Source organism: Periophthalmus magnuspinnatus, chromosome 20 (assembly GCF_009829125.3).
Source record: "Periophthalmus magnuspinnatus isolate fPerMag1 chromosome 20, fPerMag1.2.pri, whole genome shotgun sequence".
Lineage (NCBI taxonomy): Eukaryota > Metazoa > Chordata > Actinopteri > Gobiiformes > Gobiidae > Periophthalmus > Periophthalmus magnuspinnatus.
Window position 1 is genome coordinate 20,118,683 of NC_047145.1, and position 72,089 is coordinate 20,190,771.

A 72,089-nucleotide genomic window follows, 5' to 3' on the forward strand; every position below is an offset into this window, starting at 1 on the left:
TCACCCTCACAGTAGTGTGCATGTTCACACCCCAGGGCTGTGTCACTTCTCACCCGTCGTCACCCACACACCCGCCCTCGGCCCTTCCTCTCGGGCCGTCCGCTGTGCCCTCGCCCCCGGCCCTCCGCCTCCTCCCTGATCATAGAAGAAATTCAGTGGTGTGGCAATTACCTAAGTCTTTTATCAGTCATTTCAAAGGAGGAAAATTAGAGCAATTGTGTCAGGATGGTCATATGGGCAGAAATTGCACACTTATTGGGTGCACTTACGCCTGTGACTCCGCTCCCTGCACTGATGGGGCCCATTGTTGTGGGATGGTGCTTCGAAGGCTGCTGATTGGCCCCTAGAGCAGATGCACCAGACCCCCCTCCACACTCCCTCCTCACCCCAACGCCCAATTCTCCCTCCTGCTTTACCTTACTGTCCCCAGTCCCACACAGCCTTTGTCTTCGTCCCACCGACCTGAAGCCTAATTGAATATAAATTACACCAGCGTTTTTACGGGTTTACAACAGGCCGTCATCAAAGTTAAGACCAAACCAGTGCTTCTTTGTTGGGTAATTCATCTGACCCCAATCCACTTGTCCCGACTGTCCCTGCTCCACTGATGCCTGTGCACTTCCTGTTTCATTTTCAGACATTTTCTTCATTTATATTTCCCCTCCTCAATTAATTAAGAGCTGTCCATTTCACCATCTACATGTATATAATTTAAATACAATATCTACATTTGTATGCATATGCTCATTAAGTAATACAGTACAGCGGCTGGGTTGAAATGACACTGTGCATATATACTCGTGGCCCCATCTGACCCCACAGAGCGGGGCCTTTAGCTAACGAGAGGAGCCTAGATCTAAGAGTAAGTGTGTCTGCTCGCAGGGATCTTTCCCTAAATGCTAACTAGATTCAGGCAGTGAATCCTAGCAGTAAATGCTAAGTCTATGGCTTAATCGTCGACTCTAGCCCTGCGCACCGCAGGGAGCTGCCAGGCCTCTCTATTCCCACTCCACTGGCCACACATCTCCACTCAATCTGTCTTAGCATATTGATTTCCCAGCTGTCTCATTGGTTCCTAACATAATTATGGCTGGCTGGGCTAGGGGCACAGGCGCAGGGCTAATACATTTACACCAGGCCCCATCAGCACGGGCTTATATTCATGTCATTGAGAGAGCTGGAGATTGGATGCCCCAAAGAGGCACAGCTACTAAGAGAATTTGGGGGCTTTGCTCTAATGAAAAAGGGAATTAGCTAACCCGACCTCCATCACATCACAGGATCGATACAAACAGCTATGAAAATATTCAGAGGAAAATACAAGCTGTATTAAAAGTGTCATTATTGCTTTTTACTTGTTTGATTGTCAACTCCTGAAATCACAAAGCTTCAAGCCCTGAGCCACAGAGATGTGCAGAGTAAGACCTCACACACCTCGTACCTGCTCCTTTAAACTGACTGTAGACACTTCCTGTAGTTTTAGTCTAACCCTGAGCATGTTAATTCTATAGAGTCTGGATCCCTCCCACATTTAGTGCGACGCAGGAGAAAGGTAAAAAAGCCTTAAGGAAGCGCAGAGAAAAGAAGGTCAGAGTCGATCTATTTCAGCGTGCCTAATTGTTGTCAGAAGCTGACCTAAAACGCAGAGACAGTATTTTTCAAAGTCAAGGATGAGGCAGAGGAGGGGTGGGCCATTCATCACACTATCTCCCTTCCTCCTCCACCCACCATCCGGGACCAGCGAAGGTCTGCTACTTATTTAATTCTATGGATCAGGTCCTTAATGGCAAACTCCAACCCCATAAATTAGACATGTACTCGATTAGGATATCTGGCCTAAGACGCAGTGCCGCCTATGGTCCTGACATGTAAGGTCACCCGGGCTCCCTCAGACCCGGTCCAACACACACCGCACCGCAGAGACTTCATCAACAACTCTGCACTTTTAATTACTTTTCATCGCACGCTGGGATGAAGTATAAACAACCCGGGGATCCATTATGTATGACTATTGTATGCAAACAATCAGAGAGGCTAAGCAGCGTAATGGCGGGTGAAACATGCATGAATAGAGAGCCCTATTTAAAAGTGGTATTTATAATTCTTACATTATGCATATAGGTGCTGGTAAGAGCTTGTAATCAAACTTGGGTTAATTGTGTCATTAGCGGTGGCCACGGTGGAAACAAAGCCGCGGCGAGAGCAGAGCTACCCCTCGAGTCACATCAGAACGCACTCTGGAGTGTGATCAGCGTGAGGCTCTTCTATTGTGTTTCGGCGAGCACATAAAATACTTGGGACAATTTTAATGCCGGTAACTGCTTTCACTTGGGAGAAATTGCTTTATTGTATTCGTTATTCGGGTCCCCATTTTCCATCACACGCAGCAACACTAGTCTTTCAGGCGGTTATAAGGACGCAGTGTGATGTACTCCACAATACAGTTCCGTGGTCATTTCTGTGAATTTCAATCACTTCTAATTTGATTTGTCCTGTTTGGGCGTTCTATTTGCCTGGACTAAACACATTTATTTGCTTGTCTCTTTTCTCTCTGTGGCATTTTGGACAGTCCCCAACATGGGCTGACAGTTATTTTGGCTCCTGGCAGCGCAGACATAGACTGTCAACGGGACGTCTCCTTTCTTTTATTCATTTCTTCTTTCCTGAGAGATGCTGCTGAATGCAAGTCAGCCTTTCCTCCCTGGAGGGCGGGAGGACAGTGTGTGTGTGGAGGTGGGTGGAGGAGGAGGAGGAGGGAGGTGGAGAGGGGGGCAGTGGAGGGAGGGTGGGGTGGAGGGGGGGAGGAAGAGCGGGTGGAGGGATATAGGGAGGGTGATAAGACATGTGGAGAAGGTGCGCTGTGCTGTGGCAGGCCGGCGCTCTCTCGCAGGACTTGACTTTATGTGTGCGTTTGTGTGCGTCTGTGTGTGTCTGTGTGCGTCTGTGTGTGTGTCTGTGTGCGTCTGTGTGTGTGTCTGTGTGCGCTTGTGTGTACTCTTTGTGTGTTTGTGTGTAGTCTCCGTGTCAGGGGTTAGTCAGACACCCTCCACTGACCATCACACCGTCCATATTTAGACATTCCTGCACTTTTTTGAACAGGAAAAAAAACACAAAATGGCTGAATGATCTTGTGCAAAACCTAATTGTGATGTTTGTCGTTAAGATTAGAAATTGTGCGTGGACATTTTAAGCGATGACATTTGCGCAACGACTGAATTGTCAAACACTAAACTGATACAACTACACCAGCTCAGTGTAAAGAACTAAGATACAAAGTCTGCACATTGTATTTATATATAATAAGACAAAATACTGTTGTTTGTAGAAGAAATTATGTCACTAGAATCTCTCTGTGTTTGTTATTTGCTAATTGTGACCATTAATTAATTGCTCTGGCGGCCCTATCCCGCAATAGTGTAGTTTACCATATGACTGAAAGGTTTTTATTCTGCACGTTTCTCTTTTAATGTTAATTTCTTGATGGCACTGTTGTTCTGATGCTGCTGTTGTATATATTTTCTACCTCTAAGTATTTTATTTTAGTTTATTTTTAAGCATATCTTTTTTAACTTTATACATTATTTAGTGTTTTTATGTTGCACTTTATCACCGAATTAAGTCAATAAAACTTGTCTGATTCTGATTCTGATGATGATTATTTATGTTTTGATTTGTTTCTATTGTGATTTTCATGTCTTTCTTATTCTGTAAAACACTTTGAAACACCGGTGTATGAAATGTCCTATAAAAATAAACATCGCCTCGCCATTGCACCTTCCCTAAATGTCTCAAAGTCTCGTTTAGATGTTTATTTTTGTTTTTTTTTTATTGAGTTGTTAACAATAGTGCACCATCTGTAGCATTTGTGTCAGCTCCAATCCTGGATAAAACAGGAAAATGTGTGAAACGCTATGTAAAGATGCACCGATCTGATACTAGTCTTGAATATTGGACTGCTGGACCACATATCGACTTCCAAATATCGATTTAGCCGATATCTGTTTAGCCGTGTGAACATATAAATTAATGAAATAAAACACATCGGCCCAGAAAGTCTCATAATGTTTGTTTAAACTTTAGATATTTACACAAAGTTGTTCAGTAGTGACCTGAGAGAGAAAAAAAACAGCTACATAACACATCTGGAACTGGATTGGTTCTGTCTTATTTTATTTTTGATTAAAGGAAATAAATACTATTTTTATTCAATTGTATCGGTTGATATCGGCCGATACTTGAAGCGATAATAACAGAATCAGTATCGGAACTGAAAAAGCTGGCGAATCTCTAACTGTAAGTGGGTAATTATAGAAGAAAAATAAATAAATAAAAAAATACATTGAAGATTTTAATGCACCCTCTGATACTAGTCTCGAATATTGGGCTGCTGGACCAAATATCGACTTCCAAATATCGATTTAGCCAATATCTGTTGTTCAGTAGTTACTTGAGAGATAAACAACACGTACATAACACATCTGGATCGGTTCGGTCTTATTTTATTTTAGTTTAAAGGAAATAAAAAACTATTTTCATTCACTAGTATCGGGTGATATCGGCCGATACTTGAAGCTTTAATAACAGATACAGACAATAACAGAATTGGTATCGGAACTGAAAAAGCTGGTGAATCTCTAACTGTAAGTGAGTAATTATAGAAGAAAAATTGAAGATTGTAATGCACCGTCTGATACTAGTCTTGAATATTGGACTGCTGGACCAAATATCGACTTCCAAATATCGATTTAGCAGATATCTGTTTAGCCGTTTGAACATATAAATTAAATAAGACACGTCGGCCCAGAAAGTCTCATAATGTTTGTTTAAACTTTAGATATTTACACAAAGTTGTTCAGTAGTGACCTGAGAGAGAAAAAAAAACAGCTACATAACACATCTGGAACTGGATCGGTTCTGTCTTATTTTATTTTTGTTTAAAGGAAATAAATGCTATTTTTATTCAATTGTATCGGTTGATATCGGCCGATACTTGAAGGTATAATAACAGAATCAGTATTGGAACTGAAAAAGCTGGCGAATCTCTAACTGTAAGTGGGTAATTATAGAAGAAAAATAAATAAATTAAAAAATACATTGAAGATTTTAATGCACCGTCTGATACTAGTCTCGAATATTGGGCTGCTGGACCAAATATCGATTTAGACAATATCTGTTGTTCAGTAGTTACTTGAGAGATAAACAACGCATACATAACACATCTGGATCGGTTCAGTCTTATTTTATTTTAGTTTAAAGGAAATAAAAACTATTTTCATTCACTGTTATCGGTTGATATCGGCCGATACTTGAAGCTATAATAACAGAATCAGTATCGGAACTGAAAAAGCTGGCGAATCTCTAACTGTAAAAAAAATAAATAAATAAAAATTAGATTGAAAACTGTAAACTCAAATACCGTTCCTGGACATAAAATCTCATGCAATCGTTAAAAATCAGCAACAGCTCATAAACCGTAAAATCAAATCTGAAAAAAAAAAAAAAAAAAAAAAACTGCGGTGAGGTTTTGTCGAGGCGTTTTTAAATATGGGACGTGACGCCACATTCCACAGGAGGAGATCAGAAACACTGGAGCATTTTTGGACTGTGGGTTGTGTGTGAAAGCATGAAACAAAGCGTACGTGCGTGTGTGTGTGTGTCCTGACCTGCGTGTGCGTCTGTGTGCGTCTGTGTGTGGGTATAATTGGGTTGTTGTGTGTCAGGGGAACACCAGTAGATTTTTGTGTGCTTGTCTACAGCAGTCAGGCTCCATAATGGCTGTGTTTGCCTGATGAAAGCGTCCAAGCACAGGTGCAGTGTCTGTTTTGATAAAGGGAGCGTGCATGCCATTGAGCGAACCCCGCATTGACGCGGGGATAAAAAAAATAAATAAAAAAAACATGATCAATAAAATAAACAGCCCATCACCTCTATTAGTGACACAACACCAGGATCAAGGTATGTGCAAATGGAAGCGCGGGGCGTCCGGCGGGGCAGGGGGCACATTTTTAAGCAGAATTAGATGCCGCGAAACGCATTGAAACAGCGTCATTATTGTACAGACCCGGAATATGTGCTATGAGGGGAATGCCGAAGACTCTAATAAGGACTTCAGAGCTCACAAATCAGGAGGATTAGGACTGAACAGGTGGAGGAGGTGGAGGGAGAGGAGGGAGAGAAGGGTTTTGAAATCATATTCATAATAAATTTAATCATAAAAAGGAGATTTAATTGTGTTAAGATATTTTTAACAACCTACAGCCTCTACAAAAGACGACCTCTTACTATGACTAATATGTGTATAAAAGTAATCCAACTCCTACTACTACTACTGATACTGCTGCTACTATTGCTACTGCTACTACCACTATTGATACTGCTACTACTACTACTACTACTACTACTACAACTGCTCTTACTATTACTACTGATACTGCTGCTGCTGCTACTACTACTTCTACTATTACTACTCCTATTACTGATACTGATACTATTCCTTTTTTTTTACTATTCCCATACTCATTCCTCCAAACCCGGTGGTGGTAAAATACTATTATAACCACAGCTGTCCTGGGGCAGACTGACAGAAGCGAGGCTGCCAATCTGCACCATCGGCCCCTTTGATCACTACCAACACTCGAGCATATTCATACTACGCAAAGTGTGTGAAGTGTCTTGCCTAAGGACACAACTGTAGGTTTTTTTCTTTTTTTTACCACTGGTGCTCTACTACTACTACTACTACTACTGCTACGACTATTACCTCCCTCTAATATTCTGCTATATGTACATTTATGTAATATATTTTCATCTAGTACTTTCTTGATTACACACTGGTCACACACTACTGCATTTATTTGTACTGCACTTGTACAAATACAATGACAATAAAGTATAAAGAGGGAGAATATGAATCTACTACTGCTACAAATACTACTACTTACTACTTCTACTATGATGACGACAACAGCTACTACAACTACGGCTACTACTACTTTTACTATGAATATGACGTCAACTACTACTACTTCTACTATGATGATGACGACAACTACTACTACTGCTATAACTAATACGACTACTACTATGACTACTTACTACTTCTACTATGACGATGGCGACAACTACTACTGCTACAACTACTGCTACTACTACTACGATGATGACGACAACTACTACTACTACTACGACTACTGCTATTACAATGATGATGACAACTACTACAACTACCGCTACTACGACTACTACTACAACGATGACAACAACAACTACTACTACTACAACAATGACAACAACTACTACTACTACTACAACGATGACAACAACTACTACTACTGCCACGATGACAACTACTACTACTACTTCTACTATGACAACTGCTACCACAACAATGACAACAACTACACAACTCCTCCTACTCCTACAGCGTTTCATTTCCTTCATTTAAATACCACATCAGAAACTTTCAAAACTTTATAACCCGACGATAAAAGATAAAAAGCGTGTCACTTCTTTCCACTTTCCCCGCGTCGGTCACTTCCTGTTTGTTAAACGCCGCAGACGACAGAGTTTGTGATCTGCCGCTGAAACAACGCAAGGAAAACCTCTCAGCTCCAAATAACATGAGCTTAATGTGTATCCTGAAAGCCCTGAGAGTGTAGTTCCTCACTCAGCCAAATTGATTTCTGTTTGCTCTCGTTCTGTTTACAAGGTGTGTAGATTAATTTGCAACATATCCCGACACATCCAACGCGACTAAAACTCTCCCCTTTCTAAATTAAGGCAATGTATTTTTATTTTTTATTTTTCCGAGAGCAGCGGAGATGAAATAATGACAGAGATTAGATTACTATTCTTAAGAATCCATTAGTCAAAAATGACACCCAGGAAATCACACAGTGCATTCAGGCCTAATGCAGTAAGGTGCCAATTATAACACTCGCGGAATAAGTGCGCTGCTCGGCCCGTGTCGGCTCAGAGACCACAAATCATCATTACTGTGTTTCTTAATGCTGCTGCGCTGAGAGCCATTACAACTCACTAATAAGTTTAGGTGGAGCTCTTCCTCTTACCTCCTCTTCCTCTTCTTCCTCCTCCTCTCTCTCATCAGCGACTCAACTCAGCTTATCACTTAACACCGTTTTACACTTTCTACGCGAGGTTTTTACTAAAGATGAACTGATATCATTTCGGTTTCGTGTTCGATTCTGGAGAAAAACAACAAAAACTAAACAAAAAAGTCATGTACGCATTACGTGATACAGTGGTGCTTTGTTTTATGTTCTAAAAATAACCCGTGATAGTCGAAATCCGCTCAATTTTTGCAAGTATTCTATATGTTTTGCAGCTGGAGAACCCCTCACCACACACTTTATACACTCACTTTTCTCTCAAAACTTTGTTGGTCCAGAACGTTTCATTGACATTGTGGGTTTTGTCGGGGAGAAAACTTGCAAAATAACCCGCAATAGGCAAAATCTGTGAAGAATCAGCCTTATTTTTTACAATTATTCTCTATGTTTTTGGCTGTAAAACCCCTCACCACACACTTTATACACTTTTCTCACACAGGCGTTAACATTTTCTCACATTTCTCTCTTGTTTAAACACTCAAACCTTCGTTGGTGCCTTTTGGTATCATGTAGAAACAAAAACTAAACAAAAAACTCATGTATGCATTATGTGATACAGTGGTGCTTCGTTTATCGTGGGGTTACGTTCTAAAAATAACCCGCGATAGTCGAAATCCACTTTATTCTACTACTACTACAGATAAAGCTACCACTACTACTGATACTGCTGCTATTACTGATGATACTGCTACTTTTTTTTGCAAGTATTCTATGTTTTGCAGCTGTAAAACCCCTCACCACACACTTTATACACTTTTCTCACACAGGCATTAACATTTTCTCACATTTCTCTCTTGTTTAAACTCTCTCAAAGTTCAAACCTTCGTAGGCGTCTTTGTCGGTGCAGAACGTTTCATCGACGTTGTGGGTTTTGTCGGGGAGAAAACAAATTGCAAACATACAGCACTTCAGAGTCACACTGCGATCCAACATTTACTGTATTTTCCGGACTATACGTCGCTCTGGAGTATGAGTAAAAAAATGCATAATAATGAAGAAAAACACAGTTGTCAGGTTGCTGGTGTGACTGTAACAAAGATGTGAAATTATATATACTCAGATGCGACTTATATTCCACATATAAGTCATATCTGAGTATAAGTCGCACCCCCTGGCCAAACTATGAAAAGAAAAAAAAAAAAGGAGGAGGAGACAATGTACAATGGTCTACAGTCCCTTAGCCAATCAGGACGCAGAACACAATGCACATTCACGCACTGTAAAAAAGCAAAATCCGCGAAACAGCGATGCCACGAAAGGTGAACTGCGACATAGTGACGGACAACTGTAATAGTTCAGGGTTAAACCAACTAGACCTGTCATGATACTTACTACATAAACTTATCGTGCAATATATGTTCATTTTTGGGGGATCAATAATTTTTGGGGTTTGAATATTTATCGTAGGGACTTTTTCATTGCACTACTGAGACATTTTGGGATATATTAATGTCTATGACTCATTATAGATGCAAACTAAGTACTAAAACGCTTCATTTTGAGTTTTTTTTTATTGCAGTTCATGCTTTTGTTTTTTAATATTGAAGATTTTGAATAGTTTTGTGGTTTAAATCTGCTCTTGGGTTGTTGCGTCAGTGGCGAAAATTAACTTCCATATTATCGTTTATCGTCTGGGCGTGAAACGGTGCACAAAAGTCAATTATACCGTTCCTGTATTCTGCACGAGGTTGCCGGTTCTCTTCTCAAAACAACGGATTGCATTTTTCACCCGCTGAATATCAACGAAAAGTCTCACATCCGGAACAAGCTTTGACACTATGGCCCTCACATTTATGTCCCACCTAACGTGACTCAACAGCGCCTCCTAGAAAGTGTGGACGGGCTAATTTTAGAGTCATCTATAACGAAATTCAAAACAGTGACAGAGGACCATGAGCCAAGCCAGTTATCGAATGGGTGCACTGCCCTATGACGAACAGGACGTCGGCCATATTGGATCGAAAATTCGCCACATTTTTCGCCGTGTGTTTTCACTATTTACTTACAGCAATATGTGTGTTATCTTTAGTGTTGTGCTGTTCTATACTTTCCCGACAATAACATACTTTTATCAGGTTTGCGCTACTGACCTGAAACGCGGGATCGGTCCAGTCTGGTGTATTTTTAATCATGTTTTTACTGCAGTTACCTCACTTAACATCGAGACAAAATAACACATGGGCATGGAGTCATTTTAGCAGCAGAACAGACTCTATTTTCCATACAAAACTTAAGTACATTTGAATGAGTCACAAACCGTGCAGTGTACTCCATGAATCCACACCAAGCCCACACAAAGACGTGACTTTTCAGGTGATGTTGCTGCTGTGGATAATTGTCAGGACTGATATCACATTTTAATATATGACTTTGATGTTTGAGAGTTGTATTACGTAAATATATCCTCTAGAAGCCCCTTTTTTTTGGAATAACCTATGCTTATTTTACTATATTTTGTTGGGAAAACCCCTGCACAACGCAACGGAGCATCATTTTTTGGGGATAAATCTTTCAAAATGGAGCAAAATCGCACTCTTGCATCCACCTATCCAATGAAATATTATTTTTATGCAGTTAAGTCAATCGTTTTTCTAACATTTGACACCATCTCCTTTGGAATTTTGGACACTGCTCTATCAACATCTTAATATAGCAGATGTATCGACATTCAGACGACCTATGACCACAAGAGGACAATAGTAATGGCCAAAGTTTTGCGTATTTTTGCGTATTTGAGCATCCCGTTATGGAGCAGGTGGAGGACAAGCCAGCCCAAGATCGCAGACAAATTGAAGTCAAGCTGTATAAGGTTCATGTACAAACTTAAACAGGAAAAATACGTATATCTGGGATTTATTTTATTTTTTATTTATCTTAGGGAAACCTAATACGAGCGGTTTTTCATGGGTGCCCTGTTTAAAATACAATACAGACACAAAACAAAAAAATAAGTGCATATAAAACTCAGTTCAATTCAATTAATTTTTGTAAATCCCAAAATCTCAACAGCAGCAGTCTCTTATGGCTGAACGTGAGAAGTGATTTAACCAACAGAAAGTTAGAAAATCAACAATGAAACAGAAACAAACAAATGGAGAACTGTCCCAGAGCGCCCCCTGTCCTTAGACTTTTCATTTCAGGAAGGAAAAACTAAAAAAAACCCAGTGGGGAAAAAGAAACCTCCAGGAGAACCACAGTGAAGGAGAGATCCACTCCTCATGGACGGACAGGCTGCAGATGTGTCCAGGACTAATGTTAAACTAAAACATTAAAACAGGAGCAGGTGTGTGGATAAAAGTGCGTTACCAGTGCGTTACCAGATTATTCAATTGCGACTTGTTCTTGAAATATATTCCATTTAATGTAATTTCTTATACTTTTTATGACTTGGGAAAAAAATCTGTGCCAAAAACAACAAGAAAATCCTCAATATCAAGTTGGAAAGATGCATGAAAAATACCAAAAAATAGTGTCAATCCCAAAAACTGATGTATATGTTGTGCTACTTCTACATTCTCAAACTGTTAGCATTGTTTATTTTATGTTTGTTTATTTTTTATTAATCAAGAATATTACATAATTAACATTTTTACCATATAAACAACAGTCCCTAAATTGGAAATACTCAGAGTCAAACACAAACACAGTGGTTTGAGTTGGCAGTCAAACAGCATTTGTCTGCTTTAAGCTAATTCTCATTTAAGCCATGAGCTAAGCTTACAAAAAGCTGGTGAGCTAATGGCATTGTACCACTTTGCCGGTGGTGGCCCGAGCACGGCTGTGAGCGGCTGCACATGGGAAGGGCATTAGCCGCTAAAAGGATCTGTTGGGATGAAGTAACTTTCCCAAACTCCAGCTCATTGGATGAAAAGACAAAAGGAAGGAAAAGTTTGATGGCAGAAAAGCAAAGCCGGGGGGAATCTGAGCCGATGATGAAAGCAAACTCTTGAAGAGGCACAAAACAGCACACACCCCTCCATTACATCAAGGCCCAAGCAAAGAGAATTATAATAACTCGGCCTTTTCGTTTTTAATTAATGAACACTGTTATTTGGGAGGAGGCAGGGCAGGCTGGGAGCGCATGATGATTGGCAAACATCAAACAAAATGTGAGTGTTTGTGTTCAGTCTATGCAGTTTTTACATGTATATGCAGTGTGTGATTATATCCAGACCAGGGCCAGGACACAGGAGAGTCTCATCTGTGCCTTTAGTAAATAACAAATATCTATCAGTGCCAAGCGGACGATAGCGCCGCGTTTTTATGTGCGCCGAGCCGAGCTTTTCTGCATTAACGATTGAAAAGGAGGAAATGAGCAGAAGAAACCATTATTCATACAACACATTATACAAGTTATAGAGACTTTGAGAAGTTCCCCGCCTGTCTCCAGTGAAGGTGGTTTTAATAAGGTTCCTTGGGAGTTGGTGCTTGAGGGTGTTGATGGGGCGTGTGCGGATGCAGATGTGCGCGTTTGGGGGTACAGGGGGCGCTGTGTGCCGTGTGGGCCGGCACGTGGTGTGTATTACACATCAAAGAAAGGTCACGCTCCTACACTGCAGCGGGCGAAAGGTTATGGCACCGCTCTATATAGAACAGAGCGCGGGAAGGCCCTTATCAAAGCTATCACTTGGAGAGAGGCTCCAGAGGTCACCAAACCCTTGACATGACGTACAGATCTAATGTCTTAGCCCAGGATCAATACGACTACACACAGACAGAGCAGATAGGCTTAACATCAGCGCAGCCCCACAAGCCACTGAAACCGGCAACTCACTAACTCCACGGATAGCAGGAAAAGGAGCTTGTGAAATGAAATGAAAAAAGACAAATAATCAATTAAACAAGAGCACAGGAATGAATAAAAGAGCGGTTTCTTTAGATGCAAACGAGTGCTGGGAAAAGTGTTTCACAATTTTGAAATTTTGATGCTGATTTTTTTGGCCTTCATGCTTTATGTATCGGAGCATCAGATGGAATAATGTCATGAATAATACAAATGAGAGGTGTTGGGGGATCAGTGCACTGGATTAATATGCAGCCATTTTGTGAGAGGAGCTCTGACTGACAGATGGAGATGGACACGTTCAGCCTTTGTTTTGCTACTCTCTCCTGCGCTTAATGGCTAATCACTGGACGTTTCACTGCACTCGCGGCTGGTTCTACAAAAGTGAATTACCTCCATTGACAGTTAAAATGGCTACAGTCTGAAAAAGGAAAAAAAATAGACGATAGAGAGCCACGGCATCTTCCATTCAGTGAAAGTGATAGGACGCTGAGTGTTTTTGCTTACTCATCAATATTTCAGAGCACTACACATGCAATGCTCCAGTGACTTTAAATATAGGACCCTCCGCACACCTCTGCACTCTTAGTGATATGACATCAAGTAATGTGCGGGGAAAGTTGAAGAGCCAGAGCGCCCAGGTCCCCCGTACAGACGTCCATGGAATGGGAGGAAACTGCTGCGAGGCGTTGTAGCCTGAAAATCGAGGGGACGGAAACATGGAGCAACATAAGTAGCATTGGTTCAGAGGTGCTAGTTTGAGTGCGGCTAAAGGCTAAGCATTTGTCATGGAGGATCTGAGTCTCCCAGATAAATGTACCACCACAGGGGCTTACACATGCAAATGGACAGTGGAATCAAACAGAGTTAGTGCAGACAGACTTCATGTTAGAAATGAAATCATGTGAGCATCACATACACAGTGTTTATTTGTGTTCATGTGTGTTCATGTGTGTTTGTGTGTCTGTGTCACTCGGAGAACAGAACATTTATCAAGGACAAAGCCCAAAGTGTCAGAGACAAATGGACGTCCTCTGTCCTACGCCCCCCACTGTGATCAGCCTCACAAATTAATTAGCAATAACCAATAGAGAGCCTTTTTCACCCCACTCTCATTTATTACAATGGTAATTGCTCTTCCCTCATTGTAGGTTAAGTCTTTAAACACTGTCTTACATCAAGACATGCTCCTCATTGCCATCTATAATTCATGATATACTTTGCACCAAGCAAAGCTGTTAAATATTTAGTGAATCATTGCCTTAAACTTAATCACCCTCTGATAAATGCATGTTTTTCCCGCTGCTCTGCCCTTCTCACTTTAAGCTCTCCAATCAAGAGGACACACTCCAAGCACTTGTATAATCTATTTTTAATTTCTCTGTCAGAAATTAACATAAGACAACTTAGCATAATGTTTTAATTACAGCCCATTGTTAAGTGCTACATTATGTTTCTGTGAAACAAGCTATTATCTTTGTACTTCATGAAGAATTAAATCTAATCCATATTTAACGAATGCTTAAACATTCATTTGCTAGACTTGCTGCTAATGTCTTTTCTAATCAAACTCAATTGTTCCACGATTGTTAACTAGTGTGAAATCTTAAGTGTTCTGAGTGTTCTGACCTCGTGTCTGGGGCTCAGAGATCACAGTAAATGAATGGTGAAATATAAGTCACGTACTCGAGTCAAGAGGACAGTATTGTCTGTATATTATAAAACATACTTCAGCTTATTGGAGTCATCTTGGTACCATCTATTAGTCCTATTCATTATTAAAGGTTGTGTGACTGCACTGTCCCACATAGAGAGGTCTAATGCTGCAGTACACACAGGAGCAGCTCAAACACTGTGTACCCGGCTCACTTCCTGTTTTGATGCACAAGCGGACCGCTGTCATTGGTGGCATAATAAGAGGCGGGACCATGAACAGACTTCACATTATCATAAAATCAGCCATGTAAATACATGGTATACTTCCCTGTAGTGTGCAGAGACAAGAGCACATCTTTAGCTTCTAAACATCCTATTTGAAAGCAGCCTGTCTCTGCCTGTGTCTCTGGTCCCTTTGCATCTCTTTCTCTCGGAGGCACTCCGTCTTCCTGATGTTTAATTCATCACGCTTTTCCATCATCCTTCCACCTCTCTGTGCGCCTCTGTCAGGTAACAAACAATGAGTTTTTGATGTGAATAATTTAATGCGTGTACTGCAAATGCCGGCACTGCGCATTACCCATGCTGCACACTCGGCTGTCATTAAGACACCTGATTTCCCCCAAGATTCCTCTCCCCGCCTTGGAGATGAAAAGGTAACACACATGTCGAAATTTCGAGCCCTTTTTACATCTAGAGGAGGAAGGCTATATTTTTAGACAGGCTAAATGAGACGATGACAGCGGTAAGCAGTGAAAGACAGAGGTGAGAAGAAGGAGGAAAAGAAAGGCACACAGGGAGTGGAATGAGAGGAGAGGAGGGGCGGAGGGAGAGACGCTGTTTCGGCGTACACATTTTTCTCTGGCTTTCACCCGATGTCGCCGCATCAAACAGTAACCCTGCTTTCAAAAGGCGATGGAAGCATTGATTCAATATTTTCTACCCCGTGTTGCTGTGATCCTCAAACTGCTCTCTGGCTGCAGCGAGGCGGGCGCGGGGAAAATGACGCTGGCGACATCAAACGCGCCATGTTGTGGATAATAACACACGTATTCGCTTCCGCCTTTCTTCCCTTTCTCACAAGACGGCCCCATCCATCGCTATGCCAAAAGATGCTCCAACCTGTGAATATGTAGCACTGACACCCAAAGCCAAACAATTAATGACCAGAGACATTCTCACATTTTTGGGTAATGGGGCTGTATTCATCTGCGAGATCATATCTGTGCAAGCAAAGAAAGAGAAGGAACGAGAGGAAATGGAAAAGAGTGAGAGTATAGAAGGCGCAGCATTATGTGAATCAAGGCGGCTGGGCCAACACAGACTCATCTATCCTATTCAGGGGCTGCGGCTCGGCCATTCTGCGACAGACAATCAGCGCTCACTGGGGCTGGGGAATGAGGATCACCTCCACTGGCAGTAGGGTCCGCGCTTTCATTAAAAAGGATTAAAAAAGATGGGGAGACGAGAGAGGGGAGGCAGAGGAGGAGGAGAGAGAGAAGAGGGAGACAGTGACAGAGATCTGGGCAAGATACGAAGCCAAAGGCCAGTGGGTTTTTTTCAGAAATATGAAGTACATGAACAGAGGGGAAGTGCGTCGACTCCAATCTGGCGCGGAGAGGGTTAACAAAATATAACGTCGTGTAGCCCTGTTATGTAGAAAGGCGGCAGGGAAAAGAAATGAAGGTGGCGGAGGTATTAATAAGCTATTGTGGGGATAATTGAGGTACAGGGTGGGCTCTGAAAAGCCTTTTAAAACCAACTCTCCCTTCAGTCTTTGATTCACTTTCATCACCTCCAGTGTGGCCACGTTGATTGTGTGAAATCAGCAGGAGGCCATTCAATTATTGCATCTCTTCTGTGGTCTTCACGCACAAACACACACACGTACACACACGTACACACGAGCTGGGGACACAGCACCAACCACATACATATTCTGATAATATATACTTTCTTTGGCACACTTAGAAGAATGCGTTGATTTCATGGCAAAGGGAGAAAAAAGCAGACAGACGCACAATAGCGAGGCAGAAGAAAGCGTTGGAGATGGGGCGAGTGTTGATTATTCTCTTTGTCTATTTTGTCATTAGGAGATGGGAGCTCGATAATGTGGTGTGCGTTTAATGGTGGTCACACAAAGGGAGATGAGGCCTGTACATAATGACACAGTGAAAGTAGTGGACCTTTTTAAACGTATGTGAGCGCGTGCACACATTCCGCTATTGACGTTAAATTCTTGAGGTAAAGAAAGACGCACGGGAGGTACAGAGGAACAGGCAGGAGTCAAGGGTGAATTTGAAGCAAAACGCAATTGTGTGGCTGCTAATGGAGAGGTCAAAATATTAATTGCATCTGGAAGATTTCTAAGGTTCTCAAATTGTTGTCTTGTCAGTCTATTTTATCCTTTCGTTTAAGTGCTGCCACGATACAACCTTTTTACTCGTACAACTATAGCGTACATAAAGCTAGTTATCTCTAATCTTTATGTAAATTTAAACCAAATTACTGAAACTTGGAGCTACTTTCAAACAGATGAACGTATGCACTTGTGTCTGCGCTGTAGTTCTAATCTATGACACCTCTATGACACCCGTCACGTTGGAATTTGGACGTTTTAAATCGCAATTTTCGTGTAAAAAGTCTTAACGCCGTCTTCCACGTGAGAAAACTGCGATGCTTTTTTAAAAATTTGTACCAAAATGACGACGCAACGCTGCCAAATCCTGCATGTATCACTGTTTAAGAAAATAAAACTGAAGAAAACGAAGTAAGTACATCACAGTGGGCGTGTACGGGTGGCAGTGAAAACAGGGATTGACTGACAAAATGGCGTCTTGAAAATAAGAGATTAAAGACTGCTCAAACACGCACGAATCACTCCAGATAGAACTTCGAGAGGGAAAATGAGAACGCTCTGGAAAGTCGATTTTGCACAATAGGTCTGTGTTAAGACTGGGTTGAAAAAGGTTTTGGTTTAAAGTTCGACCAACCGATGTGTTCAAATGTGTTCAAATTTCCTCGCCTGTTGATTGTTGGATATCTCATGGTTTGGTTTATTCACTGCTGTGTCAGAGTTACTGATAAAAAGAAATTCATATCAGTTTTGGATTAGTTTATTTCAACTCTCTACAGTGATGTCGGCAAGCTTTGGTCATCGGTTGATAGTCAAAACCAAAGTATCAGTGTATCATCTGGTCTAAATAAACTGGATCCACATCTCTAGGGTTAATCTAAACCTAAAGACGTTCTTGTGTTTAACTTTGCTTCCCTTTTTTTCCAATATATGTTTATGTTCAATATTAAAACAGCAGCTTTCTCTACCATAGATCAGCGCAAAATGGACACCGATCTATGTTATAATGTGGTTTCCTTATCACAAAAAGACCTGGAGTTGTGTTTTATTTCTTCTCTCAAACCAAAAACACTCTGTTCCGTGTCATGTGGCAATACAGGAAGTGCTCCAATGTGTTGTTTTGTTAACTCCATACACCTTCAATAGAATCATTTGGATGATTTCAACCCTGCTATTGCCAATCTGTACTGCACAAAAGATAAAAGGTACCTGTTAACTTGAAAACTCCTGTTTGATGACATCACAAGGTGGAACACAGCATTTTTGATGTTTGGAGATGTAGACAGAGTAATAATAAAGGGTTACTCATGCGTGAATGTGAATAAAACAAAACAAAAACAAAACAAAAGTACAGCGCAGGTACGTTTTTGGGGAAGGTAACAACATTCTACCATGGATAAAACCTCAACCAAGAGTAAATTTTGTGAAATTTAGGAGCTTTAATGTTCGACAAGCTTCTAATCTTGGGTCTCGCATGTGAATGAACCGACACAAGTCTTAATAATAGTGGCTATATGACAGAAAACAGCCACATCACTCTCATTATGTTACATTTCCCCCTTTCCATTGTGAGGAAAACCCTTGGATCCTCTCGTCCTCCGGCTCTTACCTTACCAGAATATAGCCCTGCTTTTGGTCATGTAAGTCCTCTTTAAACCAAGCCTTTATTTCCCCTGTTGCTCACAATGAGTTTGAGCGCATTCTCTGTGTTCTCCATGTGCAGATGCTCGTACTGTGTTTTCATATAGGAGCCATTGTGAAGGAGCAGATGTTGATGTGGGCCTTGTATGAGTTTCGTTTGGTCTTAATTAAAAGTGAGCTTCTGCTGGCTCTCCGTCACAGAGGAGCCACTGGGAATATTTCTAATTACGTCCCACCTTTCACATCGCATTCACTCCTCTATATGTGATTACTGACAGCGAGCGGAGATTAACTGACACCGCCGCGTATTTGCACATGATTACTGTTTGTTCAAGTTGACAGAAATAACTCGCGCGTGTGCACCTCCAGCCGAGTATTGGTACGAAGCCCGATGCCAAATACAAAAATGTGTTCAACCGCCTTTTTATTATTTCAACAAATGCAAAAACAACATTGTAAATCCCTTTCCCCATCTTCTGCTCTTTTATGAAACCAGTACCAAGTTATTACGACTCCACAAAAAGCTCATATTAAAACCTACATCTACGGCTCTATCGCTGACGTGCGTTAAAGGAGTTCTGGCATCCCGCTCACGCAAATGATCCCATATATTTTTCATATACACCCAAGTACAAAACACTACCAGCTTGTCCGCCTGCCTCGCCTGATTTACTGAGCAGCATATTAAAAGACGGAGCTATTCATTAATATGTAAACTAGTGCGTTGTCATTAATACGGGGGTTAGGGTTGAGGGACCGGGGCACCTAGGGGAGTGGCAGGGGCTATAGAGTCAAGGCTGTCTCGCTTAAACTTGATTGGGCTCAGCAGCGCTCCTGATAACCGCGTGTGTGTGTGCGTTTTGTGCGTGCGGTGATGGGGGGGTTGTTGGTTTCTTATGAGGTTTGTTGTAGGATTCGTGTATTTGTGCATGCAGCCGACGTTGTGTGTGCCTTCCAGAGGTCTCCAGGTCCCCAGGGTGATTAAAGAGAATAAATATGCTTGATTACAAATGTCCTGCCTCCCCATCAACTCCCCTAATGTATGCAGTTTAATTGAGCGTCACGAGTAAAGTATGAGTTATGGAATGAACAGACAGGCCAATATCTCATAGAGGAGAGAGGGGGAAGGCAGGGGGGGAAGGGAGGGGCGCAGGAAAAACACAGCAAGACCAATATCCTACAACTGGAAAATGTGACGTCTAATGTTAATGAAATGCACTAATCAAACTCAAACTTTAGCGACACTGCTTCCTTAGTGTATCGATTTGTTTTATATGCGTATAAACCAGCCCCCCTCCTCCTTTGCTGGCCCTGCTTCAAGATGTGCATTTTGGCCACTAACAAAACAACTTCCATTACACCCAGAGCTGCTCAAAGCTAAGAGCATAAAAGATGTCCAAATGTAGAGGGAATACACACAGGTGACCACACGTTAGCGCTCTGGGGGTTTGTATATCTGTGAACGACAGCGTGGACCAGCCGTACGATGTGATTTATGTAAAATCACATGAATCAGGTTTATACATCTATGAATCATAACTGACCTGAAAATACTTCTTCAGCAGCTCATTTAGACGCAATATAATACCACAATCACGTAAAACTCTACAGTACCTCCTTGTGTCCCTAGATGCACTAATTTTGGGCTGAATAACATGTTTGGGATGAATAAAAGTACTGATTGATTGATAATAGGAGTTCTTTTAACAGGTTTATGTGTCTTTCAAAAGCCTTTTTTCTAAAGTACCACTGGATTGTTGAGTGTCCCTGTCCTCATGGGCAGCACAGTTGTAGCAGATTTCCATGGATTATGACTAAATCTTTGTCCTAATACAGCTCCACATATGAGCAGAATTATTAGAAGAGAATGTGTTACTATTGGACCGTGCTCACACCTCTAACTCTCACTCGCCGCCGCACAGGACACAGGCCCTGGCCCTGAGCTGGGCACGCTCTAATTGGCTTATTGTCTTGAGGAGCCGGTGACAGAGGAGTGGATGGAGGCAGACTTTCATCGGAGGTTATTGAGAGAGAGAGCTAATTTCCCCGTGTATCCCTGTCCAGGCCTCAGCAGCACACAGCAGCCCTCTCTGGAGACATCATTAAGACTTGGCCATTCTCTCTCCCTCCCTCTTTCTCTCTCCCGCTTCTCTTTCTCTCTCTCTCCTTCTCCTCCTTTTCTCAGTCAACAACCAAAAACACCACTAACCTTTGGAGAGGAGAGAACAGGAGCTGAGGAGCATTCAAGGAGCAGTTATGGTCAGGTGCAGACGCCACAACACTACAAATCAGCCTGAATATAATAAATATACACAATGTAAATCCACCTATAGTCAACGATGGGAGTTAAAGCTAAGTTTGCCTCTGTGCTCGCTATGATTCTTGTCCTTATATCGTATTCCCACCCTGGTTTATCATAACATCCAACTAAAAACATTCAAGACAAACTTTCAGAGCTACTAACCTCTTCAAAATTAATAAAAAAAAAAAAATCTAAAAAGTTCCGTTTACTGCACTTAGCAATACGAATGTTAGCAGCAAAGGTCGTAGCAAATGATCCAAATCTTGCCGTAAATGTACATGCATAATAAAAGACGCCACTCCATCTTCATAAACAAAGGTTAAAAATGCCACCCCCAAAAAGCCATCCCGGTGTGGACCCAGCCAACGGCCCGATAGTTTAAGTGGGGGCTGGAGCTTGCTTTACTGGCCATAAAAAGCCCCAATGATCCTTGGGGAATATGGAGGGGCTATGGCCTGGGAGGGAAGGGGCACTACTAATTTACAAGCCCCTCTACTCCGTGGTCAACAAAAATAAAACAGCTGGGGTAATTACTAATTCATTATTAACAGGCCACATTATTTATGAGCAGCAGAAGAGGTGCTACAGGCTCACACTTTCTCTGGTATCAGAACTAAAGCAGGACTGATGGGGCAGAGCCAGCCCGGGGCACGACCACAGCCTCCCCAGTCTGACGCTCCGTCCCATGGGAGCAGCCAGAAGGACCAGGGGTGCGGGCTGGAGAGGGAAAGGCTACTCTCTGTCAGATGGTGAGAGTTAGACCAGATACTTGACGTTTTCTCTTTCTGTATTTGAACATTAATATTGTTTATATGTAGCAGAGTTAAAACTGACATGCGAGCGATATTTGTGCGTCTGGGAATGCGTTACACACCAGACATCTCCGTAAATAAAATAAAAAATAATCATGGATAATATCAATCATCTCCAGACATTGTTGTTATTGGACTATTCAACCCAAATGACAAGTTCCACTATAATTATTTAGCTCAAACCTAATGTCACCATGGCGATAGCATTTCAAGAAGTATTTTTACCAACAATGACATATTTGTCTCGTGCCTGATGCTGTCAGAGATTCAATTGTAAGTGCATTTCCCCCTAAATGCCGCCACACACTGTCACACTGTACTAACAGCTCTCCATCTGATGAGAATACTGGTATTTTTAGGCATTTGATCCATCCTGACGTTCATGGATTTAAAAGCTTTTGTGTTATGGCTGTGAAATGATACATTTGCAGGCCTGCTTAAAACTCAATTTAGCCGTAGCTGCAGCATTGCCATAATGGCTACCCTCTATTTCCAGAGCTCTCCCAATCAATAACAAATTGCTGAAAGCACAAATGATTCCATTTTCTGCTATGGGGAAACGAGAATGATGAGAAAATAGGTGAAATTGATATGTGAGGGAATATTATCAATGCTCTAAATGTCAGCAGGATGAGCTCCTCTGACCTTTCGGGGCAGAGGGGAAAAGAAAAAAAAAAAACCAGCCCAGATAAGCCCCGATCTGCAGCTTAATCATTCTAATACTACAAATGTGCACCTCCAGCCATTACTGTTTTTAAGCAATAGATTGAAAAAACAATATGATCACTTACATAGCAAAGGTATTTTCTCTTTATTTTTTGGTTAACGTCTTTTTATCGAGCCATATTCAACATTTATCCAAGCGTTTTCTTGTTTTCTCAAACTTTAGATGATCGTTAATTTGTGTGATTACGGACATAAAGTTACCTTCAACTTACAACAACTTTTATCCCCCATTAAAGTTTTCAGTAAGCGCCTACTTTACTAATAACACGACAAGGATTAACAAGTATCTTCAAGGTAATACAACAGCGTGGCCTTTAAATCACCATTGTATGTGTACACGCTGTACCGATGACACATACATATTGTTGTACAGTTACGGAGCCTTTATGTATACATATGTACAACCTTTGGCCCTTTGGTTGAAGACTTATTGTTCTGTTGAGGTCTAGTTAAGAGGTTTTGTGCTTGGGGACTATTTCTCCCTTAGTCTTGGCTTTAAGGAGAATAGGCAATGCAATGTTACCTAGAGGCTCTTATGTGGTTTGCATTGTTTGTTAGTATTTGTAAGGGCAAGCAGGGAGCGACTGTGCTCTATAGAACAGTGTGTATGTTTGTTAGATTGTAAATAGTGTTTAAAGTGCTGTGTATTGATTACATATGTTCTGTATTGTTAATTGCTTCTTTTGTTGCTAACACCATATGAAACAAGTATTTTTCTATCACAAGAGCCAAGACCTGGACTTCGGTTGTATCTTTAGTCCTCGTGTCAAAGCGAACATTAAGAATTTGGGGCAAACAGGGGCGGTGCCGAGGGGGGCGGGGGGGCTTGAGACGACACAACGCTCCTCCATAAGTCGACTTTGAGAATGTTTAAATCCAGGTTCAAAATGGTTGTGTTTAGCTGTGCAAATGACTGAAAGGGCTTTTTTTCTGCACTCTTCTCGTTTAAAGTTTATTTTATGATGAGTATTTGTTATAATTTATATGATTTGATTTGTTTGTATTGTGATTTTAATGTCTTTCTTATTCTGTAAACCACTTTGACTTACTTTGTGTATGAATTGTGCTATACGTAAAATAAATCTAACAACTTTTTAAACTTGTTAATTAACTATTTCTGTATTTACTACTTATTCAACTTACAAATATTGCATATGCATTTTCCTAGATTTAAAAATATGGCTGTGTAACTGTATCTCCTGATAAAATGACATTCTAAGACCATCGTACGTTTTAATTTACGCTGTCGAGGGCCACATAAAATGATGTAGAGGGCCACATTTGGCACGTGGGCCTTGAGTTTGACACATGAGATTGAATGTCCTATAAAAATCTTTGGTAAAACTCGACAAAAAAAAAAAAAAAGTTCACGGCAACTACAGTGTTCAAAATGAGAATACAAGAGCTAACTACATTTAAACCACACTTAAACATGTGTAAACCAGTGAAGCAAACATGGCAGATGAAGGAATGAATCTATTTTATTATTGTGTCTTGCATCTAAAAAAGTCTTTAATGTGCCAATAAGACACCATTAACAAAATACAATAAAGTACAAACACCAATAGACTCATTTAAACAAACTCATGTGCTGCTTTGTCCAGGCTTTACAGAGAAATTATCCCAACTTATTAAACATTAGAATGAAACAACCATTGCATCTTGTCGTTGTCATTACACCAGAACATATCAGGGCACTGGGTGAACGTTTTATCAACTAAAGGATTTCTAAATTCATCATAAAATGCACAATACAACAAAAAACTGAGCTTCACTTTCCACTTTTCCCAACTTGTACAGTATAAACCACAATGTCTTTCTTGTGGAGGTGCAGTCACATCTATATACAAATCTAAATAAACATCTTAAGTGTGCACTGACATTGAACGTAGCGCCTCCATAGCTCCTCCAATCAAAAATATCTGGCGCCGCCCCTGATGACGACTGCTCAAAATACTTGCACGGGGTGAAACGTATATGTTTTAATACAATGTTTAGTTACAAACACTATAATGAGACGGTCAATGGTTCAAAGTGTTATCGTACAGGTCACGACTCTGGTTCTTACTTTTGTTTTTGTTTTTCTCCTCGTTTTTGACTCAACCTCTTCCTGCAATGGCTCGTCTTAACCATTCCTGTCACTACTCGACCGTCTCCCACTGACGAGCGAGGCCAATGTGAACTAATTTTTCATAAAGGAACAAAAAGGAGTGTTTTGCATTGTTCTCATCACGGAAAGCACTCAATGAAATCAATAATGACAGGGCACATAAAGCCAGGCCAAGGCCCACAGAAACCTTGTTAGTCCAAATACCTCCAGGAGATGTGTGCTAATAAATGAAAATAAAATTAACAGGCACCCACTCCTGCTGCTGCGCTGCACTGGGCTGACCACTGCGCGGACCTAGCCTACGGTGTTTCCAACCATCCCGCTTAATTAGATTTTCTAATGTAACAGACTCGGATGGAATTAGTGGCATACGAATCTGGAGTGGAGGCAATTGTGTTTTTATTTTCTTTTGCTTTGGGTAAGGAAATTAATCACGTGACCTCTGAACTGGGATCATGGGTGAGACGTGTCCGGGGAGATGAGCAGATAAGATGCACGTTTTGTGGAGGAAATACTTATAAATGAATGCAAAATATGTTTTTGCAGACACTTTTAGGAAGAAAACACAACTTTTTTCCATTGTTTGTGTAAGACTGAGGTAAATGCAAAGATAATGTTGTTGTTGTTATTAAGTCTTAAGTTATTTATGCACCAGCTCTTAAATGTTTATGCGGGTCAGCCAAGAGAGCGCAAAAGTCAGTCGTCATGAGCTAAATTCATTAAATGTGTTTATACTGTACAATATGTGGATTAAATTTTACATGTATATTTCATGACATTTTAAAATAATCTTTGTTATTCTGATGTTATTGTTATAAACTACTACCCGCAGCTCACAGTTTTGCTCAAAGATATGTGTTCATAGTGTTTCTGTGTTGTATTTTATTGATACCGAATATTTTATTGACCATTTTTCAATATTTTATGCAAACAGGCGTAACATGAACAACCCCACCCCAACAAAAAACCTGAGTATATGTACATGATATTGTATTTTTATGCTGTTTTACGGGTTTAGATTGGTAATGATTAAGACTTATGCAATGAAAATGTACAGATGAAGTATGAAGAAAAAACTGTATGTAGCAATGTTTGAGTCAGTTGTTCAAAATAGAAAGTCATGGATACTTGATCATGTTATAGAGTATTTACAGCATGTGTGTATGTGCCTAAATGTGTACGTAAGACTTCCCATGTTTTTGTTTCCACACGTCTCTATGTGAAATGTCTCATGACTTTCCCATCGGGACTCGGGCCTCTGCAGCAGACAGACAGACTGCACACGGCACAGACAGGTATGGGAGAGATGGGAGAGGTGAGAGAGGAGGAGGAGAAGAGGAGGAGGAGAGGAGCAGGTGAGGTGCATGCTGATGCATAGCCCTGCGCGTGTGTTGACCACGGGCCATTTGTAGCGGCCCAGTGCGCCTACGAAATTGCCTCTGGGTGTGGGGGGTGCTCACAATGTTCTGGACCATTAGCTCAAATAAGTCACAGCCAAAACTCTTAGTATCTGTCTCAGTGGCCAAATGACAAACTGCATCCTCCCAAAGCCTCAGCGCAAAACAGGCAGGAGGAGCTCAGGGAATGGACGCTAATTTACACTGGATGAGTACTGTGCACTTTAACTACACATAGGGGCTGTATTATATTGAAAGTACTGGTGTCTTTCAGATGGACTGTTGACAGGAGACAGTTTTCCCTGTTGATTACATGGTATTTTCATGAAAAGCATCAAAAATTTACACTAGAACTGACTGGTATTTCATATATCATATCGATCGGCACATGAAATGAAATAATTACTATATCGACGATTTTTGAGGTTTTTTTGTGTGTCAGTCACATAAATTAGTTCCAATATTAGTGTTTATCGTGTATATTTACTTCATGATAGCTTAGTTTACGAAAGTATTTACTTCCTGTACACCTTTGTGGGTTCAGACAACTGGTTTCTTGTTTTTTATGTCGTAATCTATGTTGAGTCTATGTAGTTATTCACACTACGGGGCGCGATGTTACTTTTCTAATGGAGGGTTCGCCAGCTTCCTGCCCCTACGTAGACACGCTGTTGCTTTGTAAATGGTCACATTTATATAGCACTTTTCAAGGCACTCCAAGCACTTCACATTGAGGAACCACTCACCCATTCACACACACTCATGCACTAATGTACACAGACACTGGAGGGGAGGTGGGTTAAGTGTCTTGCCCAAGGACAGAACAGAAGTATTCATATGTGGGAGCTGGAATCGCACCGCCAATCTGTGGGTCAGTGGATCTGCCCGCGCTGCTAATGACGTTTATGTCGAGAGCTGGATTCAAACCGGCGACCTTCAGAGCAGAGGAGAGAGCAGAGCGTTCTACCAACTGAGTGACTGCTGCTCGCTTTGGCTTAAATCAGAGGTGCCCAAACTTTTTTTATATTTTTTATCGTGCCTATATCTCAAAACATATTCGAAGTGGAGAAGCACAGACCGGCGATCAATGCAGTGCTTTATACACAGCTTTGACAGAGCTGCTGTGTATTAATAAGGCTTAAAACACATTCATTTTAGGTCTGTATCACAATACAATGTACTGTTTGAGGTTATAATGGTAGAAATAGCCTAATTTGCTGTTAAATTTGCTGTTAAAAGTGCTGTTTATGATCAACTGGGCCGATAAAAACTGGTCTGAGGGCCGCATTTGGCTCCCGGGCCGTAGTTTGGACACCCCTGCCTTAAATGTTCCAACACTATGACATTACTTTACTTTATTTATTCAATGACACGTGTTGTAACGGCTCAAAATCGCTCCACACTTCTGAACAAAACTCGATCTAATGACTCACCCACTTCCAGAAAAGTTCCATCTAGTGATCCTCGAACAATCACAGCTCCTCATTGATATTTCTGACACTAGATACTTGCATACTTTAACCCACGTCTTCATGTCCTCTCACATCGTCTCCCGTTCGGACATACACAAATAAATGCAGCTCGCAGACACACTATTTGGAGCCAGAGCTTTCATATTGTTTATTCTGTCTTCTCGCTCTTTCTTGTGTTGTCCTATAATTCATTTTTCATCTGCCCATCGCACTTGTCTGTCTGGGGCGGCCGGCACAGCAATCCCTAGCCTTTGTATGGATATTGTATTACTCTTATGTGCGAGTCCACCACAGGGCTAACCCTCAGAAGCCTGTGTGGTCATCCCGGCTGCCCGTGCTCATGAGATCCATCCTCCAGTGTACGCCGAGCCTCTGAATTGTTGAAGCCAGCCCTGAACACAGACGCACTTTGTTTTATTCATCTTCTCATGCTCCTGCTCTTCCTTCGTTGCTCACCACTTTTTCAATTTTGCATGGAGCTCCTCTTTCCTGGTTGCCGCTCCTCGGTCTTGCTGTGTAGGTCCAGATGAGAGGTTGATGCGAGTCTCCTCTTGGGGCCGTACGCCGCTCACCAAAATGACACAGGCGGCGCACCTGAACAGTGTTACAACTAGTTTCATCATGCAATATCTTCAGATGCCTCTATAGTGGATGTGGGTCTGGGATGTTTGGCTTTTGTCCGTCCGGGTGTATGTGTTTAGATACTGCAAGTACGACCAAAGAAAGAACAAGAACTGCAATATATGTCTAGAACTTTGTGTAAACCGCACTATTTAAAATGGGCTGTTACAACATCCATAAGTAAAATAAAAAAATATATATATAACAGTAACTAGCATTTGAGTCCAGATTGAAGAATTAACCCCCTGTATATTTAGTATCAGCCATTTTAAAAGTACCGCATCTGATTTTTACTCCCTTACAAATGGTATTCGCAATGGTACAAAGTGGTTTCTCACCTTACGCGTCTCCATGAGTTTGCTGTCATGGTAATACTAACAACTAGCATGCTAACACACACCGCCTGACTCTTGGACAATGAGAAAGTATAAAGGAAGAAAGATTATAAACCATTTTCTTATATTTTCTTCTCATTCCTACAACTTTTTGTCCAGTTGACAGATTAGATTTGTTTTTCTTTTACTGTTTTTCTTTTTTTTTCTTTCATTATATATACTTATACAGGTGAAGAGCACTTACACTCTGTTTTTCATGGATGTCTTGCTCAAAATGCAATAAACAAAAACCCCAAGCAAACAAACAAAACAAATAAGTACACAGGTCCATATAGATGTGTGTATTAAAGTTCGTTACCAAATTATTAAATTGCGATTGTGGCACTAAAGTATCCAGTTTTGCTTGTCCTTTAAGTATATTTGATCTTTCTGACGCAAAACACCCAATCAGATGCAGACAGGAAACATTGGACTTATTTTGACCTCAAGAGCTGCTAATACTATATATCTGTACTGGGGCAAGACATATTTTGCTCAAATACATCAGGTAAAGGCCCTTTAACCAAATATCTGAAAGTCTTTGTCGTGTCACATCAGCCAAATTAACTCTAAGGCTGAGTCTTACTTGACAACTTAACGTCAGTCTGATCTTTTCTCCACTAAGTCCCTCACTACAAACACGGTGGTGGTAAAACGGGGTAAAAGCGAGAGTTGAACCCCAGCCTCTGCAGCTCATTTGTCTGCGTCTCAGAGCCAATGGAACAATGGCTTTTGTTTAACCTTGTTTGATTTGCCTCTTAGCGCTGATCCCCTGACGAAGAGGGCCATTATTGGGCCTCTCACAGAGGCATGTTTCACTAACGAGCGATCACTAATGAAGCCTTTGATGTAGGATTAATTACACTCCAAATTGAATATCTAATTGCTTTTATTCCCTGCCGATGAAATATGCTCCGGCTGCCACTTCAATGCCATCTGTTGTAATTAGAAACAGAGAGGAGAAAGGGGGGCTCTTATGTGCGATGGAGGAGACCTTTCTCACTCAGCAAACTTTATTCTTTTGTCCTATTAACAGATTAGGTCTTTGGCACTAGACATATCTCGTGTCTGTCCCCGACTCCTGTCTCCTGCCGCTGTCACCTCTCTGATAGATGACGCCAGGTTATCACGTTCCTCTGCTAATTGTATCCTCTGATGAGTTTAGGCAAACACATTAGCTAATTGCATTTGTGCCTCTCGCTTTCCTCGCACACGGCCTGATTGATAAAGTGCAAATGATGCTGTGGTTATTCATCCAGATGGCTGGGCAAATAAACAGGCACACACAGGTGGGTTTGATGTCGCACTTTAAGGCCATGTTGATAATCTTATTAAAATAATTGCTTTTGTGTTAATGTTATTATTGAGGGTATTCTGCAAAACAAAGGGAGAAATGTCAAGACACTTTTGACAGATGACTGCAAACTTTTATACTGGCTAAATATTTTACAGACAATTAGCTGTGAGTTTAAATAAAGGAGGTGAATCAATAGTACTCGAGTACACAAAGAACAGTTGCTCTTAAAGACCAGCTTGGGCCCAGTTCATTCAAACCCCACAGAAAACCACATCTGGGGTGTGCCATCATCAACAATACAGTAGTCCATGTTGAGGGCCAATAGGTGGCCTGAGGGCCATTATGCTCATAATGACATTATGCTCTTGAGCTGCATTAGCATGTGAGTGAATGGGCGTGTGGCAGGTGTGCTTTGTAGCCACACACTGGCTCTGTCTGATAAGACAATGACACAATATGACGAGAAACAACGCTGGGTGTCAGCGATTGTCTTCATAGAAAAGATGACACAGTTGTCAATAGGCAGGCTCCATATGTGAGTGAGTTTGTGTGTGTATATTAAAAGGACTCCCCCAGGAGCAAATGGCTTTAAGCAACACAAGCAGCTGATCAATACATCAATATTTAGCTTAGGAGGTCTGATGACACACACATTCATGGCTCCTTCACAAACGGCCAAACCCGGGCCAAGTACACACTTGTGCCCACACGCTCCAGGCTCCGAGTGTGACCCTTGGCTAATCAATGTTTCGCCACATGATTGGGATGCCACGTGCCGCCGTCATTACCACGGCATCATTACTCTGTGGCAAACATGCAAGCCCCATTCACACAGAGCCGTGCGGAGGTTATCATGGTCAATAATCACCTCCAAAGACAAAGACAGAGGGATTATGGGAGTATGAGGAGTACACAAACACATCCATATTCAGAGGAGCCGCGCTGACCCCCGCGGCGACGGCGTTCGGCGTGATGTCGGCGTGTGGCAGCGGCCTATGCATTGTGCTTATTGTTATTCAAATGACGGGTGAAACAACAGTGAGGCAGAGGAGATAATCCCGTGGTCCGCTCCACACGCACCGATTGGTCACAGTTTGGCGTCTGCCGGCTCTGATAGTGCCCCGAGTCCCGGGCTGGTCCCGACCTGAGACTGTAAAATACATGCAGAATATTCAGCGCTGTCGCCTTTAACGGTTTGTATGATTTTGCTCTGTATGATTCCTGAACGGCGTGAAATGCAGAAATATCATTGTTTTAGATAAGCAGGCCTTTGTATTTGAACATTCTCAGCGCTGGGAAGATGTGAACTTTTGTTTAACCAATTTTCTGTTTCTGTCTGCCATTTTCACAACTGCACACACACACACACACACACACACACACACACACACAAACCCATTCAGTGAAGTAAACATAATTCAATTGCATAGCTGGCTAACACGATTCAATTACACCGAGGCATTTAAACCAATCACTCCCATGGTCTTCATTCATATCAGTGACATCATTCTGACCATTTGTGGCACCACTTAGGCCATAATGAGCCAAATGAAAATGGAAAAGTGGCTTTGGAAACATCACTGCAGGCTTCTGGAGCTCCCATCTTAAAAGGAGGCTGTTTTTCTGCTTCATATTAAGTGACTAGCGCAAGTCTCCCAAACAAACATACAAACAGATGAGGCTGCATCACTGGAGCACTTAGAACTTCTCTCTGGTGGAAATGCAGTATTAATATCACATGTTTGATGTGGGACAGGCGCACAAGACACTCCGCAGCCATTTGGGTTGAACCATGTGACCCAGAGGTTAAGAAGCACAGCTCAAAGTAAACAACTCTATAATCTAAAGCAACGAGGAAGCCTTTTAGTCAATTAGCTCAGTTTGAAATTAAGTTTGGATTCTGGCCTCTACATTTCGTCAAAGTTGTCAAAAATGTATTGTTTCGTAGTGGATGTCGTGACCTTCTCCTTCTCGCACACACATGTAAGCAGAGCAGGGAAAATACATCACATCTGTCAGCAGACTTTCAAATGGCAACAGTTATTAACTTTGAAATGTTAAAAGCCATGGTATGTAGAATTACTGTACTCTAAGTGGTTTCATCACTTAAGTGGATGTTAATTGTAGCCTGCATGTACGGCCTGTGGATTGCCTGTGCTTTGTTATTTCTCAGAGACCAGAGAGAACACTCAGAAAACGCCACGTGAGATGAGTTTGAAGCAATAAAAAAGGCAAAGACCTTGGTATTAATCCAGTGACTCCCTGAAGGAGACAGGGTGATTAAAATGGCTGAAAAGTAATGAAAATGATTCTGCAAAGTTCAACCTTTTTAAAGGGATTAACCTTCCAGAGGTCAGCCGACATGAGCTGCGGTCCTGGGAGAGGCTCCATGTTTTATTTACGGTGAGGCAGGTAAATAATCCGGTGGCCTTATTAAAAGTGTATTTAGCATAAGAGGTCAGCAGCTGCACATACCAGCTCCTATGGACGATATTAACACGTCACTATAAAGACACACTCTTACCCACCGTCACTGTTCGCTGCATAAGTAATACAATTTATACGGAAGAGATTATGTTTTACTATCATGTAAAGAGAAAAAAAAGGTCATAAAAAACTGGGCTACAGAAATATCACAATAACAAAAAAAGCTTTACAATTTTTCAGAGCATTTTGCAGCAGATTAGTTAAATTACAGATGCACAATTAGACACCAGCTGGGCCTGTCATAACACATTCTGAAGTGCGATATATCGTAGACGACCATAAAGCAGAATTATCCCCAAAAAGCTATTCTAAACATAAACTATTATAAAAACGAATATGAGCTAGAACAAATAACAGAATGCAACTCTTAAGTAAATAGTTTGAGTCGTAGTTGTTTTGCATCTCAAAGCTTATTATAAAAAACAAAAATAGACAGAAAAAGTCCCCACAATAAATATTCACCCCTAAACACAGTAGTTCAGTCGATCATGTTTTCAACCAGGAGTCGGCAACCTGCGGCTCCGGAGCCACATGCGGCTCTTTCATGCTCATAATGTGGGTCCGCGTGGCTTGGGAAAATAAACTATAAATATTTAACTGAAGTGTATTTAATTTGTGTTAGTTCTGTTTTTAAATTGTAGTCTAAATTGGAAGATAATCTTGAAATATTAAAATACAATTATATTTTATTATTTTTCGTCACACTCATGGAACTATGTAAAAAAACAAACACCTCTCACGCCTCACAGTCCTGCATAAAGACACAGCCCTGATCTGCAGACGTCGTGGATTTCATAAGCAACACACTATAGCTGTTTATACAAAGCGGAAAGGTAAAAAACAACAACAATATATACAGTGTTATCTTCAGTTTAGATGTCAAAAAGTATTTTCAGCTCCTTGTGTCTTTGTTTTTTTTGTGGAAACTGGGTCCAGATGGATTTTTGGGTGTTGCCGACCCCCGTTTTGAATGAAAAGTTGATATAATCGTTATTGTGACAGACCTTGACCATCTAAAAATTAAACAAGAAATCATCATAAGAAATTGTAAATCATTTTTATTTAAAGACCTGATTTTGTATTCATCATTTACTGTGACTAAATAAATATCACTGCTGAATATTTGGGTATTGCTGTGGATGTTATTGTCTTTCTGTGAGTCTTACTGTTACCTTCGGACTGCAGTATCTCCCTCTCGCTCTGGTTTTTGGAGAACTAAACTCTGAGGTATTGAAACATCAGTTCAGCTCCATCACTTGTCCAGTCACAGCTCCGTTCACTTTTAAGTTCCATCAAAGCCTCTCTTTGATACATTTGGACGAATGGGTCGGCCTGTACTGGGCCTTTCAACGCGAGGAGAGGGCGATGTGTTTTCAAATTTCACATATCACACATGAGGCTGTACCTTCAGTCAGTTACATTTGCTGTCCAAGTGTGAAATTATTCCAGTTTTTTCGATGTTCTCTAATTCAAAAGCTTTAGGGGTGCGTAGCGTCATAGTGATACAGAACAAGTTCACTCCATAGTTACTCTACGCAGGATGTTTTGTTATGATATATGATATTTTAGCTTATTACAATTATCATAAGAAGAATTATTCACAATTATTAAGGCCAACAGTAAAATTCGTTGTAAATGGTCGCAATTTTATATACAGTGGTCCCTCGTTTATCGCTGGCTACGTTAAAAAATAACCCACAACAGGCGAAATCCGCGAAGTATCAGCGTCATTTTTTACAATTATTCTCTATGTTTTTGGCTGTAAAACCCCTCACCACACACTTTATACACTTTTCTCACACAGGCGTTAACATTTTCTCACATTTCTCTCTCATTTAAACGCTCTCAAAGTTCAAACCTTCGTCGGCGTCTTTGTCGGAGCAGAATGTTTCATCGACATTGTGGGTTTTGTCGGGGAGAAAACAAATCGCAAACGTACAGCACTTCAGAGTCACACTGAGATCCAACGTTTATGTAAATTTGTCTGAACACATTCTGTACTGGACAGGAGACACGGCACGGAGGAGACTGATGGACAATGGTCTACAGTCCAACGGCCAATCAGGACGCAGAACACAATGCTAAAAAAATCTGCGAAACAGCGTGACCGCAAAAGGTGAACCATGATTTAGCAAGAGACGACTGCAACGCTTTTCCAGTCACTCAAAGCACTTTACATCAAGAAACCACTCACCCAATCACACACACATTCATACACCAGTTTACGCAGACACTGGGGTTGAAGTGGGTTAAGTGTCTTGCCCAAGGACACAACGACAGCATTCATCTGTGGAATCGCACCGCCAACCTATGGGTCAATAGATCTGACTGCTCTAGCAATGATGTTTATGTCGCGATAATGTGAAATAACGGAATTACTTCAAAAACTGCCAGAAAACCTCATTGATACTGGGACATTTAACACCAGATCACATGACTGCATAAGGCGAAGGACGAGCCGCCAAAACTGAAACAGAATTTAGCTGTTTCGCTCCAAGGAAAAGCAAAATTGGACGCATTAGTGACACAATCGCAATTTAATAATGTGGTAACAAACCTTTATACACACACCTGCTCCTGTTTTTAATGTTTTAAATGGACTTGTACTTTTGTTTGCCTTGGGTTTTTTCCTGCTTGTATTGTATTTTAAACAGGGCGCCAATGAAAAAGAGTCCATGCATTCTCATTGGGTTGCCCTGTATAAATAAAGATAAAAAGATAAATAAATACACAACTAAATAAATAAATAAATACATATAGAAAAAATTAAAAAAAAAATAAAATAAATCAAAATAAAAAAATAGATAAATAGAAAAATAAAAATAAATAAATAAAAAATACATAAATAGACAAATAAAAAAACACATTTTTAGGTCTGAAGATTATATCGTGACCAAACCTTGACGTCCCTATTCTAAAGTGAACTTACGTGAACTTTACTCACTCTCGAAACGCTATAATCTCGCGACTGATGCAACATGAATTCCGACGACGCGGTTATGTACGTGTGAATATATGTGTGTCCAACAATAATTTCACCCTGTCACAGTCACACAGACACGTACTCATCTTCACCTCCGCTTGACATTTCATCCATCTTCCCCTGGCGCCGCGTCCATCTGAATATCACGGAGGATGTGACCAACACCAAATATAGATTACACTGTCCATAATGTGTCGCCTTACGTGTATTAATCAAGTCTATTGACCCGTGCTTCTCCGCCAACGCAACTCCAATTGTTTGTTTACCATTAGGGCCAAGTGTCTCCGTTGTTCAATAGCCCACCTCCATCTGCATTTAAACAATGAAACTATCAGCAAGGTAACAAGAGTGGGGACAGCAGCTCGATACTACTATGAGAGGTCTCCAATAATCGTGTGTGTCGGAGGCAGGAGGACGCAGGCAAATACAAGCAAAGAGCTATCGACGAGCGCACGCTGCCTTCAATCAGTTTATATCTACTGGCAGGGAAATCAGCCACTCTGCATGAGCCAGAATTATCACTGATCAAGACATCACTGGGGGAAAGAGTCCAGGCAGCCCCGGCAACAATGGGCCCGGCCATTTTGTGCTGCTGTTGTATTTGAAAATGGTATAGAAAATCAATACGGTTTTAAGATACGAGCAAAAATGATAATTCCCTACGCCGTGTTGTACATGCGTTTAGTCCTGTGAGAAGAGACGGGCAGGGTTCACCTTCATCAAATGTGCACGATCAGATCAATGTGGTTGGGAAAGTTCGATTTAAAAAGGACATATTACGCTATTTTCTGATCTATGTTATAATTTCCTCATCGCAAACATGTTTAACGCACAAATCTTGCATGCTTTGACTGTGCTGTTCTCTCAGGAAGTGCTCCATTGTGTTTTTAAACTCCACACACCTTTGCTACAATAATTTCAGCTCTGGATTTGGACATTTCTACTGAACTAAAGACAAAATGTAGCTGTGAAACTCAAAAACTACCGCTTCATGACATCACAAGGTCGAAAGGAGGATTTTGAGCTTTGGAGATGTAGACAGACTAATAATAAAGGGTAAATTTGCATAATATAGGACCTTTAAAGTCAAGTAATAATGATTAGACATTTCTAGTGTTTTCAATTATATTATTTAAATTGTGGGTTCATTAGAAGCTGAAATTCGTGTTTTTTTTATGAGTAGGTCTGTCTCAATAAATTTCCACACTTTTTTTCATAGTTTCGCCGACATAGTAGGTGCGACTTATACTCAGATGTGATTTATATGTGAAATATAGTTTTTTTTTCTTCATTATTATGCATTTTTTGGCTGGTGCGACTTATATTCCAAAAAACGCGGTACTATATCAACTTATTGATCAATAAATGACAAATGGAACAGTTATTTTGTGTGGTGAATATTTCTGGCGGGACTTTTTTTCTTCATACTAGTGGAGAAAATTTAGAGATTTTTGTTATTTTTATATATATTTTTTGTTTCTTCATCGATATATATATATAGTGTGTACTTCAAAATGTGTTATCGTAAGAAGCCTACTCATGAAATCTCGTTAAACATTTTGTATTTTAATTATTTTGAGGGGTTTAAATTGAATAAAAATACACTTAAATTGAATATAAATGAAGCGCTGTACAGTTAATAAAATCGTGAAAAATGTTCCAAAGAATTACAAAAAATAGTAAATAAAAAATACTTTTAATGTACAGTGATGATTTAAAAATAAATCTAACATTTCCACTGATTTATAATAAAGACTTTTTACGTCTGACACCATAAAACTGTTTGTAACACTCCAGATTTCTTCATAACTGCGCTTTGCTATTAAAGTGTGTATAATAACAACACAAAACACATCACAGACACCTCCCAAATCCTTGAAGGAGCATTTTAGGTGTAAGAAAACCGACTCAGTTCCGGCTCACACACACATCGATGCACAAAACCCCCAGAGGTACTGAAGCTGCCAACACATCATTTACATAATCAGGTCTTGTTAGATGGTGGGCTTCCTTGTTTTGGTAAAATATGCTTAACCCTTTCTCTCTCTCTCTCACACACACACACACACACACATGCTCAGACCAGCCACGTAGCCGCGCGCTGGGGTCACGGCGGGGTCACGGTTAAATTGGCTGAGGGCAGCAGGCCTCACAGCTCTCAGTTTATAGAGGCAAAAATTAATTAGCGAGACATGCAGCGAGAGGCGGGCGACGCATTACGCACAGCTCCGATGACACTCGTGGCATTAGATGTCTAAATATTACTAAATACGGTATTGATACTCATTTGTCTGCCCAACTAAACCACAACAAAACAGAGTATTACAGGGGAACGGCTGCTCCCTCGTGCGTTCTTCTCAGAGCTGTACAAAATATCGCAAATCTGGGTTGGCGCAGTTTTCAAATCGCAAAGGCTAAACAACATATAAACATTTAAACATATATCATCATAAACTAGTCACAGTACAGTGGTCCCTCGTTTATCTAAAAATAATCAGCAATAGGCAAAATCCACAAGTATTAGCTTTTTTTTCTCCAATTATTTTACAGTTTTGCCGCTGTAAACCCCTCACCACACACTTTATACACTTTTCTCACACAGGCGTTAACATTTTCTCACATTTCTCTCTTGTTTAAACTCTCTCAAAGTTCAAACCTTCGTAGGCGTCTTTGTCGGTGCAGAACGTTTCATCGGCATTGTGGGTTTTGTCGGGGAGAAAACAAATTGCAAACGTACAGCACTTCAGAGTCACACTGCGATCCAACGTTTATGTAAATTTGCCTGAACACATTCTGTACTGGACAGGAGACACGGCACGGAGGAGACTGATGGACAATGGTCTACAGTTCAACAGCCAATCAGGATGCAGAACACAATGCACGCTCATATACTGTAAAAAAAAAAAACACGCAAAATTGTACTAAAAAAATCTGTGAAACAGTGAGACCGCGAAAGGTGAACCGCGATATAGCGAGGGACAACTGTACTATTTTATTTCTCGAATCTTGCTGCTGTAATTTTTCTTGTAGTTTTGTAAAAATGTTTCTGCTAAATCCATTTATCCAGGCTTGGGACCATTAAAATCTCCAATAAATATGTCAGAATATGTTGTTTCTTTCTGGTAAAACCTCCACTTAATGTCCTGTTACGTGCATATTCACTCAAGTTGCATAGGTGCCAAAAATCTCAGTTTAAACACTAAAAACAATCAAATAAATCAAACGCCAGAGAATAAAAACTGCTCTTAAAACAAGACTTCAAACACCTCCCTGCACTGCCTGTTCATGTGCTCGAAGAGGGCCAGAAACTGATGCAAACCAGATGCCCTACCTGCCACAGTCGTCTTAATATTTACTTCCAAGCGCAGACAGACTCTAAGACCAAATAATAAAACAGTAATTGATATCATATTCTGCGTTTCACATTAATCGAGGAGAATGCGGCGGCGTCCCGTAGTCAAACTCTTGCCCCGTGTTCTAAAACAAAGTATTTAACGATATACTTCCTGCTTTTTGTACTATATAGAAGTAACTGTATTTAATCTTCTGTCATTTTTGAGCAGTAGAAGCAATAAGTGACATATTTACTCTAAAAATTGTGTTGACTCGCTTGCCGTCTCAGTAAAAAGTACTTTTCTTTTCTTGTCCGACTCGAGCCAGACCCGTGCTCAGCTGAAACAGAAGTCCTGACTGTAGCGTTGGTTCGCGTTCGCTCGCAGTGTGCTGAATCATCACAGGACGTCCCAGAGCGCGGTGTCACTCAGCCTCGGACTCTGACGGGGAACAGTTGGCAGCTCAGGGGCCCCGGGACAACCCCCTCCATATGGCAGACGCTGTGTCATACTCGGCATGTTTTAACGACCAATTAGGCTCATTAGGACTTGATTAGAGACGAGGAAGCCTTGAGGGGGGGGACACACGGAGGCCGAGAGGGGAGGGGCGTGACAGTGATGACTTATCAGGAGCGGAGGAAGTGCAACAGTAATGAAGAGCTGTCGACGAGGAAGTCTTTAAGAGCAGGTGTGCCCGTAAGAACAAGCCCCCCACATCACGGGCAAAAGGGCAAACCGGACCGGGACGTGTCAGGCTGTCAGATACATGTGGGACGTATGTGTTAAACCAGTGCACGGGAAAGCAAATAATACAGTTTGATAATAATAATAACTCTTTGTAGATTATCTTGGGGTTATTTAAATGACACGGTCCATCAGACAATCCTGTGACCACAAAAGAAGAAAAGAAGAATCTCATACGGAGACGTTTTGTTGCTTCAAATGTCACTGTTTGTATTGGAGAACCTCACTAAACCTGTGTGTGTATTTGTAAATGTGTGTGTTTAAATCGATTTGATTTTAATAAAGTAAGTATGAAGGAAAATTAACTTGATCACATTCGTGCCGTAGTGTCGGAGCTCGATTTCAGCAGGGCAAAGATGTTAACAGCGCTAAACGACAGGTACATTGCAAAAGTAGAAAAAAATAAATAAATGTCCCATGTTCTGGTAAAAACGTAAGGAGCAGGTTTGAGTCTGTCGGGCTGGAGATGTGATGTTGTGGTCTCGTGGTCAAAGGAAAAAGTTTGAGCGAATAAGGCAGACGCTGAGACGGTGAGGGAGTGAATCGTGAATTGAGAAATGGAGGAAAAGAGGAGAGAGAAAAGAGAAGAGAGAAGAGAGAACAGAGGGAGAGTCCATGCTAAACCTACAGAGCATAAGTCCAGAATAAGACCAAAGAAAATAATTCAAGATCCACCATCGTTACACAAGGCTGGTCATCTTCTGAGTTTTTATTTTGAAAAACATGTTTGGACAGATCAAAAACACAAACACGCGTCTGTGTTTTGACCGTCCTCTTGGTTCATTTTGTTTTATATTTTTGACATATTTTGTGGCAGGTCTGTGGAGGATTATAATGATAATTGTACATATGGTGACAGGATCGCCCCGCCTCAGCTCTGCGATCATAACTCTAATCTGAGAATCATAATCCGTTTGCCAAAGGAATTAAAACCAAATGTTTTGCTAGGGTCAGAAAGAGATGCGTTTGTTATGGTCAGATATAAGTCTGGACATGTTTTCAAAAACACAGGAATAATAATATAAACTTTGTCAAACATTTAAGGACATTAATCAGAGAGATAACGTGTGTTTATTTCAGTCAGTCCTTTGCTTCCCTTGACTTTGTCTGTAGCACGACTGCATTGGCAGAGGCCTGTGTGCATCAGCAGCTCAGTGTTTTTCTCTATTTTCTTGTGTGAAGTCACCCTGCACTAATCCCAGTCCTGTTATTAAGCTCAGGGCCATGGAAATGGACAGGCTGTAAGACATGCAGAGTGCATATAAGCCAGATTAGCAGCAAACACCCTCATGAACACTGTGGCTATATTCAAATTCATTTTTCTATCAGTGCTAAGCTGAATAGGCTCTGCGTGTGGAGACTGTGTCATACACCGGCTGAAGGAACAGGATCAAAAGTATCAGAAACAATTAAAACCAAAGGTGTGGGGAGAGAAACAATACTTTACATATAGTTAAAGAAGTGCTGCTGCGACTAACTGCTGTGACAGAAGCACAGACAGAAGCTTTAAGAAGAAAGAGTGAAAGAGTCTCAGAGCGAGCGGCACACGGAGGTGAGTGCTCACACAGATTAAGAGTCGAGGGATGAAGCAGGATCCACAGAAGGTGGAAGAAAGCAACAATCAGCAAGAGAACAGCAGCGTATTTCACACACTTCTGCTAAAAGTTAAGGCACAATCCCAGACGAGAGGAGAGAGAGGAGGGAGGGAGGAGAGATGTTTGACATTTCACCTTGCTCAGTTGATAAGGGGTGTCACCCTCTGGTCCTCAGGGCTCCCACTGCTGTCTGCAGCCATCAGCCCTCCCCAACACAGACACTATTGATCAGGCAGACAGGTGTGTGTGTGTGTTTGTGTGTGGGGGTGTGCCTGTGTGTGTATGTATGTGTTAGCTGTGTGTGTGTTAGTGTGTGCTACAGTCACAGTGTGTGGGAGTGTAAGGAGAGGAGCTAAATATCACTATCTGCATGTGGCAGCAGACACCAGGCCTGATTCACTTATGTCTTTATTTGTGTGGTGGGTCTATGAGGGTATGGGGTCAGCGTTAAGTCCACTGGATAATTACACCACTTTATATTATACTACAGTATTTATATTGTACCACAGTATTTATATTGTACCACAGTATTTATATTGTACCACAGTATTTATATTGTACCACAGTCGTCCGAATGAAACAACATGGTCTGTGCTAAGAAAATAAAACTAGAATAAAGCAACTTGAAAATATGAGCATTGACAATCACAACATTGTCACTATTTCAAAAGGATTGAGGTTTAATACCAGGAAACACCACAGTATCCACCAGAACAGACCAAACCACAGGTCTGTGGCCCAAATGCAACAACTAAAGAAATATATCGATGAAAACCTCAGACATCATCAGAATCTGTGTGATACTAAAGACAGAGTCACATGACTCTGGACTGTGATGTGGGTCATGAGCCAAAGACCTTCAGACCTGAAAGAAGAGGAAAACATCAGCACACCTGTGTTACACATGTGTGTGAGGCCGCACTCGTGTGTGTGTGTGTGGGAGTGTGTGTGTGTGTGTGTGTGTGAGGCCGCTGCACACTCAGGCTGCACTTGTGTGTGTGTGCGTGTGTGTGTGTGTGTGAGGCCGACCATGCTCAGGCTGCATGTGTGGCTCTGGGGAGACACTCGGGAGGGAGGGAGAGAGGGATAGAGAGAGACAGAAAGAAAGAGGGGAGAGGTGGAGAGAGAGAGGGAGGCAGAGGGAGAGAGAGAAAGAGACAAATGGAGTGAGAGAAAGAGAGAAGGAGAGAGAGAGAGAGGGAGACAGGGAGGGACAGGAGAAGAAAGAGGCAGAGAGAAAGAGAGGGTTGGAGGCAGAGAGAGAGCGCGAGAGAGAAACAGAGTGAGCGAGAGAAGTAGAGAGAGAGAAGCGGGCGAGCACAGACTCATGTTAAAAATGACACAATTAGTTCAACTCTGAAGTGGGAGTTATTCGCGCATGGCTTCCCTTCTTAGACTCACATGAGGTGATCAGACAGGCAAATACTCCAGGGCCTGATGTAAAGTAATGCACACACACACATAACCACACATATACACACACATATACACACACATATACACGCACAAACAACAGCCTGCTCTTAACACAGCGGCCCATATATATAATCACACCTGCACGCTCCATATTTCACGGAGACTCCAATAAACACGACTAAAAGCCTGAGTGCAATTTGTGATATGAAATTTTTCAAAAAAGACGAGAAAAATAATCTATGCATAACACCGGGCGTAACTACAGCGCTGGAGTTTGCTGGTGAGGAAAACACTGCTCTAATTCCAAAGCCTCACGCACTGAAAAATTGATCTTTATTTTCAGGGCAATGCACTTTGAAACAAAGGGAAAAGGAACTTAATATGCAGGAAATGAAGAAATGAAGACTACAGTAGACGCAGCACTTTGAGTTTGCACTTTCAAAGCCGCCAGAAACAAGCGTTTGAATTTCCCACCCCCCCAGAGAGAGCAAGGGGAAGGCAGGCCCTGATTTGATTAATTTCATCTGTAGTTATGTTTCTCCTGAATAAAACATTAATAGTGCCAGGAACAAGGGAATAACAGAAAGAGAAAGAAAGACATCTGCTTCTCTTTTAATTAGCTGCACGACTCCGGTCCTCTGGCTCTGTCCCACAGCTTTGTATCGCCCTTCAAGTGTTCCTCTGTCAATCAAGCCCTGCCTCCCAACTACAATCAACATGAGTCTTTAGCAACTTTGAGCCGCAGCAGTACTTTTACAGCCACTTCAACTTTCACTCCACAAAAGTACTAAAGGCTCCGGTGTACTACGATCTTGATTATCACGTTTGGGGCATACACAAAATTAATTTACAAGTATGCAAAAGGAGAATATCAAGTTGGTTCTGTTATAAAAAAATACCCCAAAGTGGAAAAGTAGAAAAAAAACTGAACTTGTAAATTATGGTATGAGTGAGATAAATGCACTTTTGTGTTGGATTGACTCTCACTTATTGTGTGATACTTGAACCCCAATCAAGACACAGTTTTGCGTATTTCTGACAGATTGCATAACTATCACCTGATTATCGTTTTTGGGAGCTAGCACCGAAATTAAGCAACTTTTTAAGAACCCATTTTATGCTATTTTCTGATTTATCTCATTATAAAGTTGTTTTCTCATTGCAGACAGACAAACTGGAGTTGTGTTTTTCTGTTTCGTTCGCACATGTTGAACGCACAAACCTGCATATTTAAGCTGAGTTCTTCCACTCAGAAAACGCTCTGTTCCACCTTGTGATGTCATCACGTGGTGATACAGGAAGTGCTCCACTGTGTTTTTAAAGTCCGTACACCTTCGCTTGATTCATTTGGATGATTTCAGCGCTGGAACTGCCCATTTCTACAAAAAAAGAGGTAAAAAGTGACTGTTTTAACTTGAAAACTACCACTTCATGACATCACAAGGTGGAACAGAACATTTTGAGCTTTGGAAATGTGCACAGATTGATAATAAAAAGTTATTCAAACATGTGTGAATGAAACAAAACATAACTCCAGGTGTGTTTTTGGTGATGTAACCGCATTATAACATGACTTAAAGCTCACAAGAGTCAATTATGCGTAATATAGAACCTTTAATTAAGATGCATTTTATTTTCAGTGGGGTTTTTTTTGTTGTTTTTTTAAAAGGAGAGGTCTGCAGCCAATCCTCTGTCAGTAAAAGAATGTTATCTGCAGAGTTCAAATTTTAGAGGAATAATCTTGACTATTGTTGGTGTTAAATGGCACTGTTCAGGAAATTAATATCAAAACCTATTTTTATTTGTTTTTAATACAATCCATTTTTTCCATCCCGCCCAGCCCCATAGGCAGAAACCCAAGACATTTCTAGATATTTCTTTTAGTCAATATAACTCCGTTATTACTCAGCTCAAACCCAAATGTGAATGAATTTATAGGATACATGTGACCTCAGGCCCGTGTCCTTAAAATGTGAAGCCTCCTGCGTCGGTGCAACTGAACTGTGGCTCCTCCAGAGGCAGAGACGAGTGGAAAGAGTCGAGTAATGTCTCTGACAGACTTCACTTCTATAAGTTCTATGGTGCTATAAAGAGATCATAACATCAGGTCTTCCTTCAGAGGGGTCTCTCTCTCTATCCTTCTCTTTCCCGCTCTCGCTCTGTCTCTCTTTCTCTCTCACTATGTCTGTCTGTCTCTCTATTTCTCTCTGTATGTCTGTGTGTATCTCTGTCTCCCTCTCTCCTGCTCTCTCTATCCATCTGTCTCCCTCTTTCTCTCTTTATCTGTCTCTATCTCTTGCTCTTCCTGTCTTCCCCCCTCTCTGTCTCGCTCTCTGTTTCTGAGTCTCACTCTCCATTTCTCTTTGTGTCACTCACTGTCTCCATTTTTCTTTCTCTCTCCCTGTGTGTGCCTCACCTCCAGTCTGCTCTCCTTCTCTCTTCCCCCTCTCTATCTCTCTCTCCTCCTCTCTCTCTCTATGCCTCTCATCTCCAGTCTGCTCTCCCTCCCCCCCCTCTCTCTCACCTCTCTCTTTGTGTGTGTCTCACCTCCAGTCTGCTTTCCCTCTCTCTCCCCCCTCTCTTCATCTGTCTCTCTCTCACTGCCTCTTTCCTCCTCCCTCCCTGTCTCTCAGCTCCAGTCTGCTCTCCCTCTCCCCCTGCTCTCCCTCTGTCTCTCTTCTTCCCTCCCTCCCTCTATCTCCCTCTCTCACCTCCACTCTGCTCTCCCTCTCTCCCTTTCTCTCACCTCCTCTCTTTATCTCCCTCTCTCTCTGCCTGCCTCCCTCCCTCCCTCCCTCTCCCCCTCTACTCTGCTCTAACCCTCTCCCACCTCCACTCTGCTCTCCCTCCCCCCCTCCTCTCTCACCTAAACTCTTCTCTCCCCATCTCCCTCCCTCTCACCTCCACTCTCCTCCTCCCCCCCTCCCTCTTTCCTCCACTCTCCTCTACCTGTCTCCCTCCCTCTTTCCTCCACTCTCCTCTCTCCGTCTCCCTCCCTCTCACCTCCACTCTCCTCTCCCCCCCTCCCTCTTTCCTCCACTCTCCTCTCCCTCGCCCCGGGGTGCAGCCGGTCGGAGATCACACCGGCAGCTCCACAGCTTCAGAGGCACAAGGGCACAAAGGCAACGCTGCAGGCAGAAGAACACATGGGTTTGTCTGTGTACGGACCGCCGCTGATCCAGACACTTGTTATTCACCGTACATACACACACACACACACACCCCCACACACACACACACACACACACACACACACACACACCCACACACACACACACACACACACACACACACACACAAGCGTTTATGTCGGGAGTGAACGTGTGCATCACTCCATCTATACGTGTCAGACTTTGGATATGACGGAGCTGTTTTGTAACTCGCTGCAATGCTCCTTATTCACTTTCTACAGCAAAGTTAAAAAGCGAAAAACAAAAAAACAAAAAAAACCCACAAAGATCGCCGTCTTCCCAAAATGTCACTGACTTTGAAGAAACGCACTGATGTCTGGAGTGTGTTACAGGATTAAACAAGAAAAAAATCAACTTTTGAAATGCAGAAATTGTACATACACGTGTGAAAAAGCTGAAACTAACACTAATCAACACTAGAACTAACACCGAAACTACAGTAGACCTCGTTTGAGCGAGTATCGATACAAAAATCCCACAAAAAACCCCACACTTTCCCATTTTATAACAGCTGGCTCTATATCAGAACTAAGACCACACTGTAAAACGAAGCATTTTTATTATGACAGTGGTTTTGAAATCGAGTATTGAGCATTATATTAGCACGGAAATGGAGGAAGTCGACGTTTTGACTTGTACGGGGGCTTTATCTTCCCTGACAACCGTTGCCGACCACCAAACTTACCACAACAATACCGATATCGAGCGTTTTTCGCCAATTAAAATACATGAAATAGACTAGTTATATTGTTTGGAAGAGAGGAAGAAGAGGAGGAGGAGGAGAGAAAGAGAGTCCCGTGAAGAGTGAAGGGCCGCGGTAATGATTGAAGGGGATTACGCAAACCCAACGGACTGACTCAGAACGAGAAAGGACGGAGGTAAAACGCAAAAAACCAAGGGATGAGGGAAAGTGCGGAGGCAAAAACGAAGAGTTGGCGTGAGAATCTGCACTGGCGTTTCCAGATTAAACTCACAATTGTGTTTAAACGTACCGAATGTGTAGGTTTAATACATCCTCAGTGAGTAAAAACCCTGCAAGGACGAAAGCGTTGAACTTAACTACACTTAAAGCATCTCATAGAAAAAAAAGAAAACGCTATTTATACTGTCCTTTTGCGACTAAATAATACATGTTGAACCTTGAGTAACATGGGGAGGTTGTTTGCGATTAGATGTAAACGTAACCTGAAGATACTGAGTGGCATTGTCTCCCACAGCCTTGGATGTGAGTGTGTCTGAACCCCTTTATAAACACGCACTATTCACACACACACACACACACCCCCACACACACACACACACACACACACTCACACACGACTAAAAGACACTGGGCTAAAGACATTTGTTTGAGCGATTTTGAGATGTAACGGCCATTATCTTTGTCGGTGTTTATCGAAATTATATTAAACCTCCAACGAATGATGATGATTGATGATGATTATATATTTATTATTATTTATTATATTTATTATTGTGTATGTTATTTTTAATTGTATTATTTTTTATTTATTTATTGTGTATTGTTATTTTTATTTTATTATTTTTCATTTATTTATTGTGTATTGTTATTTTACTATTTTTCATTTATTTATTTTTTTATTTATAACTTTTTCCCCCCCCTTTTTTTTAAACATACAACATGAAACAAACAAACGAACAATACAGATTAACGACTGGTCTAAAACACATCGATAAATGATAATCCAGTCCAGGATCCATAAAGGTAGTAGTAGTAGTAGTAGTAGTAGTAGTAGTAGTAGTAGTAGTAGTAGTATTTCAAGTCCAAAGTGAGTCTATTTGACACTTAAGTACGTTTGTTTCCTGTGGTTTCTTCCATTTGTCTGAAAAGCTGAGAATTTTCATCAATATAATGTCCAAATTTGATTATAAACGCGATGTCAGAGATCAGTGGCATACATGAAATTAATTTACAAGTATGCACAAGGAGAATATCAAGTCGATTCTGTAATAAAAAACTGCAAAAAGTTGAAAAATCCTAAACTTACAAATGATGGTATGAGTGAGATAAATGCACTTTTGTGTTGGATTGACTCTCACTTATTGTGTGACACTAGAACTTCAACTTCAATCAAGTCACATTTTTGCGTATTTCTGCAAAATTCTCATCAGATTATCGTTATTAGGAGCTAGCACTGAAATTAAGCAACTTTTTAAGAGCCCGTTTTATGGTATTTTCTGATTTATCTTATTATAATACTGTTTCCTCATCACAAACAGACGAACTGGAGTTGTGTTTTTTTGTTTCATTCACACACGTTTAACACACAAACACACTACATATTTAGGCGAGTGAGTTCTTCCACACAGAAAACATTCCACACTCCACGTTCCACCTTGTGATGTCATCATGTGGTGATACAGGAAGTGCTCCACTGTGTTTTTAAACTCCACACACCTTCACTTGAATCATTTGGACGATTTCAGAGAAGAGCTGAGAGTTTCCATCAATGTAATGTCCAAGTTTGATCAAACGTCAGTGACTTCTACAGGGAAACAAACGGAGGATCATCCCCCACTTTACCATAATACTTTTTGCTAGACATCATTAAGAATAACCGAACAATACGCTCATTTTGTACCAGTGAATGAGGAATATGTCTGAGTAAAAACACATCACTGGGTTTCCTGCCGCCTGCTGACCTGTGGCTTTACTAACATTGGCACAGACTTTATTCCAAAATGTTTGAATGTGAGTTTTACAAGGCAATTTGGCGATGCACCCGCTTTGAAATATATATAAATTATGCAGAATATTGTACTGCAGTCCTTTCAACCTCTTACAAATGGAGATTTTAGATGGTAAAGTTAAGATTTTGTTCCATTTTAGCAAAATTCCCCAAGATTTCCTTAACTGTGCTTATTACTGACCCTTTTTTAATGATAAATGTAGTTATTGTTTATTGTTCTATCCCTAACACTGATATCGACGTCTGGAAAAATCGGTTATTGTCTTAAGAGCAAAAAATATTGGTATTGGTTGAAAAATAAATAAATAAAATAAAACACATGTTGTATGAAGATATTTTGGTAAACATGGGCACATTGTGAGTTTTAGTCGACAAATACCTCAGTTTAAAAATTTCAACATCAAAACATCTACTAAAAAGTATTATAATTAGTTTGTTTTTAATTAATAATTTTATAGATAATTTCATCATATTTACTAAAACTTGACTGGATACAGTTAGTGCTGCGTGCTCTGTCTCACTGGTGGAATGTGGCGAAGTAAAAGTAGTAAAGTACTATACTTAAGGATAAATGTTAAGTATCTGTACTTTATGCAAGTACATTTTAAAGTGGATACTTTTCACTTTTACTTCATTACATTTGAGAACAGTATCTGTACTTTCTACTCCACTACAGTTTTGAACGGGACTGAAAAGTAAAAGTATTTTTTATTGTTGTTGAAAAGGCGGAGGGTTTATTTTTTGTCACGGTCATAATTTGAGGAAAACAAAAATATACAAAAAGTAAAAACAGCTGGAAAAAGCTGTATTCAGTTGTTTTTGTTGAACAAAATTCTGCACAAATCTGTATCAAAATCACTACATCTGAACCTGTATAAAACTCAAAATCTGCGTAAAATACTTCAACTTTTTACTCTTAAGTACATTTTTAACAGTTACTTCAATACTTTTACTTAAACAGATTTTTTTCATGTGATACTTTGACTTTTTACTTGAGTATTTTTTGCTGCTGAACCAAATTCTGCACAAATCTGTATCAAAATCACTGCGCATGAAGCTTTACAAGCCTCAAAATCTGCAAAAAATACTTAAAAAAAACACACTTAAGAGTAATTTTTAAGCAGTTACTTCAATACTTTTACTTAACCGAATTTTTTCATGCGATTCTTTGACTTTTACTTGAGTATTTTCGCTCTGGTATCTGTCCTTTTACTGCAGTAACAAAAAACCTGAGCACTTCTTCACCTCTGGTCTCTTTAATACTTCCAGAGTTACTTGTCACTCCCTGAATAAAACGTCTTTTGGATCGAAGTTGGATGTTCATTACAAAAACCCTTAGCTTAGTCTCACTTATGAAACATTTACAGCACGATCACGTTTAAACAAAGCGAAATCCATCTTTTTTTTTTCTTTTAAACTCAGACTCCGGTGTGGCTGTCCCCGCTCTCTCTGCAGCCGTGTGTGGTTTTTCTGTGGTCTACCTATGCCTCCTATTGGTCTGTGCGCTGCAGTCCACAACAGCCACAGGAGAGCGAGGGAGGAAGCAGCAGACAGACAGAGCGATGGAGAGATAGACGGAGAGAAAGAGAGAGGAGAGAAGGGAGAAGGGGGAGGACTGATGCTGACTGACACAGAGGAGAAGGAGGAGGAGGAGGAGGAGGCAGATCTTATGAATGTTGACCACTGTCCCTCTACATAAATCTGCACATTAACTGCATCAAATGAGGCTCTCTGTTCCCTCTGCTCCTCCGACGTCCCCCCCCTTCATACATTTGCAACAAACCAGGCCCGGTTTGCAGCCGGCGTCTGATTGGACCGCCGTGTCATTTATAATGTCTGTCCACATCAGAGGGACAAGCGGGGACCCCATCCTAACAACACTTCCCCCTGTCACGCCCCAGTGGCTGATGGGTAGGAATACGCCAGCCTCCAATACACAATGTCACACAGCTAATATTGACTGAATATTGCAACGCTGTTAGGTTCACGTCAGTGTTTTTTCAGCTGATAAAATAATGGAATCTGAAAAATGCACAGGTTGAATTATCTTCTTTTTTTTTTTCAGAAATGCAAAAGGACGAGGTGATGGAGGAGAGAAGGCGTTTGTGTCCTACAGGTTTACAAAAGTGTGGTTTAGATAATTCAAACAAAATTAAATCATGTAACTGAAGGTGTACAATTAATCCTAAATTAAATACCGTTGTTAAAATATAGATAATTAATATTTGTTCAAATTAAAATTATGTTAAACTTATGTACATTTTAAAAATAACAATATTCATTACATTTTTTTGTACGTTTTAAAAAAATTTAGAGATGCTACACTATTTCTAATGACAGAACAAAAACCTGCAAATTATTCTACAAAATAGTTGTACTTTTAAATGTTATTTATTCTGTACAAACAAAATTTACTTAACTTTTTTTTTTTTTTTGCATAATTTTCCATAGAGAGACAACAGAGAATTTCCTTTAATAATAATGTTTATCCTGTTGATATTAAAGTCATGCTTTTAAATGGTGTTTATAAATCTCATAAACCTTTTGAATTATTTTTAATCTATTTCTAAAGATTTTATTGATGAGTGGTATTTACTGCTTTGGTTAATCCCTGTGTGGTGTGTTTATCTCGTGTATATTTCTGTTAATAAAGAAACATTCACATAAACTGTTATATCACAGTGTAAAGCTTTTCTGACAGTGTGCTGTAAAAACCATGTCACCTTTAAACAGTTTTTGGTCTGAACCTGCTGTTGGGATTATTTGTGTTTTTTTGTTGTGTTATCTGTTGTACATTTGTGTGCAGTACATTTGTGAGTAATTCTGCTGTATATTTGTATGGCAGGAGCAGGACATGAAAGAAGGGGGGACACCTTTGAAGCGTCCGCAGGGCCATCGCCTCCCTCCCGCCTCTCCGCTCCTCCTCAAAGCACCTCCTCGACATGAAACGTGCCCAGCCAAATCTAATAGGCCTCTGGATGTCTGACCACACAAAACAGGGGCAGCCTCGGATTTGCATGTCCCCTCCCGCTCTTCAATCTCCATGTGTAATGACGGTGTTGTTTGTGGCCTTTGCCGGTCAATAATTACCTCCTTGCTGTCTGAAGTGAGTCTATTTTCAGACAGAGAAAAGCACCAGTTCAAAAAGCTTAACTCTGCCATAAACACTCTCTTTCTCTCTCGTGGTAATCCCACTTTTGTTGGCAGTGAAGACGAAGGTGAGGAACTGCAGTCGGGGAGTGGAGGAGGCTGGGGGGACAGATCAAGAGGGTCATCGCTCCAGCCTTGTCTAATCATATATCTTAGCTTTTGCACACTGCCTTTGCTCCGGTCCGATGGGAAGCAATCAGAGAAAGTCCGATGACGAAGGTATTTAATGCACACGGTCACACATTAGGAGTAAGTCTGGCAGATTGACTAGAAACAGTTGAGTTGATTGTTCGCTAGCCCCCAGGAGCGGCGTTATGCTAATGTTTGCGTCGATTCCTCCAAAGCCGCGCGCCGCTGTCCGAAGGCACATCAAGGAAATGAGAGTGCGGCCCGGGCCTTTGTATGCGGCGTGTACAATAAAGGGGGGATTTAGGGGCCTCGGCGGCTCCACCGGAGGGGATGAACAAAATGAATGAACTGGAGCAGAGTCGAAGGGCTGTGGGGTCGGAGGGGGGCGGGGTCCAAGCTAATGTAACCCCCCCATAACCCCGCAGCCTGGCCCGTCAGCGCACGACAGCCCATATATAACACAGACACGTTTGGGCTCCTCCAAAGGTCACAAAAGGGTAAAACTTAAGAGGAAAGATGAGAGTGCAGCTGTCATAAAAAAAAGAAAAAACGTATGGAAGGCGAAAGGAAGTGCCCATTCTTCTTAAAGCGCACATAAAATATTTGAGATTCACCCGAGCGCCGTCGCGGGGTCCGGCGTCAGATTTACTGCCGGGGTCAAAACCCGGGACAGATCAATAGTCAATCAGACTTATCAAACAGCAATTATGAAAAGGGGGCGTGATTTTGGGGGCGGGAAGGTGCGGAACATGAGCTACACCTCAACGCAGCCGCCTGAAACGATACACAACACAAAAATACATCTTTATAATCATTTTAGAATTTGTTTTTAATCTTTAATTCCTCAATTTCTCATTTTGCAGTCACTGGTCAGAAATGAAACATGATGAAAATATAAACTAGAGCATATCTTGCAAAGTATCTCCATTTGTTTATATGTAAATGATTATAAAACGCAAAAATTATAAGGTTTTTGCAGTCTCTAAATAAACAGAGGAGCAGATACTGAAGGAGCTGAAGAAATGTTGTGTAATAGAAGCAGTTAATGCATAAAAGTTACATGGATGCAGGTAAAATCTAAATAAAAATGATGCTTACGGCTTAAAAATGACATTAAAATTAAGATAAATGAGGCCAAGCGATTTAGTAAGTTCGATTTAGAGCTGACAATCAGTTTCTTCTCTTAATATCTTCAATTTTTGTATTTTTTTGCATAATTTTGATGGGAAACAGTTGATTGCACCTGTAGCCTGTTCCGTTATTTACATATTTCATCACGGGCCTCGTTATAATTAGTTAAATTCTAACGGCGTTTAGTCTGAGCGTCTCTGCGTCTCGTCTCTTTAGGCATCTCCACAACCAGCTGGACGTTAACTTCACTCTTTCATCACTGACATCAGCACCCGCCTGGACAAAATCAACTGAAGAAGAAGGAGAAGAAGAGGTGGTGGAGGAAAAAAAAAAAAAAAAGCGCTTTGGGTGTGGGGTGGGCCATAGGGTGATTTTTCTGCCCCCGTAACCATGACAACCCTCATCTCCAGAGCGCAGGAAGGAGATGGCGACTCGCACCGAGGGAGATCCTGATGTCTGAGGCCCCAAACGTTTCTTTTGTTGTGCATTTATCTGTGTGTGTGTGTGTGTATGTGTGTGTGCGCGTCAGAGAGTGGCCACTTTCAAAACCGACACACTCAAAACATGGATTTAGACAGTGAGATTTGAACAAACATTACCTAAAAACATCATCTTAATTAGCTCTTTTGGGAGATTTGCTTGACGTGTTCGTTCGTTTACCAGATATTTTACTTTTTGTGTATTTTTAAACAATGGATCAATACATTTGTACACTGAAGGGCGTCCTGTAACGTCAGAGGACTGGGTGATTTATGTGGATGAGAGTTTTAAAATCAAAAAACGCTCCAAAAACGACAGGTTTACAACTACAAAATATGACAAAGTGTTTTTGTTTCACACAGGAGTCACTGTAAAAAGTAAAGACGCATTTTTGTTCTTTGGTCGAAGCGCAAAGGGACTGACACTATTTATAAGAACATGCTTTTATTTTGGATGTAAGTTTTTATCATTTTTTCATCTTTTTGCTGATTCCTTATGTTTTTCCTGTCACCAAAATGTCTCTTATTAAAATATAAAGCAATTATTTAGCATTAAACTTGTTATATACAGATATTTTATTTTTTGGAATACTATGAAGAACACAGAAAAGCCACATTTTAACTGAGAATTGGGCCTAATTAACGAGAATTAATCAGTTTAGCGCGAGGAAATAAGAAAGGCTACTTCAGAAAACAGCGATTTTATAATTTCCTTACATGTTTCATTCCGTACCACCATTTTCCCAACTCTAATGACGTTATGATTTCAATTAAACAGCCTCAAAGCGAAAGTGAAACGGACACGACACGTTTTGTACTTCCATAAAACACAACTTTCCTCGCAAATTTCACTATTGAATTTGCGTTCTAATCCCACATACGACGTGATTGCTGCGCCCACCACCGCCGCCGCCGCCACCGCCAACACATCAGGGCCTGTCACTAAACGCAGCACGTCTAAATTGCGTCTCCTTCATAAGCGTGGCTCAGATCAGATCCTATAGGCCCGTCTCTGGAGTCGCATTGCACAGATCCAGATAGAGCAATATGAATGTCACAGGGAACATTTTAATCATTTGGCACAGGGTTGGGAGCCCAATCTCAAAACATCCACATTTTGACACACAATCTGCCGCCTCCCTCCCTCTCACCCTCTCTCTTTCTCCCTATCTGTCCCTCTCTCTCTTTCTCTCCGTCCCCCGGTCTATCCTCTGGTTTCATCATCTCATCTCACACCCTTCGTGTCTCAGGGACCTATTAAATCCCCCTCCCTCCTCACCGGCGCCCCCTTCACTCTCAAATGTCACCTTCATTTTTCTGTCCATATTCCGCCACTGCGCTCCCTATAGATGACGCTTTAATTTTTGAGTCTTTGGTCGCCCACAGATCTACCTCCAGTGTTCCCCGATACGCTCCTTTGTATAATATCACATTGTTATTGCCTAAATAGCCCATTCTCCAAATCCCTTTAATGTGGAAGTGGTTTAAAAACAAGAACTGCACTTTGTTGTAATCCTCTGGACGATCAACAAACTTAAAAAGGGGACCAGTATCCTCATTTGCCCCTCTTGGGATCAAAGTTTTCCTTAAGTAGGCGCTCATGTTGTAATGGATTAACTGTTCATAAAAAACAGCAACACAAATGGTTCACGTTAGCGTTCGGACTCGCGGGCTTCTCGAGCCTTGGCTGAACTCTGGCTTTTGTCTGCCAGGCCTTGTGGAGTTGATCATGGAGTCTAGCGTTGACCTCACTTGTAAAATAGACCCAAAAAAAACCCCACGAAACAGGAATAATGAGGGTTATCGGGGCAGGGCTAGCGCTAAATGCCATATGTAAAAGGAATTAAAATATATATTATGTTCTACCTGACGTACAGCGTTGAGATCGACTTTATTTTATATTGTCTAGTCATTAATATCTAACCGCTGCTAACCTTTACTTTCTCGGGATCTTTTGGTAAACCTCCAGATATTCTTTCTTTTTATGACGCGGTCGCTCATATAAAAACGTGAAAAGGTGGAGGTGGGGCTTCTTATCAGATACGTATCCTCTTGTGTTTTTATGTGTTGTCATCTTGCTTTTTCCTTTCCAAATAAAAACAACACATCTGATAGCCAACCCCTTTCTTTTAATGGCTCCTGATAATGTCACTTTGCTGCTATAGAGTTATGTGGCTTATACCTTCCCCTCCTTCTCTCCTTCTCTCCCTCTTTCGCTCTCTCTCGCTCTCACACACAGCTCTGCAGGCTTCAGATGCTACCAAGCACCACATGAGGGCATAAATTGTTAGGTGTTGGCCAGTAATTCTCAAACGCAATCTTCTCTGCTCTTTCTCCGCTATCTCTCTCCTCCACTCCTCTCTCTCTCCCCCTCCTCCTCCTCCTTCTCTCTCCCTTTCCCTCTCTTTATTTCCTCTGAATTGTCCCATACCTTTTTGTCTTTTTGCGTGACCTTTCCGTGTGCATCTCTAAACGCATGCTTCTTTACGTCACGGTTCTGTCTGTCCGTCTGTCTTGTCTTCCTCCTCCTCCTCCCATCCTGTTTTTTATTAATAATAGCAGGGAAAGGTCACATGATAAATGAGTGGCAAACAAATCAAAGTGCGTCAGACTATAGCTCTGTTATCGCCCTGTCAAACGAGGGCCAAACAATCTCTATTCTGGATAATTCTGCTTTGCATTCGTGACACTCTTCAGTAAAGGCGCATAGAGATAAGAACAATTACAGGTCCTGTATGACACAAAATGGACTCTAAGCCGTGTTCTAATGCTGTTACATCATCAAAAACAGACCTGGAGTTGTGTTTTGTTTCATTCGCACATGTTTGAGTGTCTAAATCAAAGCTCAAAACGCTCCGTTGCACCTTGTGATGTCATGAAGCGGTAGTTTTCAAGCTAACATCTACCTTTTACCTTTAGTTCAGTAAAGATTGGCAATTCCAGGGTTGAAATTATCCAAATGATTCTAGTGAAGGTGTGTGGAGGTTAAAAAACACTGGAGCACTTCCTGTGTTACATCATGACATCACAAGGTGGAAGAGAGTGTTTTCCGGTTGTGTTAAACATGTGTGAATGAAACAAAACGCAACTCCAGGTCTGTTTGTGATGAGGAAACAACATTATAACAGATCAGAAATGTTTTCATGTAGTAAAGTTAAATATGAGACTGTTGTGCTGTGTCTGTATCTGATTATAAAGTGTTTTTATCCTCCGCAAAACCAGTAAGTAGAAATGGGGTGCACAGTTTGCATGCTAGTTGGTGTGTTTGGTCCCCGAAAGTTGTGCGACATGCTCATAATCGTGGTGAATAATTAAAACGATATGAATGAAAATGAAATGAATGAGGAATAACTGTGGCCCGCTGCAAACTGTTTAAAATGTACGGCTTATGTTTTTCACAATTTTATGACAGAAAAAAAATTAAATTAAAAAAAATATATATAAAAAAATCCGGTGCAACGTCTTTTAAATCTGGTAAAAATAAATAAATAAATAATAATAATATATAAATAAAAAAATAAAAAAGCACAACATTACGGAAATCAGGAAAATTTTAAGCAAGGAAAAAAATAAAATAAATAAATCCCTTGTCCCTGAGGTGATGTGGAGTCTATGAAACACAGAATCAGAATGAGAGAGAGAGTGTGACAAAGGAAGAGTGAGTGTGTGTGTGTGTGTGTGTGTGTGTGTGTGTGTGTGTGTGTGTGTGTGTGTGTGTGTGTGTGTGAAAGAGAGAGAAAGAGAGGAAGAGACACCAAGGAGTCAATGCGTTTGGTCTCTTCTTAACACAGTGGGATGATAATGCATTTTAATGACAGAGCTGGGCTGGTTTTATGGGGGGGGGTCTAACACAGACCGTGGACAGAGAGGGACACAAGCCGAGCATCCCCGTGGCTTCATGTCACTCCTTGTTCACCGCCCGGAGGTGAGAAAGAGAGGGAGAGAGAGGGAAGGGAAGAGAGAGAGTGAATACAGAGAAATCAGCAGGAAAAGGGCGCGCTAGGAGACCCTTTAGACGCAATCAGAGGTAAAAGTGAGGTGTTTTGTCTGAGGGTTTAAAGGAGCAGGACCTGCACCTGTGTCTTTAAGAGGCCTTCATCAACATCCTCTCCAAAAATTATGCCTGCTCCTCTTCCTCTGCCTCATCCTCTCCTGCGCTGATCGGGTTTTACACTTCACACGTCGCACACAAGCTCACGTCAGGTGCAAAGACAGGAGCGCGAAGTTGTTAACATTAGCATTCGGCTCAAGAGGCCATCCAAAACCAGAGGTACGAGACGAGTGTGACCGGAGACTGGAAACATCCATCTCTGCTTCTCTGACGGGCTGCGGAATTTATATGTTTATTCATTTTTTTTATAATCAAAATAGAACACAAAACAAAAGTAAAGCAGAAACTCAAAAGCAACAATTTAAACACAAAAACTCAAACTGTTTTAGACAAATACAAACCAAAACTAACCCACTGCTCAAACCGCAGGCCCCTCTGTCCCACTCCGCCGTCCCAGCATCTCCCCCGCACAACATTCTCCGTCGTTCTCTTTCCATAGTTTCTGGTTGTTTTCGCCGTGCACCGGTTTGTTCCACGTCGCCAAAATCTGTCCCCGCAGAGGTCACCAGTTCAATACTTGGCAGCAGAAACGCGGGCTTGTTTAGTTGTCCCTCGTCCCAAATAGAGACGCATGTGGTCCAATAGTTTTTATCCACATCAAAAAGACCAAAGGAAATTTGCTCAGCCTAAAGATAAATCCGTCCGATATTTTACATTATGACAATTTAATTTACGGATTTATTTTCTTGAAATTTGATAGAATTCATTGTTCGTTTTGGGATTTAAGTTTCTGCCCGTAACCAGTACAAGCCGATACCAGCACAGCGGCTAAACACAGCACTTATTTCCTTAAAACAAAACTAAAACAAGACAAAACCAAAACACATGTGTTACGTTGCTGCTATTTATACCTCAAGTAACCACAGAACAGATTTGTGTAAATAAAACTCAAACATTATGAGACTTTCTGGGCTGACTACAACCAGTAAATAGTTTTATTACATCGGTTTCTACGTCCAAACAGGATATCGGCTCAAATGATACTCGGAAGCCGATATCTGACCCAGTATATTTTCAGTATCTGCGCTCTAGTATCGATACCTGAAAGCATGATTTCTGTTTTATTCCTTTTGCTCTTAAACCTTGTGTTGAATACTGTGCGTTACCAACACTGAGGTGAACGTGTATTTTTAGACAACTACGGCCCGTCATCACCATTTTAGTCATCATCATGGTACTTTTTACGGCAAATTTGAGTAATCCTACCACTATAACCTAAGTAACATCACTTTTAATTGTCATACAGACTTAAAATTAATGTTTCAAGTCAAAGTATGATGTCAAAACTATGTTAAATGCACCATCTCAATATTGTTGTTGAACATTTTTCGAGATATGGCCCTCGGTGAAAAGAGTTTGTGTTGTGTTTTAACATTTCTACACTAGAACCTGCTACTTTAGTTACAGAACACAGCTTAACACCACCGTAATACATCTTTTCAGTGACTGCTAGGATCTTTTAATGACTTTATAATGACGGTATATCCATTTATGACCTTGTACGGACAGTATGTAAACAGAACCAATTTTCTTTTCTAGATCTCTAGGCTTTAAGTATTGGAAAAACTCATCTGAAATGTAATGCATGTGCTGCTGTCTGTAACTTCATTCATCTGATCAGATTAACTCCTTTCAACTCTCTACCTGGTCTGCAATCTCATCCTTCACAATTACAACACCCTAGTTCATAAACATAGCAATTACCGGACCCTTACCACCATCATCACGTAACTTTAGCGCCTTCTAAGCTCACTCCTGGTTGTGAGATCTGAAGAAATGGAGGTCTTTTCAAATGCCAGCAGAGTACAGTAGAGTTATGAGCATATAGGCTTTAGGTAAATTAGCGGAGGAGAATTATAGAGGCACTGTATAGAGGCGCCCCCTGTACTTTAAAGATACAGAGGCCCACATTAGCTCCACCTCAGAATGAATTGATTTGGTCTCCAGACACTATTCACCCAATTTCCCATATTATCTGTCCCCACCTTACATCAGTTATCATTGATATTCATTTATGAAGCCTATCTCATCTGCGCACAAGTCTCCCATGATGGAGAACTGATCTCTTGTGCTTTGGTATTACTTTTGACTGTGGTCCAATCTCACAGCAGCCATCGCTAAAATTGCTATATTATATTCTCTGAGTTTCAGCGTGTTTCTGCCTCGGTGCTGTGCATTAGAGGCACTAATGTGAGAAAAATATAAGTTAACTTCACATTTTCAGGAACCTAAATCTGCAACATCCCATAATAGCACCGCAAAAGTACATTACATACTGTGCCGACGCCTTAAAATGTACTCTTTAAACCGCGCTGAACTTATTCTATAACTTTACAATAATGGCCTACGTTTTGTACTGAATAAAACAGAGCTGGATTCAAATGTCTTCAAGTTCATGGGTAAATGCTCTTTTGATTCAAACATAAAATAACTCGGCTTCATTTAACACTCGTAAAGTAACTCTATGGCATTATGTGTTCTTCTAGTGACGTATATTATTCTTTCAAATGTGGTAGATTTTTTTCAATCATGGACAAAATATTTTACTATCCTTGACTCTTTAAAGACACTTTTAAAGTCCAAAACAATAATACAACTTTTTATTTGGCTCGCTTTTCATGATACGCAGAGATCAAACTATTAATAAAACAATTTACAATTTGAAAATATACGATAAAAGAGAAAAAGCTTAAAAATGTGGCTTTTTGTCATGTTAGTCGGGAAGATTTGTCTGACTGAAAAGGTTTTTATCCTGCACTCTTCTCTTTTAATGTTAATTTCATGACGATTAATCATGTTTTGACTTGTTTTATTGTAATTTTCATGCCTTTTTTATTCTCTAAAGCACTTTGAATTACCGATTGCGCTATACAAATAAACTCGCCTATTCTAATTCCTTATTTTATGAAACTCTTAACAGTTATGAGCACTTTGCCACAGCTCACTAAAACTTAAGCAGAGTCCATTTCTTCCACAGTTTGTGCTGATGGAGGCTGGTTTGTCTGTGAGCAGATCTGAGCTAAACGCTGGTGTCATTAACAGATGTTTGCTCATCGCTGCGAGGCACTGCTGATGCTTAACGGTTAGCATTAAACTGCTAACGAAGCACATGTGAAGCCATGCATACATGACATTTATTACATGAAACAACAACAGAGGCTGCTGCTCGGAGCCAGACACTGATCCCTGCTAGGATAATGCATAATTACTGGAGACGTGCTCAAATTGGCACTGGGAGCATACACCTTGTATTTATGGGCCTTAACACAATTACAGATGCATGACCGAGAATTTGACTGGAGTTTTAAATCTTTTATCACCAAATATTACATTCCACATGCAGATTCACAGATAGGTGATTTGATTGTTTTTTCCACTGAATGGTTTTCATAATTATTCCCCTTGATTCGTTCTTACTTAGACACAATTGCAAGTAGCGGCGGAGTCTTTGGTTCTGAAAGTACGGCGGCATAAGGCGACAGGAGGTGTAGATATAAAAGATAGATGCCTCGGGCCACAGCGATAGTGATCTCTTGCTGAGATGGAATTAGCCATAAACTCATTTGCGGAGCCGTGACCCGGATTATAGGAAAGGTGGGTCAAGCCAGATATGACACTGTCCTTATTAATATTCAATAAAACAATGGAGATGAAATGCTGCAAATCAAAGGCTCAGCAGGTGGAGACTGCTCTAAGTCCTGTTAGCTTTGACCACCAGACGGGATTAGCACGGCGATTATTAGCGCTCTGGCCGCTACCTTAACATACGCTCAAGCTATGAACTTTTAATTTATGGAAGGGCTGTGCAATTAATAGAGTTTTAATCAAGATTTAGTCATTTCTAATCATCAGAGATACTTGGTGTGAGAGGTCCACAGCCGATTCTTTGTTAAAGTACGTAGTTTGGAGCAGAGTTCAAGCGACGGAAGAAGAAATTTGGAGTATTTATTGTGTTAGATGGTGCTGTTAACAAGTCTTTTCTGTTCAGGAATTTATTTTAGATTTGTTTTTAATAGACAAAATCAAATTTAATCAAACAAAATATGAGGAAAGTAATTGTGATTCATTTTTGTCATATCAGGCAGCGCTAACTTAATGTTCTTCTTTTAACAAGTAAAACGAAATAGTGAAACAAAAATTCAAATCTGGACAAAAAGTTGTAGGAGTGAAGACGTTTGGCTGCTTCTGGTCAGATTACTGCTGGACGTTGCCGTATATCTGTCTGAAGGGAAGAGCAAACTACTGTAAAACTAAGAATTTCTCACTTAAAAATAACAGAATAATGTCCAAAAAAAATCAAATTAGTTCTACCCTTTTCTTAAAACACATCAGGCTCGTTTATAATGGACTCATTCAAGCTCCTTTCACCTCAAACCTAAATATAAACCAAATCATTTTCATTGTAGTAAATCTCTCTTTCAACACGTCGGTTCCAACTACAGATCAGTTTCATTCTGGGGTTTGTGGGTTTCTTAATGCGTCAAGAATATATCCTAAGAAAAAGTTTCTAAATAAAACCCAACTTCTCTTTCCTCTTTCTTTTGGAGGAGCAAAAAGTCTGTGTGGACCATTCATCTCAAAGTGACAAATCTTTTGGGCGAACCTCTCTAAAATCACATGTGCTTCTTTTAGCGCGACAGCTTAAATGACTCTGAGAAGCCGGTTCTTGCCACTCCTGAATACAACGCCATTTCCTGCACTGCATTTTCATTACCAGCGGATGGCGGGATGTTTACGTGAGATATACAGCGAAAAGGCGGCGGGAAACAGAGAAAGGAGTGTGCATACCGTGCGGAGGCCATTATTTTTGGTGTGCTCCGAGGCTGGGAGAATTAGAAAATATCATTCTGTCAGGGTGATTTGATAGTGCGATGAAAAATGTCAGAAGTGGAGATGACAAATCATGGTGCTGAGGAGAGGGGACTGGGAGACAGGGGATGTCATTTGTCATGAGTGCCATTTGACTGCACCTCCCTCACCCCCTGCGCCCCCCTCCTCCTCCTCCACCTCCTCACCCCTCCTCCAGCTGCCTCCTCTTCCATATCTCCCCCTCTTTCCCTCTCCTCTTCCTCCCTCATTGTCTGTCTGTCTGCTCGCTCCCCTCTTTTCATTGTAATGATGTATTTGAACGCATTGTACATCTCTTATCCTTCTTCACGCTTGTTCCATCCATTTCTTCTCCAGGTTTCTGCAGTGTGGTGGAGACTTCTCAACTTCTCCTGCGATCCTCCATTTTAACTCCGACCGATGGGGGTAATGACATTTATTTATGTTTTGTTTTCTCCTCCTTATCCTCTCCCCTCCTCATCCAGCCCTCCTCCCTTCTGCAGAAATCTCCTTCTCAGTGAATGGAAAGGATTAGATTGGCACGCACACACACACAACACACACACGGTTGGATGCACAGGGGACTGGAGGCTCAACACTTCATATACCTACCAACATAAGATGCGGTCAAATGTCGAGCCCACTGACATTTAAGCATTTTATCTCATGCACTGTCTCCTCCACATCTGGGAACACAGGGTCATAATAAAGCCATCAAACAGACGTACAACATGCATATCATTTACGAGACCCGCATGCAACAATTGTGTTTAGAAAGAGCCCACATGTTCTTTGCGCTAGTTCCAAACCAGCGTAAATGAAAAAGACTAGAGAGGCTACCTGAAATCTAATCACTACACAAGCTCGAGGGAGGGTTCTTTTGAATAAGATTACATTTTAATGAGCACATATGACTTGTGTTTCCAGAGAACCTTTGGAGAGGCCTTCAAAACATTGTTATTCTAGATTGTCATCATTCATCTGTTTTTCTTAAATAGTTTGAGCCCTTGTGAGCATCCCTGCTGTATCTCAGAGCAATAAGGACAGACAGGCATAACTGCATATGCGTCTTTCCGCATATATTCACAGTGAGGGGGGTGAAACGAGGGACGGAGGCACGAAGGAGGAGGGGGGGGTCTGGTCCCTTGAGGGGGGCAGGGGGGTCCGGGTGGTCCCCTGTGTAGCGTGGGCTGTTGCTGCTCGTCCAGGGCCCCGGCTCTTAATGCTGGGGTAATTAAGGAACAGCTTCAAGGTTGCATGGACACAAGACAATCCAGTCCTAATGAAGTATCGATCGGCCACATTGGGGCCCATGCTTGGACTAAGGCAAGCTGACATTCATTTAGAGCAGGGCCACAGCGGGGACAGCACACACACACGCACACACACACGCACACACAGAGAGGCTGATGACAATATAAGAGACTGGGTTTTAATCACATGGGAAACAATGAAAAGGCTGCTTTGGAGCCTGGGGTTTCACAGCTCCTTTATCTCCTCATCTCTGTGTGAACGGCCACTACATCCTCCCAGCAGCCTCCTCTGAAAACACACTGATTACACCAATGATGATTATGGCAATAATAATCAGCCTGCCATCAGCCCGCTCATTACTGTCTGTTGAATATACACACAGCATATGCCACACCTTACAATCAATGTCAGCACCACCGCAGCCCAACAGGGGGCTCACAGACCACCTCTCATTAGGCCAATCCATCATATACAGGAGCAGCTTCTATCATTTAACACCAGGGATCATCATATATGTGCTGTTTAGACACGCATTTCGTAGTTTTGACTCAACTTTACTATGTGATTTCTGTATAAAAGTACACAGTGTATGTATAATTTTATATTTATTCTGGGACACTTTAAAGTAAAATGTTGTCGGGCCATAAACGAGGACAGGAGATTACAAAAGTGTCAATCTATAAAACCAATCTATAAACCTCCTTTGTTAAAAAACATAGTACAGAAGCGACATTTTCCTATACAAGCCAGCACTGTAAAATGATTTTGTGGCACGGCTCCATTTTGCCGTATTTGTAAAGTATAAACAGTGAGATTGATGCGCGCGTGTCCCACTGAGCACCCTGTACATTTCCACCTCAGCCAGGGGGGCGGGCCATTATGGGTCTGATTGACATATGTTTGGATTCCCATCTATTGGCCTACTTGTGCACTGATTGAGGACTTGACTTCTCATCTCCAGACAACTTTATCAAGGCAGTAATGGTCAGACAATCAGACGGACACAGAGACAAAAGAATACAGGAAGCCATGGGGACAGCGGCGGAGAAAAGGATGGGCCAAGCATGAATGATCCTGATTGTAATGGCTCTAAGTGCTGTTTATCCCCAATCCTACGACCTTAAATCCACTCAGTATTCCACTTAAACACACGGGGGGAACAGACAGAAGCGACTCACATTTCTCCGAGCACAACTTTTCCATTAAAACACTGATAATTGTGTAAAAGTGCACAGTTGGCACTCCTCCCTCCCACCACAAACACAGCCACACGTTCAGAGCCATTATTTCTCAGGCCTGGATTCAAATGTATTTAAATGAGAGATGTTTAGATCGACTCTTCACTGGAGAGAAAAACATTAGAGTGCTGAAAACTGAAACGCTGGGGCTGCTGTTGTCCAACTTTTATTTGTACCACTGAACGCACCACTACGCTTTCTCTCTCACACACACACACGGCCCCTCACCCTGGTTCTCCCTGTAACTTTTAAACCCACCGTTAAGCGCTGACTCCACATATTACGCCCCCCTTCTCCTTGATCCTGCAGCGCTCTGTGAATTTTTGAGCAGCGCCTAAAATGCTCTCATTTTAACTGATCGCTCCAATCATATGCAAATGCAGCGGCAGGTGGGGGCATATCTTTCAGCAGTAATTGGCGGTTTTCTAATGGAGACTTTGGGTGTCAGTTGGAAATATGTTTTAAGGCCTAATGAGTTTTGACGGGTCAGATCAGAAAGAGCCCGTCGAGCTGCTGTGCGTGCGTGTGTGTGTGTGTACGTACTTGTGTGTGAAGCCCGATGCATTTTAAAACAGCGCCAATTACCCCTCATAGTGAGTTTTTCAGAAACATTTTTATTGTGTAATACCTGTCACGTATAGAGACATCAGCGCTCATTAGACTCACAGTCGTGGCCAGGTGATAACTGAGGTAATGGTGGACAAAGGGAGAGAGCAGGTGAAAGTGCTAATGCTAAACGCTGCAGATTCTGGAAGGTCAAATGTTCTTTCAAATCATTATCACTTGCATTTAGAGAAATGCTCCGAGCCGGGTTCCATCGCCAAGATTTGAAACGAAAGCCAACTTCTTCCTCCTAGTTGATTTAGTGTTTGGTTCCACATTGAACTGAACTTTTTTTTTTTTTTTTGGCTACTTAACTATGTATATTGTGTTTTTTTGTCTGTTGTTGCTAGTCATTTTAGTGTAAACGAGATAAAACTGCAGCTTTGTGTCAAAAACGGAGTCTCCCTCCAGTGGTTACGGTAATTTCAAGTACTATGTGATACCACGCAGGACCGCTCTGATTAAAGCCAAGTGAAAACAGTAATTGTCAGAGCAAAGACATATTCAACGCAGGAGAACACAGATTTATTCAAATATGCATGAATCACTTTAAATACAACTTTGAGTCAGTAAATGAGAAGGAAAAACAATTATAACATGGGTGAGCGCTACATCTGATCTATCTAAACAGACCTGGAGTTGTGTTTTGTTTCATTCACACAAGTTTAACATACAAATCCTGCATATTTAGGCTGTCTTCTCTCAAAACGGAAACACTCTGTTCCACCTTGTGATGTCATTTGGTGATACAGGAAGTGCATCATTGTGTTTTTAAACTCCACACACCTTCACTAGAATCATTTGGGTGATTTCAGTCTTGGAATTGCCAATCTACTACTGAACTAAAGGTAAAAAAAAGTTGCTGTTTGCATGAAAACTACCACTACATGACATGACAAGGTGGAACAGAGCATTAGACAGTCATTTGCGAATGAAACAAAACACAACTCCAGATATGTTTTCGAGGAATCAAACACACACAAGAATCCATTTTGTGTAGAATATAGAACGTTTAAAAGTAGATTCTGCATAATATGTCTCATTAAACAAGCAGAACAACTTTATATGTATGTATTGTAAAGTTTTTCCAACAAATAAGGCATGTTTCAAACTAGAACGGAAATAAAATCTATAACTATGGCGACTAAAGCGTAAACACGATGCATATATGACCACAAACCATCGACTGCGTTTGCTTCTCGCTCTGGTCAAAACGCACCACCACCACCACAAACGTGCCATTATTATGCATGTGTCGCTATTCCAGCAATTTACAAAGTAACTTATCACTTGGCGTCGCAATAAGAGTGCGGCAGAGGGTACAGATTGCCCTGACACCGCGAGTGGTTTTAGATTTATTGTGCATAATAAACACATGAGCAGGTTTTGAATGAAATCCTCCCATGCATCTACATCTAGTTTGACTTTATCTGTGCAGGCTGCATGTGTAATGTGTGGTGAGGAGAGGGCACTTTGAAAGGTCATAAATCAGACCAAGGATAAATCATGGTTTGTTTGGACGTGCAGGAGGGGGCTGAGCTTTTCAAGTGCTGTCCAGTTTATAAAAGTCTGCATTCATAACAAATGTCCTTCTGCTGGCTGTAAATACACAAACATGAGGTGGCATCTGAGTATCAGGAGGCTGCGGCAAAGTTCAACACAAAACTACAAACTCGACTCCGACGCGAGACAATACTGGACTCACATCAGTGCAGAGGTTCTCGAGTGTTTTACACCAAATACCACATACAGAAAAATGTGGTCTTTGGAGTACGAACAGATCCAAACCAAGTCTGGAATAGGGCCATCCCGGGGCTAAACGCAGGGCTTCAAGTTTATTTGTATGGCACGATTTGTACACAAAGTAATTCAAAGTACTTTACAGAATAAGAAAAACATTAAAATCATAATACAAAACTAATGAAAACATAAATAATCATCATAAAATTAACATTAAAAGAAGAGTGCAGAAAAAACCTTTGAGATATGCACAGCTAAACAGAACCAGATCCAAACCACGTCTGGAAAAGAGCCATTCTTGGGAAAACCAGATCCCAAAAAGACAATTGTTATGCTAGTTCTAAACAAAGACAGGGAGAATGAGAAAAATGTGCATTAAAATGACTCTAAATCCAGCAAATATTCAAACTGCAGAGGAATCTGTGTTCCATGTACCGCCAGTCGTACATATACCACGATATATACTTCTACCAAGGCACTAGCCGTCTCAAGTGGACAACTGGACACTCAAAAAGACCCAAAACAAGAGGCAGAGAATTAAGCATTTAGCAGCATTTTACTAAACAAACTCCAGTCAGTTTCTGCCATGTGAGAAAGTAGGACAGCGTAATCCTTTAGCACAATCCCAATCTGGGAGATCTGAAGAGTACGTGATTAATTCTTGGGTATTAATCATGTAATTCTTTCATATAAAACAAAGCTTAAGCCTTATTTGCTAAGATATTTGACCTTGGCCGAGAGTTAAGACATTCCGGCTTGGATTTAAAATGCATCTAAAGATTAAAAATGATGGTTGACTATTACTGCGGATTATGAAGCCAAGGAAAATTGCTTTTTCATATTGAAACAAAACTGATTTGAGGAGAGTGGCTGGGTCAGGTGGTGCGCGAGGTGAGAACAGCGTCACTCCTGGATCGGTCCTGTTACATATAGGTCTTTTTAGAACTGCTACACTTCCCTTTTAGTAAAGCCGAGAAATTAAAGTAATACCCTTGTAAGAGAAACAAGATTTGTTCTAAATTTATGCCTGAGAGCTTGGGGCTACGCAGCACCTCAGACACACCGACTTTATTTGATCTCGACTGGTTGAGGGGGAAGAACTCCTTTATGACTATCAAATGTGTCTGTCTCTTTCCCGTGAAGCGTGTTTACCAATGCAGCCGCGTGTTTATCTGTGAATGAGAATGACTCCTGAGACGCGGCGCGCGCCTTTGCCCCCTCAACAACACATCTTTCTTTCATTTCATGGTCTTTACAGAGAGAGCCCGAAAAGTCCAAAGTACCCGTACAAGGTCGTTTTCAAAGGCATGCCGTTTATAATTCATGCCAAAGTTGGATGCAGGTCCGCAACTTGAACCGGAGGCCTCCCTAAATGTTTTATTTACATTCTCTGGTCAAACACTTGATTTCCAGGGGCACTCTCTGCTCTGTACTCACATTAGGAATAATCATGGAATTTCACATCTACACACGGCACATCTCCACAAAATGTATGAATGAAAATATAGCAAGAGAAATAGGGCTCGAGATCATGATTTTCTTGCAAGACAGATCAAGTTTATGCAAATAGTATGTTTACACAGCCTTTGGGAGGGAAATATAGTCATCGGTTTTGTCTGAAAATTGATACTTCACTGTGATTGGTTAAACGCACCTGTCACTCATTCATGACAGGAGCGTGACAGAGGACGACCAATAAGATCAGCGAGTGAGAAATAGGTCATTGTTTGAGCAAAAAGCTGTATTAAAAAAATAAAATGCATAAAAATCAGCGAATTACAATATGATGATACTACTGGAATCAGCTTTCGTTTCTAATTTTACAGCTATATCGGTCACCGCTAATGAGATCTATAAACTATTTCTTTTAATTTTTTGTCTCTTCTGCAGAAAGATAAATTATTTTTATTGTATCTATTTTTTGCAACTTGGCATAAACATTTCGATGATGGGTTTGGAATTAGTATTTTAATCCCTTTCTAGATGATTATTGCGGCCTTCTATTTCTTTCACTCCGAGTTAAACCTATAAAGAGTCAGATTAAAAGATAAGATTTGTCTGCTGCAGCACATCTATAAAAAATATTATGCAGCAGAGAAATGAGGACAGTGGCTGCAGTTCAAACTGAGTGATTAATCCTTTCTATAGGTGAGGCCGGGCTTACGTTACAGCATCGAATAGTCACGGTGGCATCAGATCAAAAATAATGTCTGTATGTTTGATCATGATAAATATAACCACAAATGTTTTGCAGTCCATTAGAAATAAGTGTAAAGTCTAAGGAATATCTTTGATCAGAGTTGAGAGCAATATTTCATTTACAAGCGTCTTTAAACTGGGATGAATTATTGTTTGGACTTTTATATTCTGTGGACACAAGCGCTGAGATGGGACGTTTATTTGGTGTGTTGAGTTTAGCAGCACGGAAGTTCGTAACTAAAAAATGGTTAAAGGCGGATCTTCCCACCCGATTGGACGATTGGCACAACCTGGTAAACTCAATCTTTGTCATGGAACGGATTACAATGTACGACAGACTTCAAATGGACAAATTTGACAAGATATGGGAGAAATGGACGTCTTATATTCTGCTTTGAAGACCAGAATACTGCACGTCTGATTCTGATTTGTAAAGTAAAAACTCTTGAAAAATAAAATAAAAAAAAGAAAGTGTAAAGTCTAAAATGGGGGTCAAGTATCAGGAATAATCTACGGAAGTGAATGGACGATAAAATTAGTCCAAATTCAAATATTTTCAATAGATTTCTGTAGCTTTTTGAAAGTTTTCCTACTAAAAATTTGCAATATTTTAGCGTTCCGGTGTAAGGAAACACCCCAAATTTCTTCAGGTGGTTTATTTCGTCGGTGGTTTATTTTAGGCCGTAAGCTGCGACAAAACGAGCAAAACAACAGCGGCAGCAACTCTCCAAAACAGACCAGTAACTGAACAATCAAACCTTCACATCAATGTGTCGGCATAGCAACCAAGTGTCACATACAAAAGCAGTTACATTAAGAAAACAAAGGGTCAGCTCTGAACTAAACTCAAAATATCACATCATTACAATATCGTCAAAACAGCTACAGTATTTGAGTAATATCTCGTAAATGAATCCTGAAACAACTAATCACATCAATTGCACCAAATCGATTATAGAACACACTGCCAAAACAGTGGTGCGGACGCTTAGCAACGCTGTCAATCAAATCTGTTGCTAACGCTACCAGGAACAACGTCGGGGAAAGAAGGCAGCGAATTTGCCTCTTATTAATGTTCATATCTTGAGTTACGGACATAATAGCAAAATAAAAATACCAAGATCACGTAGAGCGGGTTAATATGAACATTTTTCGACAATTTTCGAGTTGATGGAGCCGGTAGCGCGCTCATGATCGCTTCCTATTTGGATCGCGGCAGCTAGCAGGTTAGCTATCTCCATTTATACATACAGTCTATGTAATCGCCAGACTAATCGATTAGCAAAATACTCATTAGCTTTAGCCCCTATGTTGACGGTATGTTTTCCTCGCAGCTTCAGTTCGATGTTGCGTCTCGACTTTGAAGGACAGGAGTTTGTTACGTAGAATCGGCGAGAATAGGCAGCGGAGCTCGGGGGACACACGGACACGACACAAACACGAGCGCTTGACCTTGGAGCTGTGGTAGAGGCCTTCAGGTGCGTATGCAAAAAGCCAACAGCGTGGAAAGAAGAGCCGCGTTTGAAGTGTGCGAATGTGTGTGTTTGTGTGCGTGTTTGTTAGTCGGTTTCAGAGAAGGGGGCAGCATGCATTTTTCAAAAGCAACCAAGGATACCCATAGGCCTGAAGTCTGTGAAGCCCTTTGATATGGGCGTCTCAGAGTCTTTATAATTACAAACAAACCACATCATGATTAAAACATAGCTACAGAGTCCAGACTGCAGACCAGAGCCGTGGACAGGGAGGAGTAGCGAAGGCAAATTGTTCTATCAGAGTTTGAGATCGTTTTTGTGAATTTCTTTACTCCGAAAAGAACATATTTGAATTTCTTCTGAATTTCAAGCACAGAATTTTCAGTGTGCACTTTTCAATGTGTACAAAAATTTGTTATGAATAAGTTGCCTGCAAAATATAATCTCATATGAGTCGGTGCAACTTCTAGCCGATCACGCAACAGTACGGTAGTCACATGACAGCAAGCCCATGAATGGAAAATGGCGGCCAATGTCCCCTCTTCGTGCTTGACACAGTGAATGTTAATGGTTATACAGTAGTTCCTCATTTATCGCGGGGGTTACGTTCTAAAAATAACCTGCAATAGCCAAAATCCGCAAAGTAGTATATATAATAATACATGTTTTAAGGCTGTAAAACCCCTCACCACACACTTTACACATTTCTCTCAGACAGGCATTAACATTTTCTCACATTTCTCTCTTGTTTAAACACTCTCAAAGTTGTTGTTCACGTGTCTCTGCTCCAGCGGTATCCACAGAGGCGCTTCTTCGTGCAGAGAAACACTCAAGTCCAAAGCGTTTCTGAAATTTGTCGGTGCAGAACGTTTCATCGGGGAGAAAACTTCCAAAAACACAGCACTTCAGAGTCACACTACGATCCAACATTTATGTAAATTTGTCTGAATTGCAGAATTGTACAAAAAAAAAAACGCAAAATAGCGAGGCCGCGAAAGGTGAACTGCCTTATAGCGAGGAACTACTTTAATCACATTGTCGATTTGATAGAAACCAGTTAATGCACCAACACATGTGAACCTGTTGTACGCAAATCAAGCAGTAGGGGGCAACAGCGGCAATGGTGAACTATATTAAAATAAATATTATCAACAAACATGGTAGAGCCCTTCTTCAGCGTTTTAGCTTTTTAAAATACTTCAAAACAGGTTGCGTCAATAGATTACAGTATGCTTAATTATTCACGGGTTTTAATATATGGCAACGGTCCTGCGTAGTCATAGCAAGAAAGAAAATTAAATCAAAATATTATCTTTTGACGGGGAGGAACCTCACAAAGGCGTTCAAATCGGGAAGAATTCTTTGTCTGAAACTCATGAATACATCTTTATCTTAATTATGTCTAATGTTTAACATTACACATGTTTTATTAAGTCCGAGGGTGTGTTCTGTCTACTATAAATCTGTTACGAAGACTTCAGTGTCGCCTGGAACGTACTCGTCTGGATTTGGACTTTTCGGAGTTCACTTGCACCCAGGAATTAGTTTGTTACATGCTCTGTCTAGTCCAATACCCAGAAATAGTAAATGCACTAACTGAACTGCACAGTCTGATAAATCA